Source organism: Podarcis muralis, chromosome W, assembly GCF_964188315.1.
Source record: "Podarcis muralis chromosome W, rPodMur119.hap1.1, whole genome shotgun sequence".
NCBI lineage: Eukaryota > Metazoa > Chordata > Lepidosauria > Squamata > Lacertidae > Podarcis > Podarcis muralis.
Genome location: NC_135674.1, coordinates 10327733 through 10399821, shown reverse-complemented (window position 1 = coordinate 10399821; position 72089 = coordinate 10327733). Strand labels below are relative to the sequence as shown.

General features: G+C 44.6%; 1 protein-coding gene across 2 annotated transcripts; it reads right to left on the bottom strand.

The window, feature by feature from the left end:
- Window positions 1–46601: 46601 nt before the first annotated feature.
- On the bottom strand, window positions 46602–59544 carry LOC144326252 (protein SET-like). Of its 2 annotated transcripts, none has more exons than XM_077922806.1 (8): window positions 59230–59544; window positions 56219–56276; window positions 55152–55294; window positions 54504–54607; window positions 54253–54366; window positions 52151–52321; window positions 51905–52045; window positions 46602–47430 (listed from the first exon to the last, which is right to left on the bottom strand). In XM_077922806.1, exons 1-8 carry the CDS (start codon window positions 59300–59302, stop codon window positions 47407–47409), a joined length of 828 nt encoding a protein of 275 aa, XP_077778932.1. In that variant the 5' UTR covers window positions 59303–59544; the 3' UTR covers window positions 46602–47406. The 2 variants fall into 2 exon arrangements, with proteins under 2 accessions (XP_077778932.1, XP_077778934.1); XM_077922808.1 differs by lacking the exon at window positions 59230–59544 and adding an exon at window positions 58136–58193.
- Between the last annotated feature and the right edge of the window lie 12545 nt (window positions 59545–72089).

Genomic DNA, 72089 nt, shown 5'->3' with positions numbered 1-72089 from the left:
TGTACATCATTTTCATCAAATTTTCTCTTAATACATTACAAGCTGTAAATTTGATTCCCTCTTCCCATAATTTCTCCCAGTCCACCATCATGATATTGTGCCCCACATCCCTGGCCCATTCAATCATTACAGATTTCACTTGTTCATCTTTCGTATGCCATTCCAGCAATAAATTGTACATCTTAGATAGGTTTTTCGTTTTTGTATCTAATAATTCTGTTTCCAGTTTGGATTTCTCTGTTTGAAAACCGATTTTCTTATCCATTTTAAACACTTCATTTATCTGGATGTACTGGAACCAATCATCTACTTTATTCTTTCAACTGATCATAAGATTTTAATCTAAGTTGGTCCCCTACTTCCATCAAAATATCATTATACTTCAACCACGTGTCTTTCATATTCAACCTTTTATGGGTCTTAGCTTCCAATGGTGATATCCACCTCGGTGTTTTCCTTTCTAACAAATTCCTGTATCTTATCCAAACATTGTACAAAGATTTTCAAATTATATGATTTTTAAATCCTTGTCGTAACATAAATATGCATGCCAACCAAATACAATATCAAACCCTTCCAAATCTAGAACATCTGTATCTTCCAATAAAAACCATTCTTTCAACCAGCAAAAGGCTGCAGCTTCAAAATAGATCCTTAAATCTGGCAGGGAGAAACCCCCTCTCTCTTTCACATCTGTTAATTCTGGGTTTTCCCCCCTGCCAGATAAATTTAGATAATACTTCTTGCCATTCCTTAAAACAATTCAACTTATTAATGATAGGAAGTAATTGGAACAAAAATAACAACTTAGGCAATACATTCATCTTTATCGCAGAAATTCGGCCCAACAAAGATAGTTTCAACCTTGTCCAGATATCCAAATCTGTTTTGATATCTTTCCATAACTTTTCATAGTTGTCTTTGTACAAATTCAATTTTTTTGCAGTCATATTTACACCCAGATATTTCACCTTTTTCACAAACTTCAGCCCTGTGGTTTCCTCTAAATTAAGTTTTTCATGTATCGTTAAATTCTTTTCTAAAACTTTGGTTTTATTCTTATTCAATTTGAAACCTGCAACTTGTCCGAACTCTTGAATTATCTTCAGTGCTTTGAGTGCACTGGTCTCAGGGTCCTGTAAAGTCAATACCAAATCATCAGCAAAGGCTTTTAACTTATATTGCTTAGTTCCAACTACTATGCCTTTAACTTCCTCATCTTTCCTTATCATATTCAACAGCACCTCTAGAACAGAAATAAAAAGCGGGGGGGGGGGGGGTGAGTGGGCACCCTTGCCTGGTTCCCTTCTCAATCCTAATTTCTTCTGAGCCCACATTGTTAATTATAATTTTTGCTTTCTATTCAAAGTAAATTGCATTAATACCATTAAAAACAATTTTGACCGACCCCATATTACAGTTCTGTTTCATAAAACTCCAAGAAACATTATCAAAGGCTTTCTCAGCATCAATAAACATTAACATTGCTTTAATATTCTTTTTTGCCTCTAATCTTTCGAGCACATCCACTATATTCCTAATATTATCTTTCATATGCCTCTCGGGTAAAAAACCTGATTGATCTTTATGTATGTGCTTCTTCAGTCTTGTAGCCAAAATATTTGCAATATTTCCTTGGCAGGAAAGGGAGCGGTCTTCCCAGCACACACAAGAGCAGCAGCAGCAGCAGTGTCCCGGAGGCCTCTCTCAGGCCTCTTAAGCTGTGGCGAAGGAAGGAGAAGGAAGGAGAAGGAAGGAAAGGAAGAATGAGAAAAAAATTATGGGATCTTAGAGACAGAGTCAAACATAAGAAGTGAAGAATTAAGGAGGGAGGGAGGGAGGGAGGGAGGGAGGGAGGGAGGGAGGAAGGAAGGAAGGAAGGAAGGAAGGAAGGAAGGAAGGAAGGAAGGAAGGAAGGAAGGAAGAAAGAAAGAAAGAAAGAAAGAAAGAAAGAAAGAAAGAAAGAAAGAAAGAAAGAAAGAAAGAAAGAAAGAAAGAAAGAAAGAAAGAAAGAGAGAGAGAGAGTACCGGGGCGGCTTGATGGGGCTGTTTTTTCTTTCTTCAGACTAGGGGAACTTTCAGCTCCCTTCCAACTTACCCCCCCCCCCCCCAATATGGGAGTGAATGTTGGTTGGCTGAGTGAGTGAATGTAGAAAGGTGTTTGTGTGTTGTGTTGTATGGGATGGGATGGTAAGGGGAGTTATAATGTGTGGGAGGTGGGTGGATATGGATGGTTTGGAAGTGATGATAAAACAGAGAAGAGGAGTAATTGGAAAAATAAATGTGAGGATGAATGGAAGCATATTGGGTTGTACTCCAGGTGCAAGAGGTGTGCCTAGAATTGCGGCACACAGTTACTTTCTTGTTTTTTTGCCTGGACTTTTTTTTGTGGGGGTGGAAGGGCAGGGCTCACAATAGGGATAGTTGGGAGGGAGGGTGCGGTTGGGTTTATCTCCAGGTCGGAAAGGTACAAAAGGAGGAAAAAGGAGAAGTGAGATGGTTGGGAAAGACATAATAAAGAATGTGAATGTTATGTGTACAACTCTTAATGTGAGAGGTGTTAAGTTGTGGGCGAGCATATCAGACGACACAGCGATTCTTCCAAAGTAGCTCTTTATTTGTACGCTGGAACAGAACTAAGCTGAGGAGCTCAGTCAGCCTGCTTATATAGAGCTCCAGAACAATGTAACTGTTGCCATTTTCTAAAACTATCCAATCACTGAACGTCACTTTTCGATCCTTCATTTGCATAACTATCTACAGTATCCCCCTGCTGGCCCAGGGTGAGAACTTCAGTACATAACAAGAGGTTTAGATAATCAGGTGAAGCGAGTGAGGATTGGGAAGTATATTCAAGAACTGAAGGCTGATTTTTTTGCAAGAAACATATAATGGGGGGGGGGGGAGGTTAATTTTCCTGGCTTTGGGAAAGGGAAAAAGTTTATGGCTTCTGGATCGTTGAAAAGTAGAGGGGTGGGAATTGTAATTAAATCCAAGTTTGACTTTGTGGAGAATAAGGCGGGGCCCAGACTGACTCACCATCGCAACAGCTTAAGAGGCCTCAAGAGGCATCGGGATACCACTGCTGCTGCTGCACTGTGAGTTGGGAAGGCCGCTCCCTCCTTCGGCTGATTCCACCTGGCCCAGGGGGCGGGGCCCAGACTGACTCACCATCGCAACAGCTTAAGAGGCCTCAAGAGGCATCGGGATACCACTGCTGCTGCTGCACTGTGAGTTGGGAAGGCCGCTCCCTCCTTCGGCTGATTCCACCTGGCCCAGGGGGCGGGGCCCAGACTGACTCACCATCGCAACAGCTTAAGAGGCCTCATGAGGCATCGGGACATCACTGCTGCTGCACCGTGGGGGTTGAGGAAGGCCGCTCCCTCCTGTAGGCCCACCCCACCAGGCTTAGGGGGCAGGGCCCATACTCGCCACCGCTCCTGTTTTAAGGACACTGGTGTTGCCGCAGCAAATGTCTAAAATGTTTTTATATATTTTAAAATGTTTTATAGGGGGATTTACTTTTTACTTTGTCGTACCACCGTGAACGGTGGTTTTTATTTATGTATTTTTATTTATGTATTTTTATTTGTTCCGTTGTATTTTGGTTTGGGGCTGTATATTGAGTGGGGTGGGGATCTGTTTTGTTGGTACAATTGTTTTTGGTCTGTTTCATTTTCTATTTTGTAAATGGAGGTTGGTTTGAGGCTTGGGATTGCTACCGTAGTGGGGCGAGGGAGGTATGGCGGTGGGGGCAGATGTCATAGGCGAAGGGGATCGAGATACGGATATGCTCGTACCCCTTCCAATCTGCGCCCCATCCCGAGGGACGAAGGTAGGGTGAGCAAGGATTACTCACCTCCGTCACTGGTGTTGTGCAATGCCAGGTCTATAGGCAACAAAACCGCCACCCTGCGAGATTTCTTCATCTCGCAGCGGGCCGACCTGGCTTGTGTGACGGAGACCTGGGTGCGCGAAGGGGATACTGTTACCTTACGAGAGATGGCGCCCCCGGGTTTCTCTGTCCTCCACCAGTCGCGGACTGTGGGCCGGGGGGGAGGGGTGGTGTCAGGGGTGCCTCAGGTCCCAGCTCACAAAGGACCAACGCCAGTGTCTCTTTATATACAAAAGTCTTTATTGAAGTTCATTGTTGGTTTTACATCCGTGGCGCGCATCCCTACGTCTGTAACTCTAGACCGTCGAAGCTCCGTCTGACTCTTCCCCTCCCCTACACCAGTTTAACACCCGAGCTTTGCTCCACCTCTTCCTCTGCTCTTTTCTCCTCTGGGTCCTCCTGCCCCCTGGGGTCCCACCCTTCCTGGACTCTTCGGAGGCGGATTCCTCTGACTCCTCCCCCTGTCTCCGGCGGGCTTTGGGACCTGGCTCCCAATCCGGATTTTCTGCTGACCCGCGCGCCTGCACATTTGAACTTGGCGCGCGCGCCCAGCCGGCCACTTTCCTCCTAACAGCTACACTGCTCCTGTCACTGCTTCCCCCTTCGGGGGGGCTGGCTGGAACTGACCTCTGCTCCGCCCCTCCACTCTCCGACGGAGGCGTGGTCAGTTCTGACTCACTCTCTCTCCCTGCTGGAGAGGACGCTGGTTCTGATCTGTGGGCTTCTTCCCCCCCGCTACGCTCTGGCGGGGAAGCTGGCCCTGATCTCCAGCTGCCGCTTGGGGACTCACCGCTGGCCCCCCTTGCCCTGACCCTGGGCGCCTCTTTCTGGGAATCTTCTGATTCGCTGGAGAGACTCATGGAATCTCCCGGGTCACTGTCATACCCCCCTAAGCTCCCCTCAGATCCTTCCTCTTCGCTCTCCAACTCCTCTTTCCCCTGTGGCTCTGCCTCTGAGCCCCTGACAGGTGGCATTATTAATCCGAGAAGACTGTTCTTTCAGGGCTCTACCATCGCCATCGATCCCCGGCATTGAATGTGTTGGCCTAGTGTGGGGCTCCGAGGTGAGCTTGGCTGTCTGGCTGGTGTACCGGCCACCTAGCGCACCAGCAGCCACTCTGTCAGGCCTGCTGGAGGCGGTGGCCGGCTGGGCCTTGGAGTTCCCTAACCTATTGGTATTGGGGGACTTCAACATCCATGCTGATGCCATTCCCTCCTCACAGGCACTGGACCTGGTGTCTTCCATGGCGACACTAGGGCTCTCCCAGTTTGTGTCGGGCCCCACACATCAAGCAGGCCACACGCTGGATTTGATCTTTGGCGCCGGTATAGATGTGATCATGTCTCCTGCAATGAAGGTGCCATGGTCTGATCACTACGCACTGAAAGCCAGGATTGATTTTCCACCCCCACCCTGCTTAGGTGGTGAGCCAATTTGGGCTCGCCCGCAGAGGCTGATGGACCCTGATAGATTCCGTCAGGCCTTGCGGGACCTTGCTCCCCCTGGCGACTCATTGACTGAGCTTGTTGAGGGCTGGAATACCCAGCTCCTAGCAGCCATCGATGAGATCGCACCTAGGCGCCCTCTGCGACCCCGCAGAAACCGGGCGCCCTGGTTTACCGAGGAGCTTCGGAAAATGAAGCGGGACCTCAGACGGCTAGAGCGAGTATGGCGGGGTGCCCGTGACGGAGCCTCAAGAACATCTTATAGGGTTTTTATGAAAACCTACGAGATGGCAGTGGAGGCCGCTAAGAAGTCCTACTTCTCGGCCTCCATTGCCTCCGCTAGCTCTCGCCCGGCGCAATTATTTAGTATAATTAGGTCTTTAACGTCCCTTGAAGGACAGCCAAATTTAAATAACAATTTTTTTTTGCAAATTAAATTTTTATTGATTTTCAGTACACATACATACATTCATAAATTACACATATATAGGTTACATATTTAACTTAGGCTCTATCATGCCTCTGACTTCCCTCCATTTCTTTGGTAAGTATCAAATAAAGTTCTAATATCACGTACTCTATATATCTTATTATCAACTACACGCTGTAAGAGTTATTCCAACCCTACCAGTGTCTTCAAAGATTTACAATTGTTTCTTATATACATCAAATATTTACTCCAATTTTCTTGAAACTTCTGCTCGTCCTGATCTCTTAATTTTCCTGATAGTCTGGCCAGTTCTGCGTAGTCCATCATTTTAACCTTCCAGTCCATGATATTCGGTATTATGTCTGTTTTCCAATTCTGAGCTAACATATTTCTGGCTGCTGTCGTGGCATATAAAAAGAGGTTTTTATCTTTTTTTTCAATTTCCTTTCCAATCAATCCCAGTAGAAAAGCTTCAGGTCTTTTTGGGAAAGTATATTTAAAGATTTTTTTTAAGTTTGTTATAGATTAGTTCCCAAAAGCCCTTCACTTTACTACAGGTCCACCACATATGGTAGAGGTCACCCTCTACCTCTCCACACTTCCAACATTTCTTATTTTTTGTTCTATACATCCTTGCTAGCTTTACCGGCGTTAGATGCCATCTGTAGATCATTTTCCACAAATTCTCTTTTAAAGCAGTACAAGCCGTAAATTTCATGTTTACATTCCATAGTTCTTGCCACGCATCAAAATCGATATTATGGCCGAAATCAATAGCCCATTTAACCATAGCTTCCCTTATCTCTTTGTCTTTCGTATACCAATCCAATAATAAATCGTATGTTTTTGATAATAATTTATTTTTACCTTCCAGAATATCAATATTAAATTTAGATTTCTTATCCTCGAATCCCTTTTTCCTTTTATCTTCTTTTAGTAGATCATTAACTTGGTGATACTGTAACCACCCTGTATATAAATTCTCTACCTCTTTATACGGTTTGAGTTTTATATCTTGATCTGTCTTTTTGATTAGTTCTTCATAAGTAGCTTCCCCCCCTTCCATATTAACTTTTTTGATAGTTAAAACTTCTATTGGTGAAATCCACCAAGGGGTTTTCCTCTTTGTTTCTTTCCCAAACTTGAAATATTGATCCTCTGATCATATGGTTTAGAAAACCCTTGTGAACTTTCACCTTCTCATACCATAGGTACGAGTGCCACCCGTACCTATTATCAAAACCTTCTAAGTCTAAGAGATCGGTGTTTTCTAATTTTATCCAGTCTTTCACCCATGTTAAACAAGCCGCTTCGTAGTATAGACTCAGTTCTGGCAGGGAAAAACCTCCTCTTTCTTTTTTATCCACCAAGATTTTCATTTTTATTCTCGGTTTTTTCCCCTGCCAGACGAATCTTACTAATGTTTTTTGCCATTCTTTAAGTTGTTTTAGCCCTTTAATTACTGGAATAGTTTGGAATAGAAATAACATTCTGGGCAAAACATTCATTTTAATCACGGATATTCTCCCCAAGAATGACAACTTTAATCTATCCCATATTTCTAGGTAAAGGTAAAGGTAAAGGTACCCCTGCCCGTACGGGCCAGTCTTGACAGACTCTAGGGTTGTGCGCCCATCTCACTCTATAGGCCGGGAGCCAGCGCTGTCTGGAGACACTTCCGGGTCACGTGGCCAGCATGACAAGCTGCATCTGGCGAGCCAGAGCCGCACATGGAAACGCCGTTTACCTTCCCGCTAGTAAGCGGTCCCTATTTATCTACTTGCACCCGGGGGTGCTTTCAAACTGCTAGGTTGGCAGGCGCTGGGACCGGACAACAGGAGCGCACCCCGCCACGGGGATTCGAACCGCCGACCTTTCGATCGGCAAGCCCTAGGCGCTGAGGCTTTTACCCACAGCGCCACCCGCGTCCCATTTCTATTTCTAGGTCCTTTTTAATACCCCTCTATGTTGCCTCATAATTGTCTTTGTATAAGTTTATATTTTTTGCTGTAATCCATACTCCTAAGTATTTAACTTTCTTAACTGCTGTAATTCCAGATCTTTGTTGTAGTTCCTCTATCTCTTCCTTGGTCATGTTCTTTGTCAGCATTTTGGTCTTATTCTTGTTAAGTTTGAGTCCCGCCACCTTGCCGAATTCTTCTAGTCTCTGTAAGGCTTCTTGTAAACTCTTCTTTGGCTCTTCTAATGTTAACACTAGATCATCCGCGAATGCTTTAATTTTGTACTCTTTACTTCCTACCTTGATCCCTTTCACTTCTGATGCTTCTCTTAGCCTCTTGTTAAAAACCTCTAATACTGTTATGAATAACAGGGGAGACAGGGGGCAACCCTGTCTAGTCCCTTTAGCGATATCAAAAGGTTCTGATATATTGCTATTTATTATGAGTTTGGCTTTTTGATCTTGATATATGGCTTCAATTCCTTTTCCAAACCCTTCTCCAACTCCCATTGCTTTTAGATTTTCTTTCATAAATCTCCAGGAGATGTTATCGAATACTTTTTCAGCATCGATAAATATCAATGCCGCTTGCTTGTCTATCCTATTCTCTAAATATTCAATAATGTCTATGACATTTCTTACATTATCTTTCAGTTGTCTTCCCGGAAGAAAGCCTGCTTGATCTTTGTGAATTTTCCCATTTAAAAGTCTTTTTAATCTTTCCGCCAATACATCAGCAAATATTTTGTAGTTGCTATTTAAGAAGGAGATGGGTCTGTAGTTTTTAACTTCTAAGGCATCTGCGTCTTTTTTTGGGATCAAGGTAATGTAAGCTTCCTTCCACGTGGCTGGGATTTTCCCTTCTTTTAAGATGTTATTCATGACCTCGCATAACACTGGGACTATTTGGTCACATGATGTTTTATAATATTTAGATGAAATGCCATCTGGCCCCGGAGCCTTTCCCATTTTCATTTTTTTTATTGTTTTCCGAATTTCTTGTTCTGTAATTGTCTGATTTAATTGTTCTCTTTCATCTTCCGCAATCTGTTGCAATTGGTATTTTTCCAAATATTCTTCTATTCTATTATCTGTCTCTTTCTCTTTTCTATATAATTCTTTATAATATTTCTGAAACATCTTTCTTATCTCTTTGGGGTCTTCCACTATCTTTTCTCCATCCCTTATTCTACCTATTATATTTTGTTTTTTTTCCTTTCCTTTAATTGCCAAGCCAAATACTTCCCAATTTTGTTAGCTGATTCGAAATTTTTTTGCCTCATCATTTTAATTCTCCATTCTACTTCTTGATTCACCACCATGGAAAATTGGGCCTGTAGCATCTTTATGTTTTGTTTTATTGTTTCATCTTCTGGTTTAATTGTTAACTGTCTCTCACTCTCCATGAGGTGTATCAAGATTTCTTCTTTCTTTTTCTCTCTTCCCTTTCTTAAGTGGCTGTTTTTCTGAATTAAAAAACCCCTCATAACTGCTTTACTTGCGTCCCAGACTATTTCTATGGGTGTTCCTTTATTCAAATTATATTTAAAGTATTCCTCAATTGTCTCTTTCGCCCTGTTTATTATCTTCTGATCATTGAACAAGTTCTCATTCATTCTCCATCTGAAGGTTGCGGGGTCTTTTCCTCTTAACTGTGATCAGATAATGTTTGTGGAAGAATTTCCACTTTCTTAACTCTCATAATTAATTCTTTCGAGATCCAAATGTGATCTGTTCTTCCCCAACTTTGATTGGGTTTGAGAAAAAGGTGAACTGTTTTGTTGTGGGATTTTTGAATCTCCATATGTCAATTAGTCCCATATTATCCACCAATTCAAAAAAGGTTTTAGGTAGTTTGCCTTCGTTCGTTTCTTTTTTCCTTGTTGATCTGTCCAAGTCCGATATAGTCACTCCGTTGAAATCCCCCATCAGTATCAGATGTTGGTCCATCAATTCTAACAACTTGTCTCCCAATGTTGAGTAAAAGGTTGATTTGTTATCATTAGGAGCATAGATTCCAACAATATTTATTTTCTCCCCTTGGAAAGTGATTTGTACTATTATCACTCTCCCCTCTTCATCTTTATAAATTAATTTTGGGTCATATTTTTCTTTTATATATATTACCACTCCTCTTTTTTTGTTCTTATCTGAGGCAACGAAATCCATTCCTAATCTTTTATTACTTAGAACTCTTTTATGTTTTCTTGCAATGTGTGTTTCTTGCAAACATGTTATGTCAAGATTTTTTTTAATCAACACCTGTGCAATTTGATTTCTCTTATTTTTATTGTTAAGTCCATTCACATTCCATGACAGTATTCTCAAAGCCATTGTTAATTAGTTGTCAGGTCTAAATTAACTTTAAAAGTCTTTGTTGCTAGACTCTTCTTCTTCGTCTGCTTCCTTTTCTTCCTCCTCTTCTCCTCCTCTTGCCTCCATCTCCTCCCGTCTGTCCCCCCCTAACTCCCCCCCTCTGTCCTTCTCAATTCTTTGTCATACCTTTTGGCAAATTTCTCCAGTTCCTGAGGACTAGATAGTTTGAATCTCTTGTCTTTATAATAGAATGATACCCCTTCTGGGAATTCCCATCTGTACTGGATTCCATTTTTCTTTAGCTGGTTTACTAACTGCTTATAAATGTCTCTCCTTCAAAGAAACCTCGATGGAATCTCTTTGAATACGATAATTGCTCTCCCACCTATACACAGCTTTTTGTTGTAGTTTAACCTCAATATTTCGTTCCTCATATCCAAAGAGTTAAACATCACTAACACATCCCCTGGGAGCTTTTTCCCTCTAGCTTTGGTGGATTTTACTTTTATTCGAAAGACATTTGCTATGGTAACTCCTATATCCTCCTCCCTCACATCCATCCAATTCGCTAGTTCCTTAATCAGTTTAATTCTTATGTTCTCATTTGCCTCCTCAGGGATCCCCCTAAATTTCAAATTGGCCTGTTTCATTTTCATTTCCATCATCCCCATACTATCCAGTATCTCTTCCTGTGATTTATTTATCTCCTTTGCCTCTACTCTAATCCTATCTGTTTCCCTCTTAGTCTCCTTCAATTCTTTCTGCACTTTCTTCATTGAGTCCTCAAGAGCTTTAGATTTTACTGTTAGATCTTTTACTTTCCCTGTCAACTCTCCTACCACCCCCTCCAATTTCTTGTCCAAAGTATCCTGTACTTCCATTATTTTTTTCTCAATATACTCTTTGTTGTGTTTAAATTCCTTCCTTATTTCAGCCATTAATGTATCATAGTCCTTAATCTCCTTCCCCTCCTTTCCATTTTCCTGTCTGGATGGCCTTCTCTCCGCCAGTGTTCCCACTCCTTTCTTCATTTTGGTATTTTTACTTGAATAAATTTAACAGATAATGCAATTTAGCTTTCCACCCCTAGAGGACAGCTGATGTAATTCCACTTTCCGCCCCTAGAGTTCACAAAGTTAGTAATAGAAGTTTCTAGTTTGTTCCAGTATATTTCCCCTCTCACCCCCTCTTTTCCCCCTCCCCAATAAACTAACAAAATAAACAATCAGTATTCTTAAAGAGATAATCTAACTAACAAACACACCAAAAACAAAATTAAAGAAGAAGAAAAAGAAGAAAAAGAAAGAGGAAATTAAAAAATATTTATATTAAAAGGTAAGGGAGTGGAGGGGCGGGGGAGTAAAGAAAGAAGGGGAGGAAGGCACCACACCAGGCGGAAAGAAAGGGTGGGCACTGTACGCGGGGATGGGGAGATAAGAGACAATAGTGAAAATCCGCCAAGATTCACAAATAAAACAAGCAAAAACCAGCGAGTAGAACAGAGGGAGAATGGGAAGAAGTAAATCCAAAATGTTGTATCCTTATGTTGCTTTTTCTTTCTTCCGTTGACTCTCCCCGCGAGGTCAGCAATCCAAGTAATCTAAGGCGCAGCATCCATTTTCTCTTAGTCCATATGAGAAGCCAAGGATGTAGAGGGAGGCAAAATGGAGGACGTAAGTTCCACTAGATTCAGCCAATGCTTCTGAAGCAGTCCGAAGAAAAGTTCAAAGAGCACCTCTTAAACAGTTCTAATTCTCCCCCAAAACTCTCAGCAGAGCCACACTATTTAGTACTTCCACTTCTTTCAATATCAGTCCATGTTCTTTTTAAACACGTCCAAAATAAAGTCTGAAGAGTCTCATTTGTAAATATAACCAAGCAGGCAAAAGGAATGATGAAAAGAGGAACGGCTCCTTCCCGTCGCTGGCACAAAGCACTCCGACCGGGATGTTGCAGCAAGGTTTCAAATCAGTTTTTGCTTTATCTTATCTTCCAAGCAATGTTTCGCCTCGAAACAAAATTACTTTGTATCTGAGGACTTTCCGCTACACCCACTTGGCAGCTACTTTATTGCTCATTTTCCTCTCCCAGCCTTCCGTTATACGCCATTTCCCCCCTTCATTTATACTCAAACAGGCAGGTAATAAGGGATAGAAAAAGAGAGGGTAGAAAGCCCCTTCCTGTCGCTGGCAGAAAGCACTCCGACCGGGACGATACAAAGATGTTTCTATTTTACTTTTATACTTGTCTTTATCTTCCAAACAACACTTTGCCTCAGAACAGTTTTACTTTGTATCCAATGACTCTCAGCAATACCCACTTGGTGGCTACTTTCTTACTTTTTCTCCTCTCTCAACCTTCCTTTATACGTTGTTTCCCCTTACCGCCGGAATGGATTCCTTTTCTTCCTCACAGCACACGAATTCTGGAGATTTATTGCTGTACTCCTTTAGCTGCATTCCTTTAGTGATAACAGCTTTACTTGGAATCTTAATTCGTTATTTAACCTTGGAAGCTTGCCGCTTTCGCTTGGAGCTTGAGGCTTCACAACACGGGGTCTGATTCCTCCCCCTCTGTGCTGCAGCACAATCCTGTCTTCAAATCTGTTTTTAAAGTCCGAAAACAGGAGAGCTCAAGCAGCACCGCCAGGGACTGTCCCCCAAGATAGTCCTCTTGAGGTTTTGAGGGCTACGTGTTGGATAAAAGCACCAATGCAAAAGCCAGCTGCAGATGGCTGGAAAGCAAAACAGGATGTTGTTGTCTGCAGATGTACTGTTGGAGAAAAGGGGGAGTCTTTTCTCTGTACTGAGCACCGGATGTTAGCTCAGAGTGTCATCTGACCTGTACTGGAAGTACAGGGGTGGAGTTGTGACTCTTCTGATGGAGTCTGAAGGGTGCAGTCACGTTTCTATGAACTGCTGAATGACAGGAATAAAAAGACATGTAAATAGACTCCTGTCTGTCTCATTTCCCCTCCCTGGGGGGGAAAGCTGGAAGAGAGAAGCAGAGGGTGTGTTCTTCTCATGTCTAATGAGGAGAATCGCCGATTTACGACCTAGTCTGCCGGGAGACGCAGACGGAAGGTAAACAAGTATCTCACTCAGTTAGCCTCGGGGGAGGCCAGTTACCTCTGACTGTGAGCTGAGATACTAACATATGGCAGCATTCGGTGGTTGCGATTCATCGAACATCTGTATGAGAGGCTGGTGAATTGTCCTCCTCTGCTCCAAGGGAGAAGATAAGTGTCTGCGAGCAGCCAGAGGCTGAACTGACGGCTGGACCCAGAGGAAAGTGTTTTCCAAGCAACGGAGCTCAAGGTATGCTGCATTTCGGGCTAAAAGTGTGAACGCAGATTGATTTTATTCTCTGGTTCACGGGAGCTGCGTTTGAAAAAAGCAACAGCTCTGGAAGGAGAGGCCTGCAGCTCAGAGACTAAGCCTGCATTCCACAAATTCCTGTGGTTAAGATAAGCCTTCCTGCATGCACAGTTGCTAAGCGATGCCTGTCAGAGACGTGGAAATTTACTGGCTGCGCAGATGGCTCTGAGAGTGAGCATGGGAAGCGAAAGTTTGTTTTGACTATGTTTCCGAAGCTGTGCAAGGTCTGAGAAACAGCTTGCAGTTTGCCTGGAAAGGCAGTAAACAACCCAGCAAAAGGCTATTGGAGTTTTAGCAAGGCTGGAAAGAGAGAGAGAGGCTTGGCTTCAAGATGGATGCCAAGAAGGGGGGACTGCCTTACCCACCTCCCTTAACTAATGATAATTATTCATCTTGGTCTGTAAAGATGAAGGCCCTGCTGCAGAATCAGAGGCTTTTTGATGTAATTGAAAACCCCATCCCTGCAGCACCAACCAGAGGTTGGGAGTCACGGAACGTGAGGGCCAGGACTGCAATAATTCTGTGTGTCTCAGATGATCAATTGGTGCATATTCAGCATTTAGAAAATGCGAAAGAAGTTTGGGATACGCTACGTACGACGCATCAGAGAGATGCTGGTTCTTCAGCGTTGCTGTATTTTGAGAAGTTGACCAATCTGAGACTAGCGCCTGATGGAGATGTCCAAGCGCACCTGACAGAAATGAAGTTTCTGCGTCAACAGATGGTGGAACGCAATTTCCGTCTACAGGAGGAAGTGTTTTGCTTCATGATGATAAACAGCCTGAACCGGACTTACAAGGTTGTTGCCAATCAGCTTGGTTCTCTACCAGCGGCAGACCTGACTTCGGAGAGAGTGTGTGCGGTGGTTCTTAATGAACACGACCGACTTGCTGCACTGGAAGTGAAGGACAGGGGGAGGGAAGAACAGAGTTCAAACCTTCCCACTGCTGATGCTACTGGAGAGCATGCTGTAGCTTTGAGCGCTGTCCGATGTTACAATTGTGGACAGACTGGGCATCTACAGCGAAACTGTAGGAAGCCGCGACAGTCAAGAGGAGCCAAGAACAGCTCTGCGAAGCCTGAGGCGTCAGGCAAAAGCCGTACCAAGTGCCAGGTGAAACCTGCAAAGGCTATGATGGCGAAAGGAACCACGCCAGATGTTGGGAACGCGTTCATAATCGACACGGGATGTACAAAACACATGTGCCCGCACCGAGAAACTGTTTTCGACGTTTAAGAAGCAAAGCTTCACTGTGAAACAGGCCAACGGTCAAGAGTTGGAAGCGACCGGGATTGGGACTGTGTATCTTGAGAGTCTGAACTTGACTATAAGCAATGTTTACCTGGTTCCAGAACTGAGTTTTAATCTGCTGAGTGTGTCGCAGATTGCAAAGAAAGGACTGAAACTGTCCTATGATGCTAAAAGCTGCAAGATCTACAAAGATGGAGAACTGTATCTTACTGCCAGAGAGAAAGATGGACTGTATTTGTTGACTTTTGATCAAAGTGATTACATGAAATGTAATTCTTCTGATTCTAACGAAATCTCTCTTGCAGGTGTGACCAACAAGGACACCAGGAAGGTGACCAAGAGGGTCGACAGAGCATTTCAGCGGGTGTATGCTGATGTGATTGGTCCTCTAGAACCATCTAGGGGCGGTGCAAAATATTACCTTGTGTGTGTGGATTGTTTCACTAATTATTCTTGGGTTTTTGTGATGCAGAAACCACAAGAGACCTTAGATAGGTTTCAGGAGTTTTGTGACAAGGTTAAAAACATGCATGATGCTAACATTGATTGTCTCTTCACAGATGACAAACAAGTTTTTCTGTTACAGAAGTTTCAGAAGTTCCTGGATGGAAAAGGGATAGACCACAAAGTTGCTGTTTCAGCCGAAGCGTGGAACAGGGGGGTCTGTGTGAGAGTGAACAAAGAATTGCAAAAGGGGATGAATGCGCAATTGCTGAGTTCGCATTTACCACATGAATATTGGGCCGAATCGCTAGCGTCCTATCTCCACGTGTGGTTGAGAAAAGTCTCAACAGAGTTGGGATGTTCTCCTTTTGAGAAGCTGTTCAATAGAAAACCTTCTGTTGCCTATTTTAAGGTTTTCGGGTCTCATGTGAGAACAGAAGCTCCAGGTGGAGTAAAGAATGCCAGAGGCATTTTTGTGGGATATGAAAAGGGTCTCTACAGAGTAATTTTGTCTGAATCTGGTCAGGTGATTCTCACAAAGTTTCTAGAGAGTGCTCCAGAAAAAGAGCGGGTTATAGAACACACATTTCCCACAGATGACAATTCAGATGATGATTTTTCTGATGTCACAGATTACAGTGGTACTGATAATGACAGTGATAGCTCAGAGAGTTTAGTTGTAACAGTCATTGAGAGAAAATCTCACACAATGGATAGACCTTCACAGGTGAAGGAAGAACCACTGTTAGCTATTGGTACTGGTTCTCAACAAAGTCCAGAGGATGAACCAGTGAACACAGAAGATCAGCACCTCATACGCAGGTCTGAGAGAGTTACGAAGGGTGTACCACCAAAGAGGTACTCAAAAGAGTTTGCTAACTTAGCTGTTGCATGTGTTGCTATTGTTAACAACTCAAAGCAGGTTAAAGCAGTGTCTAAGTCAGAGACAAAGACACAACAGAGAGTAGCAAGCCAAGGTAATACAGAAGCACTCATTCCTTGGAAGCCAGACAACCAGAGAGGTACACTGGTGAAACCAGTGGCGGGGAGTTTCGAGGCTGGAACTGAAACAACAGGGGACTGTTATATGTATAACAACTGTTTGTTTTCTTCTCTGGATCATGTTTTGCCTATTTATGCTTTTGGGGGAGATTGTTGGATAAAAGCACCAATGCAAAAGCCAGCTGCAGATGGCTGGAAAGCAAAACAGGATGTTGTTGTCTGCAGATGTACTGTTGGAGAAAAGGGGGAGTCTTTTCTCTGTACTGAGCACCGGATGTTAGCTCAGAGTGTCATCTGACCTGTACTGGAAGTACAGGGGTGGAGTTGTGACTCTTCTGATGGAGTCTGAAGGGTGCAGTCACGTTTCTATGTACTGCTGAATGACAGGAATAAAAAGACATGTAAATAGACTCCTGTCTGTCTCATTTCCCCTCCCTGGGGGGGAAAGCTGGAAGAGAGAAGCAGAGGGTGTGTTCTTCTCATGTCTAATGAGAAGAATCGCCGATTTACGACCTAGTCTGCCGGGAGACGCAGACGGAAGGTAAACAAGTATCTCACTCAGTTAGCCTCGGGGGAGGCCAGTTACCTCTGACTGTGAGCTGAGATACTAACACTACGTAGCCTTCGTAGCGTCTCTAAAGCCCCCGTGTTGTTCAAGGTCCCCCAGAGGGTTTCCTTGCACTCCTTTTTTGCTATGGCGGCTTCACCGGAAGTCTCCACATGGAACATTCTCAAGACTGGATGGTATTTTAATATCGCAAGAGGCTAGGGAATGGATATCGGAATGATTAAGAACACTGACCATGCCCCCATATCTGCCTTCCTTCAAATAGGTCATATTAATAGGTCCTATTCTTGGAGGTTTAACCCTTGGTTGGTAGCTGATGAGTGGAGTAAGTTTAAAACTAAAACAGCGTTAAAAAGGTATTTTGAGGAAAATAAAGACCCAGATATCCCATTAACAATAAAATGGGAAGCAATGAAGGCAGTCATTAGGGGAGAATGTATTCGGTTTGTCAATGTTAAAAAAAGGGAAAGATAGAAGGATTAGGGAGGTAGAAGAGGAGGTCAGGATATTGGAGAAGAAATTTAGGATGTCTAAGCAAATGAAGGATAAAGTAAAATTAGACAAAAAGACGGAAGAGTTGAAAGTTTTAGCTATAAATAAAACTGCATAAAAGTTATGGTATAGTAAACAAAAATATTATGAATTTGAAGGGAAAGGAGGGAAAATATTGGCAAATAAAATTAAGAATTATCAGGTAAGGAAAAATTAGAGCTATTAGAGATAATAAAGGAGAATTGGAAACAGACTCTAAGAAGATATTGGAGACCTTTTTAGGTTTCTATAATAGATTGTATGCAAATAAAGGAATTAAGGACGAAGAGGTGGATCAATTTTGTGAAGGACTGGAACTCCCAGAATTAAATGAAGAAAATAGAAGGGAATTGGATAAGGATATATCAGAAGAGGAAGTTAGATCAGCAATCAACTCTATGACTGTGCAATCGGCACCAGGACTGGATGGGTTCAATGTGGTGTTCTATAAGCATTATAAGGATATATTGGTGCCACATATGACTGCATTGTACCAAAGAATTTTGAATGGAGCTTCAACCCCACCTACCTGGTTGGAGTCATGGTTGGTATTAATTCCCAAACCAGGGAAAGCTCAAACCCTGCCAGATTCATATAGTCCAATATCTATTACTAATAATGGATTATAGAATATTTGCTAAACTTATGGCAATAAGGCTAAAAAAACGTATTGTACAATTAGTGGGGAAAGAGCAATTTGGGTTTATGCCCCAGGAGTATTTGGTGGAGGCAATCAGGAAGGTGATGGGTATGGTGTATTTAGCGAAAAATGAAGATTTGCCTCTTACTCTCATGTCATTGGATATATATAAAGCATTTGATTTGGTGGATTGGAAATATTTGAAAAAGATATTGCAAAAATATAAATTTGGAGTGAAATTTCAATAGGTGGTTGAGGCAATATATACGGAGTCCAAAGCAATGGTAGGAATTGGTGGGTCAGAAGGGGGTTAGCCTGAGTGCTAAGTGGTACAAAGCAAGGATGTCCACTTTCTCCCATGCTCTTTATTTTAGCATTGGAACCATTAGCAATTAAACTCAAAAATAATAATGAAATTAAAGGATTTGAAATCCCAGAGAAAGGGAGAGCAGAGGGGGAGTTATTGACCATGTATGTGGATGACATGATGGTGACCGCAATGGTGCCATTAAAAAGAATTTTGCAAGGATTTTCAAAAGTATCAGGGTTAAAAGTTAATTTTAATAAATTATCAATGATGTGTTTAAATGTGAAACCTAAAATTAAACTAGAAGCCTCTAAATTATTGGGTATTCCTATAGCAAATAAGATGGTAAAATATTTAGGGGTAAGGATAACTAAAAATGTGAAGAAAATGTTTGAATATAATTATAAAAAAATCGAAGTTGAAAATATGGGGGGAAAGGAAGGAATCAATTAGTACAAGACTTGCATTAGTTAAAATGTTTTTGTTACCCAGATTAACGTATATTTTTAATGTATTACACTGGCACATAATGGAACAGATATTGAAAGGGTGGCAAGGGAAAATCGATAGGTTTGTTTTTGCATCCAATAAACCAAGGACAGCAGGTAGATATAGGTATCATAGGAGTCAAGATGGAGGATGTGGGATTCCCAACTTAGTTTTATATTACGAAGCCTACCAACTTAGACATCTTATGATTTGGTTGGAGGGAGAACAGGGGGAAGATTTGGGGTGTATTGAACAGGAGAATTTGGAAGTAGTAGGAGGGAAAATAAGAATATTCAATAGGAGGAAAAGGGAAAAGGAAGTAGATAAAATATCAACATTTACGTGGTCCATCTGGGTATGGGAGAAGTGGAGAAGGGAACTTTTTCCTGGCCTCTTTCCCCTTACCAAAATGTGGTATTATGATAAAATAGCCCTGTTAAGAGAGCTCATCCCAAAGGAGGTAGGGGATAAATTAAAGGAGATCTCAACTGAGGAAATGGAGAAGAATTGGGGAACAGAAGGTATGATGGAACAGGAAAGTGGTATTTGGAATAAAATTAATTGGTTACAGAAAAGACAAATTTCCTCTCTGCTAAAGGAAGAAGTTTTAAAATGTGGTAAAAGAATTATTGCACCCTTCGAAAAATTAGTGAACGGATATAGGACAGAAAGGACCAAAATAGTTTCAAAATTGTATAAGGTGTTATTAGACAAGGGGAAATCACCAAAGGAAAGTTTGAAAGAATATTGGAAGTTAGATATTCAGGAACAGATTTTAGATGAAGATTGGGAAAGAATCTTTCGGCAACCACCCTTTGTTGCAACCTCAAGGATAATCCAGGAACAGGGGTTGAAGTTGGTACAAAAATGGTATTATACACCTGTAAGGTTATATCATATTACAAAATCTGAAAGTAAGAATTGCTGGAGGAAATGTGGAGTGATGGGAACGTACAGTCATATGTGGTGGGGTTGTCTGTTAGTTAATGAATTTTGGAAACAGATTGGTATAGAAATATCGGCAATTGTGGGTAGGAAGGTGGAAATATCTAAATTAATTGTTCTTATTAGCCTGAGTAGCACCGAGTTAAAAACAAAAGAGGAATGTAAATAGGTAAAATTGATGGTAACTGCAGCCAGACAGGTTATAGCGAGTAATTGGAAAAATGCAGAAGAGCTAGGGGTGAACCAATGGAGGAAAAAATTGAATAATATTATAATTTTAGAATATCTAACAGTCAGTGAGAAAGAGGAGGATTGGTTTGAGAAGATATTGAATTATTTGGGTAGATTTGAACAATTTGGGGCAATTAAAATGTTAAAAGTTAAATAAACCTTGTGGAGCGAGGAGTGTTAATGTCTATAGAATTGTACATATGGTTGATTTAAATATGTTATGTATACTCAATGTATCAGCCGCCTGGGGGGTTTCACTGTTGGGTTTTGGTTGTTGGTAAAAAATAAAGAAAAATATATATTTTAAAAATTGAGACTGGTCGATAGTCGGCCATATCTGCCTGGTCCAAAGATGTTTTTTTAAGAAGCGGTTTAATAACCACCTCTTTCAGTGGGTCTGGGAAAGCCCCCTCACAGAGGAAAGCATTCACCACCCCTCAGAGTCCATCACCCAGCCCTTCCTGGCTTGCTTTTATGAGCCAGGATGGGCAAGCATCAAGGAGACAGGTGGATGATATCACTCATCCAAGCAGCCTGTCCACATCCTCAGAGGTAACAGATTGGGATTGATCTGACCATGGCACTTCTTTTGTTACACTTTTCCTTAGTGTCAGATCACCCACATCCATAGAGGTAAACACCAGGTCTAAGGCATGTCCACAACTATGAGTTGGACCAAACTTATTCAGGGACAGACCCATGGAGGCCATGCTTTCCACGAACTCCTGAGCGGCCCCTTGTAAGGTTGTGTTGGCATGGATGCTAAAATCCCCTAGGACAACCAAACTAGGTATCTCCAGGAGCACATCCGCCACAACCTGAAGCAGCTTAGCCAGGGAATCCTTGGTGCAGCGGGGAGGTCGGTACACCAAAAGGAATCCTGTACTGCCCCTATTGCCCAACTTCCAGAACATGCACTCAGAAAACTTGGTCTTCCCAACAGGATGCCTGGTGCAAGCTAATGACTTCCTAAAAATCACTGCAACCCCCCCCCCCCCCCGCCGCCCATATGAGCTGGGTTGCTGTGCGTAAGAGAAACCTGGTGGACAAGTAGCAGCAAGCACAGGCCCATCTGCTTCATCCAACCAAGTCTCTGTTACACAGGCCAGGTCAAGTTCCCCATCCATGATCAAGCCATGGTCTTATTAATCATTGACCTGGCATTGCACAGCAGCACCTTCAGGTCATGTGGGTCTCCCTTGTTGATTCCAGTATCCTTCTGGTCAAGACCAGACCTGGAGATAGGGGTAGTCTTCAAACAATGACTAAACCTGCCTCCTCAGTAATGAAATGGTCTGGCCTTAGCGTAACTCCTCCTCCTCCCCGTGATCACTGAGATTGGGCATCCCAGAGAATCCCCCCCCCCCCCAGGAACCTGCCCCAGCCATTCTGTTGGCTAGGGCCCACTCCCAGACAGCCCTGACCCTCTCCTCTTAAAACCAAAATACAAACTAAACAATACACCAATAAAATAGAAACTAAACAAGAAACAAAAACAACCCCACCTAAAAGTAAACTTATTCCCACCCCAACTAAACATTTATCCCCCCCAACATAAAAAACTAGCATTTAAAACGCCAAATACTAATAACTATTTTAAAATATTTAAAAACATTTTAAAACTTTCTTGCTTGCTGCTGCCTCTCAGGAGAAGGGCCTTTCAGCAAGGAGCGGCCTCCTCCACACTCACAAAGCAGCAGCAGTGTCCCGATGCCTCCTGGAATGGTGGAAGCCCCCCTCTCCCTCTGTGCAAGGCTGGGATCCTGAAGCTCCACAGGAGCAGGAGAATAGTATTGACCCAGAGCAATGGTTTGTGGAGCGACACAGTTCGGAGACTGATAGTTGGGCTGAACTGGGAGAAGAACAACAAGGTATGAGAAATGATAAATGCTGCCTCTTAATGAAAATAGGTGTTTTACTCACTTTACCTGTAGCTTAAACCTGAACCCCTATTTTGAGTAAGAAAATGACTAAATCTTTATTTGCAAATGTGCCTGAAGCCTGAAAACTAAAAACTAAAGAAGAGACACTTTTCTTCCACGTCTAGAATCTCTGTATTTCTTTGCATGACCCAATCTTTAATCCATCCAGCGGGAAGGTAAACGGTGTTTCCATGCGCTGCTCTGGTTCGCCATGACCCGGAAGCTGTACGCCAGCTCCCTCGGCCAATAAAGCGAGATGAGCACTGCAACCCCAGAGTAGGTCACGACTGGACCTAATGGTCAGGGGTCCCCTTTACCCATTACCCATTTGCAAATGTACTAATAAAAATCTTCCTAATTTACCAACATTTTCCAAGATTATTTTCTTTTTAAGACTCTCAAGACATTAAGTCTTGGGGGCCATTATTTCATTTCTAACAAAGGGGAAGAGGAATGGGAGGAGAGAAGAAGAAGAAGAGAAGTTGATATCACTACCCGAAGGAGTCTCAAAGCGGCTAACATTCTCCTTTCCCTTCCTCCCCCACAACAAACAGTCTGTGAGGTGAGTGGGGCTGAGAGACTTCAAAGAAGTGTTGAGGCAAGGAAGAAGGGCTACCCCTATGCTATCCACATAATCAGTTATCAGAAACCAATATATTCAATATATATCCAAAAATGCTTACACAAATCAAGGATTACAGTACTTATAATCCATTTTGAATCAAAAGGGAAGCTGTGCCTTAGCTAACTGCAAACTGCTTGAAACAGCAAAGTTAGGAGCCGACCTTTCCCCTAAACATCTGTGCACCCCGGACGAGGGAAAAGACATGAATCAGAGATTCTGGTACAAATTCCCCTCAGAACAGGCTAAATTAATCCACAGAACAGGAAGAGCAAAACCGCAAAATGTCCAAGCTCCCTGTCCTGTCCTGTCCTGTCATAACTAGGGGAAAGGCATCGGAAAGCAGAACTAGAATCCGGTGCTGACCAAGGCTTGACCAGGGGTCAGGTAGCGTGACAACCGCTTGCTGATTGGCTGATTCTCGCTGACAATATTGTGAGTCCCTCATGAGTGTCTTATGATCTATGATTTGCTGTGATTTACTCAGGTATAAAGACCTCTGGATTTCTGTCAATCGGGGTCCCAGTTCTTTGGAAGAGATTCCAACTGGGTCCTTATTGCCTGGCAATAAACCTCACCTTCTTATTCTCCAATTGCTGTCTGGCTGATCCTTATTTTAAACTCTTCGCGAGTACTCACTTGCTTCATTTGGTACCGTGCTCGGATCAGACAGGCCAGTAGGGTTTTTTTTTACCCAAAAGAGCCTCGCTCTTCTTGCGGGGGGGGGCGTGTTGGGGACCTTGTCCACTCCAGGTGCCACTCGGACATCTTTTCCGAAGGAGGGGGGCAATCGCCTCGGCCCGGACCCCCGGCAAGACGGAGGCAAGGACCGAGAAAGGAGAATCTGAAGGAGAGCCAACAGGAAAGGCGCGCCACGAAAGGAACTCACGGTGAGTTGAGATAAAATGAGTGCTTAATAAACACTCGGGCGACCCACTAGTAACCTCCCGTTAAAGGGAAAGGTTTCCCACAAGGGTGAGGGAGGAGAAGCTGAGTCAGCCAAAGGAGAGGAAAGAGGTTCTGCAGAAAAAGTGGGGGAAACAAAAAACAGCTGTGGGGGGGGGGGTTAAAAAGAAAAACCGCTGTATGTATGTGTGATTCTCTGCAAAGTTGTTTCGCCGCTGTGTGTGTGTGTGTATTATCAAAGAAAGAATGTCCCGGGACGTGGTTGAATGAGTAAAGGCTGTGTTACATAAAAAGGAAGAGTGTTTGGGGGGGGGGGAGGAGAAAGGGGTTGTGAATGAGCGCAGAAAGGCAAGAAAGGAAAAAAGAGGAAGTGTGTGCTGTGGTTTTTGTCCTATTTTTGAACTGCCTAGCTGAAAGCTTTGCCTGGCGAAGAGGGAAAGTTTTTGCAAAAAACTATGGGGGGGAAATGTTCAAAACCAGTTCAAGCCTGTACACCCCTAGAATGCATGTTAGAAATTTTTTAAAGGGTTTTTCCAGAAGAACCAGGAGAGGTCAAACCAAGTAAGGAGGTTTTAAAGAAATATTGCCAACAGATTTGGCCCCAGCAGGTCAAAATTTGGCCACGGGGAGGTACCTTCAGGATTGAGCCATGTCAAGCAGTTATGGACTCAATAATGCAGAGACCGGATTTACTTAAGGAGCAGTTTTATTATATTTCAAAATGGACTACTGTTTGTTTGAAAAATCCGGACTGGCTCAGGATTAAGGGAAATAACAGCTGTGAAATTTTCGCTGTAAGGCAGGAAGCCAGGGAACCCTTAACTTCTTCGGCAGCTGACAGGAAAATTTATGTTGGACCTTTAGAGGAGGAGGAAATCCCTCCACCGCCATACAATTATAGCAGCACAAATCAAGCAATACAGCCGCCTTCAGGGCAAGTATTGCCAAGTCAAAATGCAATGGCAGGACAAGCCCAACAGATACCTATGCCCAGCCGATCTCAGCTGGCTGTAAATAACTCTCAGCAAGCTTCAAATAGTGCTTTACAGGCAGCCCCACCTTCTCAAGCAACGCTGGATGTGCCTAGCCTTCCAGATTTGCCTTCCCAGCCAAAACAAGCGGCTGCCTTAGATCAAAGCACGTTACCCTCCCCTCCCGAGGAAAAATTCAACCAGGACATATCAGTCTGGCAGACACAGACAGAGGGAGCGGAAGGAGGAACCAGCACATTTCAAATGTCTGGAGCATGGGGAGAACAAACTAATTCATTGAGAACCCCAGAAAGCCATGACAGTTCAAAATTATGGAAATTAATGGATGCAATTACAGATTCTGGCCAAAAGTTGGTCCTGAAAATGAGAGAAAGTGATTTGCCTAGCACATCTCAAAGCCCAGCCTCGCCTCAGTTTCCAAAAGGAGGTTATTACTTACGAAATAACAAAGGGGCACCAGCGCCAATGCTTCCCCTAAGGGCTGTCTTGGGGCCCCAAGAGCCACGACCTGTAGATGCAAATGGGAGACCGAGTGGTCCTTGGCCTGAGAGGACGATGACTCTCCAATATGTTCCCTTTACAACCACTGATTTATTGAATTGGAAAACACATACGGTACCCTTTTCAGAAAAACCTCAGGCCATGCTGGATTTAGTTGCTTCCATTATGGTAACCCATCTGCCTACATGGCAAGATTGCAGGCATCTTTTGATGACCCTTTTCACCTCTGAGGAAAGGAGGAGGATAGATACCACTGCAGATAACAATCTCAAGGCCCAAGTACCAAATTCTGAAAACAACCCAGATGCTTGGGTCCGTGCCAGATATCCACTTACAGATCCAGGGTGGGACCCAGAAAGGGATAAGGACGCCTTGGACAATTATCGGCAGGAAGTTGTAAAGGCTATAAAAGGTGCTGCCAGGAAGCCTACAAATATTTCTAAGGTTGCTGAAATCGTTCAACAGAATGATGAATCTCCTTCTCATTATTTGGAACGCTTGATGGAGGCATATAGGATTTATACCCCTTTTGATCCAGAAGCCCCAGAAAGTAAGCAAATGGTAAATGCGGCATTTGTGGCTCAGAGTGCTACGGACATTAAGAGGAAATTACAAAAGTTAGACGCTTTTGAAACATTGCAAATGGATCAGCTCCTAGCAATCGCTCAAAAGGTTTTTTTGAACAGAGAAAATGAAGTTAAGAAGGACAGAGTTCGGGAAATGAAGCAAAAGGCAGTGTTTTTGGCTGCAGCCATCAGCCAAGGTTCAGCAGTTGATGCAGGTGCCCAAGGGAGAGGTTCAAGTAGGGCACGTGGAGGTAGAAGTGGAAGGGGAAGAGGACTGCCATTGGGAAGGAATCAGTGTGCAATTTGCAGGAAGGAAGGTCATTGGAAACAGGAGTGCCCTGATGCAAGGGAAACAGAGGGAGAAGGTGGATTCAGGGATCAGAGGGAACGTGGACGTGAATGGGGATCGCAGCGAGGAAGGATGCAAGCAGGAAGATATGTGAGAAACAGAGGAAGTAGCAGAGATTTTGTTGGATTAGCGCAATTGGAGGAATATGAAAATGAGAATGCATAGGACAGACCGGGCTCAACTCTTTCTTTAGGCTCCCAGGAGCCCATGGTCTCGGTTAAACTGGGGAGCCGCTTAGTAAATTTCATGATAGACACAGGTGCGCAATTTTCGGTGTTGACGAAGCCGTTAAAAGCAAAAAGCAACCAAGCAGTGACAATTGTGGGGGCCACAGGCAACAGGGTCCTTAAACCGTTTCTGCAACCTCAAGAATGCCAGATTGGAGGGAAAACACTTACACATCAATTTCTGTATGTGCCTGAATGCCCAATCCCCTTGCTGGGACGTGACTTTCTATCAAAGGTTCAAGCACAGATTACCTTCACACCAAAAGGGGCAGAAATGAAATTACCCCAGGCTGCATCTGGGATAGTCACAGTAGAGGTGCCTAGGGAACAGGCATGGAAAATGATGGTGGCTTTATCAAGTAAAGACTCTCAAAAAGAAATTTCACAGATTCCTAAAAATCTGAGAGCCCCACCTGGAGTATGGGCAGAGGACAACCCCCCAGGCATGGCAAAGAACATAGCCCCATTCATAATAAACCTAAAGCCAGGGGCAAAGCCAATAGCAACTCGACAATATCCAATCCCAAGACAAGCAGCAGAGGGAATGCAGATGCATATAGACAAGTTTTTGCAATATGGGCTTTTGGTAAAGTGCCAGTCCAGCTGGAATTCTCCACTTTTTCCAGTGCGCAAGCCCAATTCAGATCAGTTTCGCCCAGTCCAAGATCTGAAAAGGATTAATAATTTAATACAGACTCTGCATCCATGTTTGCCCAATCCTTACAATCTGCTAGGATTGATTCCATCAGAGGCAACGGTGTTTACTGTGTTGGACTTAAAAGATGCATTTTTCTGTTGCCGTGTTGCCTCCCAGAGTCAGCCCATATTTGCATTCCAATGGGAGGATCCTTACAAAGGGACAAAAACCCAATTAACATGGACAAGGTTGCCCCAGGGCTACAAGAATTCGCCAACACTTTTTGGAACAGCCCTTGCCCAGGATTTGTCAAAATTCCCTTCAGTGCCTGGGAAAACAGTTCTTCTTCAGTTTTTGGATGATTTGTTGCTTGGATGTGATAGCTATAAGACTTGTAAAAAGGCCACAGAGGATTTGCTTTATCTCCTTTGGGAGGCAGGATACAAGGTGTCTCGGAAAAAGGCTCAAATTTGCCAAGAGACAGTGAAATATTTGGGTTTTCACATTTCTCACCAGCAGAGGGCTTTGGGATGCGAAAGGAAGGAAGCCATATGTGTCATTAAGGAACCCACAAGCCGCAGGCAATTGCGAGGGTTTTTGGGGGCAGCAAGCTTTTGCCGTATTTGGATCCCTGATTTTAGCACCCTAGCAAAGCCTCTATATGAAAGCACGAAAGGCAGAGAGAATGCTCATTTCGAATGGCATGCAGAGCAAAGGAAAGCTTTCAATACGTTAAAGTCTAAACTGATGCAGGCTCCAGCCTTGGCTTTGCCAGACCCAGGAAGAGTTTTTTTCCTTTTCGTTCATGAGAAATCTGGAATTGCAGCAGGGGTCTTGACTCAAGTATTGGGAAGTTGGAAAAGACCTGTAGCTTATTTGTCAGAACAACTTGATGCAGTGGCGAAAGGATGGCCACCTTGTATGCGATCAGTAGCTGCAACAGCCCTATTGGTCAAAAAGGCATTTAAATTCACCTTTGGACAGGAGATTTATGTGAATGTGCCTCATGCTGTGTTAACATTAATGGAGTACAAAGGAAGTTATTGGCTTTCCAACGAGCGCATGGCAAGATACCAAGGGCTTTTGTGTGGTAACCCACAAGTGCATTTGCAAGTTGCGAACACCCTGAACCCCGCTTCCTTGTTACCCCTTCCTGAGTCAGTGGATCATGAACCTCATGATTGCATTCAAGTAATGGACACAATTTATTCTAGCCGTCCAGATTTGCAGGATGAGCCTTTAAAAGACCCAGATGTAGAATATTTCACAGATGGAAGCAGCTTTGTAAAGGAGGGGCAGAGGAGAGCAGGATATTCTGTGGTTACTCAAAATGAGGTCATTGAAGCGCAGGCTCTGCCAATTTCGTCTTCAGCGCAAAAAGCGGAACTTGTGGCTTTAACCAGAGCACTTCAGCTGGCGGCTGGATGTAGCGTAAACATCTACACAGACTCAAAGTTTGCTTTTTTAACATTACATGCCCACGGAGCCTTGTGGAAGGAAAGGGGGCTCATTGGGGCAGAAGGGAAAGCGCTGAAATATGGCCCGGAATTAGAAGCGCTTTTGGAAGCTGTGTGGGCTCCGAGAAAGGTTGCGGTCATGCATTGCCGAGGCCACAGCAAAGGAACCACAAAGACAGCTAAGGGAAATCAATTCGCAGATCTGACTGCGAAACGGGCAGCATTGCTGCCACCGCCAACTGCCTCTATAACAGCATCCCTTCTTCCTACAGCAGTTGATTTAGAGCAAATAAAGCCCATCTACACGGAGGCAGAACAGGAATGGGCCCAACAGGAAGGGGGATACAGAATGCCACAACAGGATGGATGGTTTATCCTTCCAGACCAGCGAGTATTTGTCCCAGAAGCCTTGGGCAGGAACATAGTGAAGCAATATCATGAGTCCACTCACTATGGGGCCACGGCATTGCGGGAAAGCCTGAATAGGCAATTTTACATAACCAGGATATCACAGCTGGCAGAAGCAGTATCACGTGCATGCCTTCTGTGTGCAAAAAATAACCCCAAGCAAGGCCCAGTACCTCCACCAGGAATACAGCAAACAGGCTTAATGCCAATGGAGAATTTAATAGTGGATTTTACAGAAATGCCAAAGGCAAAAGGATATAAGGCGCTTTTGGTTTTCACATGCACTCTCATAGGTTGGCCTGAAGTTTATCCTGCTAGAACAGAAAAAGCCCAGGAGGTTGTAAAACGCCTCTTAACAGAAATCATTCCAAGGTTTGGTCTACCAAGGTGCATAGGCAGTGACAATGGTCCAGCTTTCATTGCATCAATAGTGGATGGTGTATGCAAAGCCTTGCAAATACAATGGAAACTACATGCGGCCTATAGACCTCAAAGTTCAGGGAAAACCGAAAGGATGAATCGGACTCTGAAAGCACAATTAGCGAAATTGTGCCAGGAAACTCATTGTAAATGGGTAGACATGTTGCCTATAGCTTTGTTTAGGATCAGATGTTCACCAACAAAGAGACTGAAACTTTCTCCGTTTGAACTTTTGTATGGGAGACCACCTCCAATAGCCATGGGAAAAACAGCAGACTTGACTCAGGTGGGGGGGCAGATAACAGCAGAACAAATCCAGGCTCTTTCTCGTATTTTTCTTGATTTAAACAGGTGGTGTCTCCAGCGCATTCCCATCTGCCTATCCGAGCCAGTTCATCCTTTTCGGCCAGGAGACCGAGTTTGGGTGCGAGATTGGAAAGACGAACCACTGACGGCTCGCTGGAGAGGTCCCTACACGGTTCTGCTGGCCACACCTACTGCGGTAAAGGTAGCGGAAGTAACCCCGTGGATTCATCATTCTCGTCTGAAGCGGTCTGAGGGTCATTGGAACTGTGAGCTGAACCCGTCTGACCCTCTGAAGTTGAAGCTCACCAGGAAACCTTGCACCTAGCCCCTCCGGAAGCGGGCAGGAGCACGGGCAACGGGACTACAGGTCTGCTCTCACTGCACCTGGAAGCCAGTGAGTCTACGCACACCGGAAGATTTTGGAGCTGCACCAGCGTATGGGAGGACCCCTACCAGTAAAAATTTCAGACAATCCTAGATTCCAGCCAGACTTTGCTCATAAACCCTTAGTACAAATAACAATAACAAGGGTGGACAAAAGGGGGGACATTCGTGACAAGTGGGTGGATTGGGTAACTGCATACGGTTGTTACATCCCTTTCTTTCTTTGGGAAGTCTACATACCAGATTGGGCACAAGCAGGTCCAAGACAATAGTTCACATACAAGGGAAAGTACATGCCAGGGGAACCAAGGAGAGCCATACGAAGCTTCTCCTACCTACCTCCCCAAGGAGCATTTCCCGGTGCTATACTGGTCACTGTAGCTGTTTTTCCTCCACCACCCACAGGTCCCTTCAAGGTAGCAGTTGCAGAGTGTATACAGTGTGAGTTGACCTCACCGGTTCGACCAGAACCTGGGGACAACCAATAAGTCCACTGGGTGCGGCCGAGCGGGAGGCTATATCTCACTAAAGGGTATGTTCTGGTACCTGCTACCTTATATAATTGTTGCAATTTCACTCCTTCTGGTCCTGATCATTGTATTTTGTGTATACAAGAAGGATCACAGTATTAACATCGACTTAGAGCCGGAACTGATAAGGTTCAACCTTGAAGGCATACATGGGGAAAATGAAAATGAAGCTTCTGTTGATATTGATGTGCTTGTGGCTCCAGAGAGGCCCAATGGTAGTAGGTAATGTCTTTATAAACCATGCCGAACACATGTTCCAGATATATGGGGAGAATGCTACCCTATATTATGAACACCCAAGAAAGGTGGCAGACATGTCCCTTATACCAGGATTAATCAAGGATCCTGATGTTGTTTTGGCAGGCCTACTTTACAATCAGAGTGGTCTCTTTGCAGCCCCACCTACTGAAATGAATGACACCCCCTACCGATATATCAGATATACCAGAACCACAAAAGGTCTATGTTTTTGTTGCCATGCCACTGGAGTATGGAATTCCAAATGGAAGTATTGGCCCCAAGTTAAGTACCACATTGACAAAGGATGGCTGGGAAATTATACCCAATGCTCGGATAAATTTTGGCTTTGGGGTTCCCACAATGCCTCCTACCAGGGCAATACGACCTCGTCAGACTTATACCCATACTTTCCTCAGTACTCAGTTAATTTCACCGGACAAGGGTCCATTTGTTCTGGTTGGATGATTAAAGATCCTAACCTCTGGTTTCTATATGATGGATTGGCGACAAATTTCCACCCAGGAAATTTGCAGTGTGTCGGTGTGGGGGCATTCACCTTTCCGGTTGCAGTGGAGGTCAATCACAAGGTACCTCATCTTGCAAGCAGACGGAGAAGGGCGGCCCTAGGCGAACACTGTGAAGATGAAATTTATCTGACAAATTCTGTAGGGAGCGTTGGGGGTGGATTTATAGGATTCCTCTCAATGGGAATTTACCCAGGAGTGGTTTCTGAGCAAAATAGAAAGGCACTATTTGCTCTTACATGCAGGCTGGAGAAAACTATCAATGCCACCACCCATGTCTTGCGCTCCTTGCAGTCAGAGGTTGAGGATTTGAACCAACTGACGATGACCCATAGATTGGTTTTGGACTACCTCCTTGCACGTTCAGGCGGTTTTTGTAAAATTGTCCCAAAAGGTCGATGCCAGGTTAAATTCCACGACCTCAACAAGACAATCGAGGACGAATTGGGAAGACTGCAGTCTCTGGTACTTGACAACACACCCACTCAGAATCCCTGGGGGAAGATGTGGTCATGGATCCCAGGAGAGGGGTGGGTGCATGGCCTTCTGACCGCCCTAGCTATAGGAGGAATTGTTTTTCTGTTGTTTCTTTCTGTAATCCCTTGTTGTCTGTCTTTGCTTAGAGGAATGATAGCCCGCAATGTTAAACATCTCACTGACCCTCACATTCTGGCAATATACCGAGCTTTGCCACCGGTGCCAGATGAGCCAGAGGAAGACGATGGTTACGAGCGAATGCATAGGGAACCGGTCCCAGTGCAGGAACAGGCCCCATTGCAGGAAGCAACGGTTTATTCTGATGTCCTGAGTGGTGTTCAAGCTCAGGAGTCAGATGAATCTTCTCTCTGAGCTTGAAAAGGGGGGAATGAGGCAAGGAAGAAGGGCTACCCCTATGCTATCCACATAATCAGTTATCAGAAACCAATATATTCAATATATATCCAAAAATGCTTACACAAATCAAGGATTACAGTACTTATAATCCATTTTGAATCAAAAGGGAAGCTGTGCCTTAGCTAACTGCAAACTGCTTGAAACAGCAAAGTTAGGAGCCGACCTTTCCCCTAAACATCTGTGCACCCCGGACGAGGGAAAAGACATGAATCAGAGATTCTGGTACAAATTCCCCTCAGAACAGGCTAAATTAATCCACAGAACAGGAAGAGCAAAACTGCAAAATGTCCAAGCTCCCTGTCCTGTCCTGTCCTGTCATAACTAGGGGAAAGGCATCGGAAAGCAGAACTAGAATCCGGTGCTGACCAAGGCTTGACCAGGGGTCAGGTAGCGTGACAACCGCTTGCTGATTGGCTGATTCTCGCTGACAGTATTGTGAGTCCCTCATGAGTGTCTTATGATCTATGATTTGCTGTGATTTACTCAGGTATAAAGACCTCTGGATTTCTGTCAATCGGGGTCCCAGTTCTTTGGAAGAGATTCCAACTGGGTCCTTATTGCCTGGCAATAAACCTCACCTTCTTATTCTCCAATTGCTGTCTGGCTGATCCTTATTTTAAACTCTTCGCGAGTACTCACTTGCTTCAGTGTGACTAGCCCAAGGTAACCCAGCAGCTGCAAGTGGAGGAGCGGTGTAATGGCTTGGCTCTCCCACAGAAGCAAGACACCGGCAGTAATTATCTCAGGTTTATTGCTCAAACACATAAATCACTCCGGAGCTCCTTCACTCCGTGTCTGACTCCAAGTTAACAGTTGACGAGTCTAAACTCCGCGCCTTCCTCTTCTTCCAACAGAGGAAAAAACCCTTTGGCTTCCGCTCTTTTCCCCTCCTCTCGCTGACCTTTTCGTGCCTTCGAGTTTTTGGGCTAGCTATTCCCAGCCTCTCCCCTTCTATCTCTGAGCTATCTTCTGCTTGCTCTCTGAATTTTTCTGAAGCTATGCCACTCGTCTTCCCCTCCTCCCTCTCACATTCCAGTTCACATTCCAGTGTCCTTATCTCCCTTGGCTTGCTTAGATTCCCAGCCTCTGTCAAGCAGAGACACGAACCCGGTTCACCAGATTACGAGTCTACCGCTCTTAACCACTACACCACACTGGCTGGTTGGCTCTCCCTCATTAGAAAGTGTGCAGCCTATCAGTCCTAGGGTAGCCTCTCAGAAGGCTCAGTGGTGGAGGGATCATGTGGCTAGGAGATGGGAAGATGGAAGTGGCTAGAGGGAAGTGGGAGGAACTCAATTGGGAGCACCTGCACGGTGAGAACAGACGCTGGGTTTTGTGCTGGGTTTAATAAACCTTTCTGTTGCTGGAAAAAGACTACTTTCACTTTGTGCTGTTATTTACAGAGATGGGGGGGAGGTAAGCCTTGCCTCGCAGCCTGACATGTACTGTGCTGGCGGTGGCTGGGGAGCCACAATATATTGCCAGCTCAAAAAGACTGGAACTGGTATTGTGATCTGAACGTCATACCTATTTCAGATGATAAATTGAAAAATCGCCTAGTTCTATGCATTGCTGTTGTCAAGGGTGCCATCAACAGCTCACTGGCTATCTGCCTAGTAAATCAGAGGTGCAGAGGAAGCATTTCCAGTTCTTTTATTTAATACACAGGAAGACACAGAAAATGAGCCGACATTGCTCAGAGTGCTGCTCCACCGCCCTGGCAGTTACTTCCTAGGAGTCAGAGCTCCTCCTGCTGCCTACAGTGGCTGCTAAGGGCCATTCACATTTGGGCTTTCTGCTCTGAGACACGCAGAGCACATCTGATCCTAGGGGAAGGAGGGGACTCTGACAAACTCTCCAGAGACAGCATGTCACTTGGCTGCTGTACTGTTTTCTGTTCACCGCTACCTTGTTCCTGTTCTTCATCATCCACTATTTCCCAGCCCCTTTTTTCTTTTGTGGTGTGGCAGTCTCCACCTCTCTTCCTCATCTGTCCAGTCCCTGACAGTTATACATTAGGGGGTTCTGGTCCTTCAGAGCTTATTGAATTAAAAATCTTTATTTCTCTTGGGAGTGGGTTATGAGGGACTTTGCATTAATACTTAATTCAAGTAACACTTTTAATTATAAGGTGGCCTTGGTAGCATTTTCACTACTCAATCATGTCATGTAACACTCAACACCTACTTTGCCTCTGTCTTCACCCAAAAAGAAAGTGAGGCCCAGCCTGGTGATAACAGAATAAATGGTGTAAGGAGGGAGCTGCAGCCCAAGATAGGAAAAGAGATAGTAAGGGAACACCTAGCTACTTTAAATGAATTCAGATCTCCAGGGCCTGATGAGCTGCATCCAAGGATACTAAAGGAACTTGTGGATGTAATTTCAGAGCCTTTGTCTACAATCTTTGAGAATTCTTGGAGAACAGGTGAGGTCCCTACATACTGGAGGCAGGGAAATGTTGTCCCCATCTTCAAAAAGGGGGGAAGAAAGACCCAGGTAACTACTGACCGGTGACCTTGACATCGATACCAGGGAAGTTCCTAGAACAGATAATTCAACAGTCAGTCTATTTAGAAAAGGATGCTGTGATTATTAAGACCCAGCATGGGTTTCTCAAAAATAAGTCATGCCAGATGAAACTCATTTCTTTTTTTGATGGAATTACAAACTTGGTGGATCAGGGAAATTGCTGTGGACACAGTGTATCTTGATTTTAGTACGGCTTCTGACAACGCCCCCCATGATATTTTCGCAAGGAAGCTGGTAAAATGTGGGTTGAACAAGGTAACTGTTAGGTGGATTTGTAGCTGGTTGACTGACTGAACCCAAAATGAACTCATTAATGGTTCATCATCCTGGAAAAAAGTGACAAGTGGGGTGCCACAGGGTTCTGTCCTGGGCCTGTTGTTGTTCAAAGTCTTTATAAATGACTTGGATGAAGGAATTGAGGGGACGCTCATCAAATTTGCAGATGACACCAAACTGTCACCTGCAAACTGTACCTAGTGCCACAGAAGACAGAACCAGAATGGGTGCAAGCTGTCAGGGAACTGCCATCATCTCAGAGGCGAGAGGTGGAAGGGCAGTTGTGTTATAGGGAGCCTCCGAAAATCTTGCAAAGCAGTTCCTCCTCCGGCAGTGGAGAGGAGGTGCAGGGACCAGAAGCCTGAGCAAACCGGAGAGGAGGGAAGTACCCCTTTGCCAGCGCCCATTCTGCGCAGTAGGCTTCGGTGCAGGGAGGGGCGGAAAATGCTGGGGGTGACGCGACTTTTATGCTGGGGGAGGTACAAAGACCAACCACTCCCAGATTCTGCTAGCGATTGAGCCAGACATGAACTTACGGCACTCTTCACTGTAAATAGTTTGCACCAAGAATAAAGCCTGGAAAAGACAGGTCGGAGTCTTGTCTGCTTACTCTCGAACAACCACACTAGCACCTGACAGCAATCTGGGAGTCTTTGAGGTTGCTCACGTGTAGCAGTGAAAAGGTAGCACGATGAGCAAGACAGGCAAAGGTGCTGAGACGGAGAAGGCGAAAACTGTAACAGCCCTGGCAGAGAGGAACAGAGAACTGGAGGCTCACATTGCTGATCTCACAGCCAGGCTTGAGGAACGCCGAGCACAGGACCACCAGCTCAAAGTTACTCCAATTGGGAGAAAGGTCCCAGCGCTTGTGAGCAAGTTTGGGGGGAAGCCTCAGGATTACACCGCTTTTAAAACTGAGATAAAATATGTGTTGGACTTGCAAGAAGGGGAATTTGCTAATGACCAGGAGAAAGTTGCTTTCGTAATTGGACACTTGGAGGGGGCTGCAAGAGAGTGGGTCAGACCCCTGATAGCAGCAGGGAATGATGCCCTGAAGGACCTAGCAAAGTTTTATCAGACGATGGACGCGATGTTCTCCAGCGAAGTGGAGGGGAATGCGACTCGGCAGGAATTGCTGGGTCTTAGACAGGGATCTCTGACAGTCCGGAGTTACTGGTCACGCTTCGCAGTGCTAGTGCACAAGTTAAACTGGGATTTAGCCTCTGAACCCCTGCAAGCGCTTTTTGAGGCAGGCTTGAATCCAGAGGTGAAGGATGAACTGTCTAGAGGTCCTCGCCCACGCTCCATGGATGAGCTGACCAAGGCAGCGTTAGCCACTGGGGTTCGACAAGAGGCGCGCGCACAGGAGAGGCAGGAGGTCAGAGGGGAGTGTTTCTACGGCAATCGCATTCCTGAAATGCCAGCAGGGGCTTCACACAGGCTGCCGCAAGCAGAACCTATGGAAATCGATGGAGCCCACGTGCGGGAGGTTTCAAACGCTGACGCTCTCAAGAAAAAGGAGGGAAGGGACTGGAAGTCAGCCAAAAAGTGCTTCATCTGTCAACATCCCGGGCATTTTGCCAAGGCTTGTCCGCAGAGGAAAGCCTGGCAAGGCATGGTGGGGGCAGCGGGCAAAGAGGAGGAGGGAGACAAGCCTCAGGTGCAGGGAAATGAAAGAGCCTGGCTGCAGACCAACAGGGGCAGCAGCCAGGCAGGCGACCAGTAGAAGAGCCCCGACCAGACCCTCTCAAGGCAGGCATAGCAGTCAAGGCGATGCTAGAGCTCCCTAATGGGCACCCAATAGAAGTCCAAGCTTTAATTGATTCAGGAGCGTCCACGAACCTTTTCAGCAGAGATTTTGCTTTAGAACACCAGCTGCACCTGCTGCCACTAGATTTCCCCTTGCAAGTGACCGCTATTGATGGGAGAGAGCTACTGGGAGGGGAAGTCACGCACCAGACACCCCCGATGAGGATGAGGGTTTCCAAGCCTTTCATGTGGCCACCTTGGCAGGACCCCCCATTATTCTGGGAATGAGTTGGTTGGCACTTCATGACCCGGTGGTGTCGTGGCATCAACGATCTCTTACCTTTAGGTCGGCACACTGTGTGGAACACTGTTTGGGGGGGAGGAGCCATGGGTGGCTATGGCCAAGGTCGCCAGAGCGACTCTGGAGGAGAGGAAGAGCATTCCACGACAATATGCGGATTTGAAGGAGGTGTTCAGTGAGAGGGAGGCTAACAAGCTGCCCCCCCCGACCTTATGACTGCCAGATTAATCTGGTCCCAGGGGCCAAGCTGCCGGTGGGTAAGCTGTATTCAATGTCCGACCAACAGATACAAGAGTTGAAGCAGTTTATTGACAAAAATTTAAAGAGGGGTTTTATAAGGGAATCCAAAGCGGTAGGGGGCAGTCCAGTATTCTTTGTGGACAAGCGAGGGACAAAGGAACACTACTTGATCATAGACTATCGGGTCGTCAATTCCATGACAGAACCCATAGCGTTCCCCAAGCCCAGAATTGACGGTGTTTTGGCGCATGTCAGGCAGGGGAAAATTTTTACCAAGCTGGATCTCTGGGGGGCATACAACCTGATTAGGGTGCGGGAGGGAGACGAATGGAAGATGACCATGTTCACCCCCCTTGGGGCATTTGAATATCTCGTCATGCCGTTTGGATTACAAGGGGGCAGTGCCTGCTTCCAGGCCTTCATGCACCATGTGTTGGGCTCCCTGCTGTACAGGAATTGCGTTGCCTTTTTGGATGATGTCTTAATCTTTTCGGAGGACGAGGCACAGCATGTGAGAGACATCAGGCAAGTGTTGGAGAGGTTGAAGGAGCATCAGTTGTGGGTCAAGCTGGAGAAATGCCAATTCCATGCCTGGGAGGTTGAGTTCCTGGGGTACAGGTTATCGGATAAAGGGCTGGCCATAAAGAAGGATTATATACTTTTCATGTATGCAACAACAGCAGCAAGGATACTTATAGCCAAATATTGGAAAACCCAAGATTTGCCCACGCTGGAAGAATGGCAGATGCAACTGATAGACTACATGGAACTGGCAGAAATGACCGGCAGAATCCGCAACCTGGGAGAAGAAGCATTGGAAGAGGATTGGAAAAAATTTAAGGACTATTTGCAAAAACATTGTAAACTGTATGAATGCTAAGAAGGTAAAAGAGTAAAGATAAGTGGCATCAGTAAATTAGATATAGAGAATGTGAGAATAACAGTAAAATTTGAGTTAAAGGTAATTTTTGAATCCTGTTATGTTTAAATTAAGATTGGAAGCTTGTTTGAGAGGTAATCTGAAAATGGGAAACATAACAACTGGAAAATATAAATAAGAACCTGAAATAAGGGGATAAATTGCTGACCAGAATATTCTAAACTTGAACAGCAGGAGCGAAAGATGTGAGGAAGTCCAAATAGTTATCAAAGTAAGATCTGACTAATGATGTTATACTTTTTTCTTTTTGTCTTTTTTGTATGTTCTTTTTTCTTTGTTTGTTTTTTCTGGCTTTGGTTTTTTTCTATGTATGTTGAAAATATTGAATAAAAATTTTATAAATAAATAAATAAATAAATAAAGGGCTGGCCATGGATCCGGAGAAGGTGAAGACAGTGCTCGACTGGAAGAGCCCCAAGACACAGAAGAAGCTGTTTGATGGACTGCAAGAAGATCAAACGCATCCATTCTTAAGGAAATCAGCCCTGAGTGCTCACTGGAAGGACAGATCGTGAAGCTGAGGCTCCAGTACTTTGGCCACCTCATGAGAAGAGAAGACTCCCTGGAGAAGACCCTGATGCTGGGAAAGATGGAGGGCACAAGGAGAAGGGGGCGACAGAGGACGAGATGGTTGGATAGTGTTTTCGAGGTTACCAGCATGAGTTTGACCAAACTGCGGGAGGTAGTGGAGGACAGAGGTGCCTGGCGTGCTCTGGTCCATGGGGTCACGAAGAGTCGGACACGACTAAACGACTAAACAACAACAACAACAACCTGGCTCAGAGTAATCTCCGGAACGGCGAGTAAGCAGGAATGGGTCCCAGTCCCTGAGTTACGTAGAGGGAATGAGAAAAGCTGCTTTTCGAGAGAGAGAAGAGCTGCTTGATGCGGCAAGCCTTTGCCAAAAATGTAGCTCTTGATTTATGAGCTACAGAGAGGGAGGACATTCCCTGATGCTTCTGATTCATTCCCTGAGAAGAGAAAGGGGAATGGGGGAGCTGTTTTGTTTGTTCCCGAAGCTGCAAAAGCAGTTTGAGCTAACAAGCAGTGTGTGTGTGGCAGAAATTAAGGCTGTGTCACACAATGGACACTTCTAGATGGCGGGGGTTTGCTGACCAGGATGCCAGAGAGGGCTGGATTTGCTCTCTCCGACGTCCACATGCAGTGGGAGGCAATGGCCAGAAGTCACACCCAGGGGGAGGCTGATACAGTATCCCAGACAACGGTGCAGAGTTGCTTTCCTGAAACCAAAAGCTCCACAGAGGGGAGGCATTTGGAGGAAGAATGTAAGAGGGGGGTGTTTCCTGTTCAGGGGGAGGTCTCTCCAGAGCAGAAGGAGCAAGGGGAGTTGACTGCCACGTCGTCCCAACCATCACTGCAACCAGCAGGTGGTGCTGCTGAGTTTGAAGCAGTACGTAGGAATAACAGAGGAGACGGGAGGTTGGATGCAGGTGAGTGCTGCAGGAGCAAGCTGGCAAGCATGCTCCAAGCAGGCTGCCGACTAGCTGTGCAGAGGCTACTTTTATTTGTTAGGATATAGTTCCATTCCACCTTAAAAGGGAACAGGCATGACTGTTGTGTGTCACATGACTGTTTACTTCCAGCACAGTCTGCTGAGAACTTCTGTTTGTATATTTCCGTTGTTCTTGCTGTTTTGCTGGAGACGAAGGGAAGCAGACATGTTTTCCTTTGTTCCCGAATTATGCTGAATAAATTGCTGTATATAATGCTTACACATGTCTCTGTCCACCACTTCTGTTGTGTGAAGTTATCCACTCTGCTGATTAGCGTGCTTGGTAGCTTCAGAAGGCTACTGAGGCTCGAGTTGCTGATTGATTGATGCTGTTCCGTGACCTGGAGATCGCCTGGCTGCCGGCCGGTGGCTGGAGCGAGCTGGGGGCCTGCCAAATGCCCCATCTCCCTGGCAGCATCCCAACAGAAGTCAACAACTGGAAATAGTAGTGAAACCACTGTAAACATGACGTATTTCCATCTAAGCACATTTCCGGTGTTATCAAATACACGTGTTAGCAGGTGCTTCCCTAAAATGTTTTCCCTGATACTTGACTGCTTCTGCGTCCCCGGTCATGCTCCTGCCAAGCGTTATGTCTAGTAACCAAATCTGTGAGAGGACAAACGGTCAGGCAAAAAACCCTGTTTGCTAGCCAAGAGGCCACAAGTTCATGGAGCGTAGGTGAAGGCTCCTTGGCACGCTGTGGCATGCTGGGTGCAAGGTGTGCCTCAGGTGTGCCTCAGCACAAGTGGAGCCTTACCTCCATAGCTCCAAAAGGTCAGGGGGAAACCCTGTCTTCTGGCCAAGAGGCTAGAGTTCAGGGAGAGTGGGCACAAGGCTCTCTGGCTCTCTGGTGTGCCTCAGCACAGGTGGAGCGTCACTCCCACAGCAGTGGAATGTTTTTCCTATAGGAAATTTGGACAAAGTCCAAGGGCCAGGACAATCTGTGCAGATATGGTGACCGGCTGTTCCAGTGCAGAGGCGAAGGCACACCTTTGTGGAGGGTGGAACTGGTTCACCATCTGTACACCAAAAAAGGGTCCAATCCACCAGTCGGGTGGAGACTCCTTGGAGGTGCAGAGCATCAGGACTGTGGAACTGAAAAGCTATAACGTTGTGTTGTTTAACGTGTTTTTCATTCCAGGTTGAGAAGCCCAGCTGATGCAGCGTGGCTGTTCTTTTTATGTCAACAAACAGTGTGCAACCATCCAGAAGAATGAAAGCAACATTATAAATGGCTTGTTCTTACTACGTTGTGATGTTAACATAGGGGGTGGTGGGAAGGTTGGAGAGACATGTGATAACTGTTTTTTCATGCAGGATGTGTGCATGGATCTTCCAGATTGCTGATGTCTGACACGAAGATGGTCATATGTACCGAATGTGTTCAGGATGAAGCAAAAGGGGGAGGCAATATGGGTATCTTACAAAGGCACCCCAATAATAGAAAGTGGATATTGGAAAACTGCTACAAGGAGATCCATTGAAATTCAGTTAGGGGGGATTTGAGGAAGTCACTTAACAATGAAAATTAAATTGGGTTGGTTGTGGTTTTTTTTTTGAAGGGTTAGATGTTTATATGTTTGTTTTTCTTTTTAATATTGTAATGTTTTTCTTCTGTGTGTGCTATATTTGTTATAAATTTGGGAAATCAATAAAAAAAATTGGGGAAAAAATACAAAGGCACCCTATTGGTAATGGAGATTTTGATGTGTGGATTCAGAAGCAACAGAGCGATACGCTTGGCAAACATAGTTTGCAAGGCCTTTCCCTGGATTCAGACAAAGGGTCTGATAGGGACTGCGACAAGGTAAACCCAAGAAGTGCAAAGGGACCAACGGATGGGTCTGACATGTGGGTGGAGATGTCACAAGGCAGGAAGCATAAAATCTTCCTAGGGTATGGAAATGGCTTGTGCAAAGTACTGAGGCCTCATACCAAGCTGATTTTACTCACTAGGGATGTTGCGTGTAGTGCAAAATGGGAAGGAAATGTGTGTGTTTTCCAAAGCTACCCCACTGCTGAAGGCTCAGATACTGAGTCTGATGGTGTGAGGTCCACTGATACAGCGGGCTACGAATGCACACTGACATCGCTCATCAGGTTTGCTCAGGAGTTTGCTAACACAGCTGTTGCAGATTTAGCTGTGGCTAGTAGCTCGACACAGGTCTTGGTACCCGAAGTCTTGAAAGGGGTACAGGGTTTGTCCTCAAAGGACGGAAAACGACGCCCAAAGGCTGTAAGGGTAGACACTGTTTCCTCAGAGAGGACCGAGATTAGGGTTCAAGTCCCAACAAAGCCAGGTGTGAAACTTCTTGATAAGTCAGGGGAGCTATGACATCAAGACTAGTCAGAAGTGCAAGATAGTAAGGCCCAAGGCCAGGCCAGTTGCAGGTAGTTCCAAGGGTGGAACGGGTGATACAGAGATATACTGTGTGTATGACATCTGTATGGTTGTTGCAGTTACAGTGATGACTACAACAAGGTACACGAATCGGGGGAGGATGTTAGGATTCTTGCCCCATGCTTATAGTCATGGGATTGTTTTTAGCACATGATGGTGTATGTTTTCATTCCACAGTGTGGGAAGTGACGGGAGTGCGTGCAGGAGCCAGGCCCTGTGACCGGTAGGGCTTCGCAGGACTGGGGCTTTCCTAAGTTTGTTCTGAAGAGGCAAGGCGCGGCCGCACAGGTGAGGCTGATTGGTAACTCACAGCACCTGGTGGCAAGTGCTGGGAAGGGATAGAAGGTCAGCATTTCCCTTCGGCTCTTTGCCACAGCAACAAGCTTCCTACCTTGCTGCATTTGGCTTCTTGACTCCTGGTTTTCTGACCCTCAGACCCTTGGCTTATTGACTCCCGGCTCTCTGACCCTTGGCTTCCTGGCTCCTGGCTTCAGAACTCTCGTTCCTGCTCCCACCCAGCTGTCTTGCCCCTGGTCCCAACGTCCTCCGCCAGGACTTTGCCCATAACCCGGACCGTGATAGTTTGCTGTGGCCAACCTACGTCCCAGCCAGGGTGCAAGATGGATGGAGCCTGGCCTGTTGATCTCGTCACGGTGCTGCAGAACCTCCACACACAGGTAGCTATGCTCTAGGGGGAGGTTAAAGCGCTTCGAGCAGCCCCTGCTGTGGCAGCGGCCCGACGTGCTCTGCCTGTCCCATCACCGGAGAGGTTCTGGGGGGTGCGTGGGGCTTTGTAAGCCAGTGTTGGCTGATGTTCGCCACCTGTACAACATATTCAAACATATTCTCAAAGGGTAGCTAGATGCATCTAAGAATCTCAAATGCAGTGTTTGATGATGATCATCCCCCATTTTATTTCATAGGCAGAGGTCACCTTTCTCTGAACATGCAGCTTCTGTTTTAAGCTATCATGACTAATAGGCATTGATGCATCTGTGAATTTAAAAAGCCAATCTTGCAGCTATTGCTTCATTGTGTGTCATTGAATTCCTTACATTATTTATGCATTGCACGAAGTCGTCTTTTGTGTTTGTGTTCCCTGAATCTGCTGCCCATCAGTTTTACTAGGGGATCCTAAGGCCTACTAGTGCGAGAGAAAATATTTCTGTTTACTCTGATTTTTTAAATGGTAATTGCGTGTTTAGGTTAGTTGTTTCAGTTTAAACCAGCCTTTCTCAACCTGTGGGTCCCCAGATGTTGGACTACAACTCCCATCATCCCTGAGCTCTGGCCTTGCTAGCTAGGGGTGATGAGAGTTGTAGTCCAACAACATCTTTGTATCTGCCTGCCTGCCTGCCTCTTTCTCTCTGTATCTGATTCAGTGGCAGCTGCTGCAGAACATCCAAAGCCCTGCCCAGTTACTTCCCTCTCTGTTTCTCCTTTTTCCCAATTGCCACCAATACGAGGAAAATTAACTATGTCTGCTCCTGGCCTGATCTGTGTATGTGTCAGGATAATGTTGGGTCTTTGGATCCTCTGAATCTTAGGCTGCCTTGCCTTGTCCTTCCCTACTACCTGTAGAAGTCCACTAGTGGCACGTTCTCTCTCACGGCACAGTGGCATTTATGCCACTCCCCTCAGCTGGCCTCATAGAATTGTAGAGCTGGAAGGGACCCCAAGGGTCATCTAGTTCAGTGTTTCCCAACCTTGTGCCTCCAGCTGTTTTTGAACTACAACTCCCATCATCCCTGACTAGCAAGACCAGTGGCAAGGGATGATGGGAATTGTAGTCCAAAAACAGCTGGAGGCACAAGGTTGGGAAACACTGATCTAGTTCAACCCCTGCAATGCAGGAATCCTGCCCACAGCTGTCCCTGGGTGGGCTCAAATCACCAACATTCTGGTTAACAGCCAGACACACTGACCCATTGTGCCACTGGGGGCGCCTTCATCCAAGTCTTTTGGGGGGTATATTTTCCAATTCTCTTGACAGCATTGTGATTCTTGGTTTATTTTCAACCTGAATCCTAATAATTCCTAATACTTTCTTTACTTGCCACTTTCAGTGAGCTTTCTGCTATGCGCTTAAAGACCTACCTTCTGGGTATGCACAGCCATCAGAATTTACGTGCATCACTTTTGCACTTACTGTTTTTCAGTCTTATTTGCCTTTCTGTTGGCCAATCCAGCAGTTTGGAGAAATCCTTTTTCAAACTTTCCAGTATCTGCACTACCCTGAATAATTGGTGTCATTGGCAAACCTGGTTACTTTAATGTTCTCCCTTGACTCCAAATCATTTATGAATATGTTAAATAGCACCCATCCCAATACAGATCCTTAGGGGACCCCCCCCCCCCCCATTTTCTACAAATTTATCTGGGAAAGATGTTAGGCTGACTGGTCTGTAATTATGTGGATCCCCCCCCGGATACTTTTTTAAAAATTGATGCTGCATTGGCTACCTTCCAGTCCTTTTCTAAGATGATTTATTTTAGTGGTAAGTTGCATATTTTTGTTAAAAGATCAGCAGTTTCACATATGGGCTCTTTAGGAACTCTTGGGTGAATGCCATCCAGCCCTGATTACTTATTTTTAACTTAACAAAGGATGCTGGTTTAGAACTAAATGACACCTCCAGTTGACACAGTTCATTGAAGTGGTTGTTCAGAAGTAGGAATCTCTTCCAGCATCTTTAGTATGGACTGATGAAAATAGTTCATTGAGCTCTGACTTGCAGGTAAGACCACAAGAGATACAATGCTGCCTCCTTCAAATAACTTGCATTAGTAATTTCTGGCATGCTAGTTGCCACGATTCTGGTTTAGAAAAGTTTCTGTATGGGCGGCCTGCCAAGGCCGTGGACGCTGCCTGTCTCACACATCCCCTTCGGGCCCTGATCCCCCTCCAAGAAGCCCCTGCTGCCCCTGAAAGCGGAGCACGCGGGACAATGGCACCAGCGGCAGTCCTGTTTTGCTCATGCATGGCGCTGGGAGGAGCAGTGCAGTGCCGCGCCGCCCTGGGTGCTTGGCAGGTAGCATTTATTATTCCAAAAATGATACCTTCATCTGGTTGTAAAAATTAAAGATTATACCAGCAAGAATGAGTCTTTCTGTAAAAAAGTGATTCAAATAGTCTCTTACTAGTGATTTAAATAGTGATTATTATCAATTTGATTTAAATCAAATCCACCCTGTTCACCCAGCTTTGGCCTACCCTGTGATAGTCAATAAACCTGACAAAAAGGAAACTTGTTGGTGGTTTGTCTTGTCCAGCCTCCTAGTGCTCAACCTATTCTGGAGCAGGTTACACTACCCTGGCCTAAAGGGATCAGGTTTGTAATCAGAGTGCGCTCTTGGATCTAGCATTGTCACTGGAGGACCAAGTGGCCTCCATGATTAGCAGCATTAAAAAAACAAAACAAAAACCCAGCTTATGCAAGGAAATTAATTGCAACTCTTATCTGGACAGATAGCCCCCAACACTTGCCTCTGCCAGAAACCCCACAAGAGTCCATTAATTTCCTCCCCCTTCAATTATATGTTTTCAAGAGACGTGGGAATACATTTTTAATGAGTAGCAAAGACCTGCCTCTCTAAAAGAACAGCCTACACTTAATAAAAAACAGTGCCCCCCCCTTCCTTATCCCTCCTTTCTTGGCTTGGGTTCTGCCGTCTTCTTAGAGAGACAGCCAATGGCAACACACAAGAGTGCAGTTAGGATGAGTGAAAGCTAGGTTTCAGGGTTTTGCAAAGTGCACACTGAGAAATCTAAGACTAGGATGGGTTTTGGAAATGCATGTTTCAGGCAGGTGTGCTCTTCAGGTAAGAGCCACAATAGGCTGCATCATCCCTGCCTTGAGTTTTCTACTGCATGCTACATGCAAGGACACTTGGTTCCATTTTACAGCCATTACACTGTAGCTTGGCTGGAGCTCACTCTAGGAGCCTACGGCTAAAACAAAAGTATGGTCCAGTAGTGCTTAAAGAGTGATGGGCTAGGACCCAATAGATCAGAAGTCAAATCCCCATTCAACCAAGAAATGGGCAGGCCACTCACTCTCAGTTTAAGATACCTCACAAGGATGTTGATGTAAGGCTAAAATGCTCAATCAAGAGTTATCTTAGGTCCACTATGAGTCAAGCTCAGCTCTCTGGCTTAGCCATCTTGTCAATTGAAAACAAAGTTGTTACTTAGTTGTGTCCGACTCTGTGTGACCCCATGGACCAGAGCATGCCAGGCACTTCTGTCTTCCACTGCCTCCCGCAGTTTGGTCAAACTCATGCTGGTAGCTTCGAGAACACTATCCAACCATCTCGTCCTCTGTCGTCCCCTTCTCCTTGTGCCCTCCATCTTTCCCAACATCAGTCTTTTCCAGGGAGTCTTCTCTTCTCGAGGTGGCCAAAGTATTGGAGCCTCAGCTTCACGATGTCCTTCCAGTGAGCACTCAGGGCTGATTTCCTTCAGAACGGATAGGTTTGATCTTCTTGCAGTCCATGGGACTCTCAAGAGTCTTCTCCAACACCATAATGGTGAATGGAATTGATTTGGATGTGATTTCAAAATTTGCAGAGAACAAAGTTAGGGAAAAAAGGTTTTAAGTGCTTATGCTCACAATGTTAAGTAAACAAACCAGAAAATAACACTTGCAACTGTATCTTATTTTTCCTTCTTTTAATAATTTCAAGGGGGGGGGGGATGACAAAATGCTGCACTGGGTACCACCTGACCTTGCTACGCCTCTGCTCCGACCTTAACCCATGAAAGTGTAAGTCTGCTTGAGGGGCTTGTTTTCATTTTTAATGCACAACTGGTTTTTTGCAGTTTTCTTCCTTGGAACATATTTATTAGGCCAAAAGATTTTGAACTTACATGTTGAGAAACCAAAGGGGTGGGGTCAGAAGCATCCCGCCCAGTGAAGAATATAAGCCTCCTTGTGTACACGTTAAGTTTTATTGTAACAAAGCAACTTGTACACTTTTTAACATTTAAGCCTTCCTTTTCCCAGTCAAACAAAAAACAAAACGAAGAACAAAAGTATAACAGAGAATGTAAATTCAACATAAGATCCTACAGGTTCTGTTGATTCTCCATCAAGTGGCAGGGCTCAACTGTAATTAGATTTTGTTTTTTAACTCATCTTTTTAACACGCAAGCGAGCATGCCAAATGAGCCGTTTTGTCAAAATGCCCATTTAACCCACACTAACATCTGAAACCCAACCCCTGCTTGCCGCCTTGTCTATAACTCCCTCGTTTTTTAAAAATGAAAAAGCTAAAAGAATAAAAAAAAGTAGACGACAGATACATGTTGGTAAATGCTAACTGTCCATATTCACATAGAGAGATAGTGTAATCTCTGAGCCCAATATACAGAGAAAGGAGGAAAAAGCTAGATTCTATGCACTACTACACAGGGGCCTAGCACTCTTCAGTTTCCAGCAGAATGAAGGGAGCAGAAGGCTTCTTTTCTTCCCCACAAAGCACGGTGTGTTGATTCCATTAACAGTTCTTTTGTTTTTGCTTCAAAACAGAAATAATAAAAAAGGGTAGAAGGTAGAGGTTTCATTTCCACAGTATGTCGCTTGATATTTTCTCCAAAATTTATTTGTGAACCATAGTGAAGGGGCGGGGGGGAGAGACCTCAGGAGAACAAGGCAACGAAAAGGAGGGGGCAGGGAGAAATAGCAACTTGCTCCTAGGACTGGAAAGAGGGGTGGTGGTTGGAATCTGTCAGTGTTCAGTCATCTTCTCCTTCATCTTCCTGTTGAAATACAAAATTTACACATTGCTAAGTAATCATCACATTAATACAAACATCATACCACCCATTCTCTCCTTATTAATCACTATGTTGTTGCTTTTCCAGGAGAGGCTCTACCATCCTCCTTTCTGCTCTACCTAGACATCACAAGGCAAGGTTGCTATTCATTTACAATGCTTGCTAAAGGGACTCTCACAATTTTTTGTGGTTCTGTTTTTACTTACTTTGTTTTATTCATTTACTTGTTTTCAGTGGGGTTTTTTCTGCGGGTACGCATACTCCTAAACATTTTCTGAATCTAGGTTTGGCCTCATTGAGCAGCAGTATTTCAATATGAGTAGGAAAGTGAGAGTACCCCTAAACATTTTTTAGAAAAAAGTACTGATTGTTTTTACCATGCAATCTTATGATGAAGGGTGGAATATAAATCTAATTCATAATTAAATATAAACAAAGAAACACAGCTGGGCACACTTCTGAGCAAACCTCCTATACTTTTAAAACACTGCTCTTCCACACCAAGAGATCCTCTGAATTACACAGCTACTTAACCCAAGTCGCTCAAAACTATGGCACACAAAGATTAGATGCATGCAGAGATGATAACAAAGTTGCCTGACACCAGGCAGAACACGCACACACCACTGCCACTTTGCCCTTAACCACACCTGAAGTTGCTAGCTGTTAGGTAGCCCATAGCAAGGAACTATTGTCTCCACACAACAGGTAGGGAAAAGTTTCCAGTCAATTCTTGTGCCACAAATAGCAGGTAAACTAGTAAAAATCCTTCAAGTGCTTATAATATTTGACATTCATAAAGTTACCATGAACACGCCCTTATTGAACTCAATACATGAATATGAGTCACACAAGCTTAAGAAATCATGGGGCCGAATGAATCAACTCAAACCTGGCAAAGTTGAAACTTACAACTTACTCCCCTGAGTGAGTGCTTGAGGGCCCTGCTCTTGCCACTTACCATCTGGCCTGGGGCGGGGCCTGAAGCCTCATAAGGACTGCGTGCTGCTTGCTGCCGCTGCCCAGGAGGACTCCCCTGAGTGAGTGCCTGAGGGCCCTGCTCTTGCCACTTACCACCTGGCCCAGGGCGGGGCCTGACAGGCCTCACTAGGACAGTTGTTACTGCCGGAGGGGCACAGAGTGTTTTTAAAATGTTTTTTATAAAATTTCTTTTGGATTTTTTGTATGTGGGGGGTGGGGGTGGGATGGATGTTTGGTTGGGCTTGGGGAATTATTTTTTTATTTTGATGTTTTTGTAATTTTTACATTTTTTGTTTGTATTCATGTCATTACAGAGGGGGCAGGTTTAGTCGTTGTCTGAGGACTATCCCTGCCTCCGGGTCTGGTCCTGACCGGATGGATACTAGAATCAGCAAGGGATACCCACATGACCTGAAGGTGCTGCTGTGCAATGCCATGTCAATGATTCATAAGACCACTGCCATCCATGACTTGATCATGGATGGAGGACTTGACCTGGCATGTGTAACAGAGACTTGGTTGGATGAAGCAGATGGGCCTGTCCTTGCCGCTGCTTGTCCACCAGGTTTCTCTTACGCACAGTAACCCAGGTCATGTGGGCGGGGAGGGGGGGTTGCAGTGATTTTTAGGAAGTCATTAGTTTGCACCAGGCGTCCTATTGGGAAGACCCGGTTTTCCGAGTGCATGTTATGGAAGTTGGGCAATAGGGGCAGTACAGGATTCCTTTTGGTGTACCGACCTCCCCGCTGCACCAAGGATTCCCTGCCCGAGCTGCTTCAGGTCGTGGCGGATGTTCTCCTGGAGACACCTATTTTGGTTGTCCTAGGGGATTTTAATATCCATGCCGACACGACCTTACAAGGGGCCGCTCGGGACTTCGTGGAAAGCATGGCCTCCATGGGGCTGTCCCTGAATAAGTCTGGCCCAACCCATAGCCACGGACATGCCTTGGACCTGGTGTTTACCTCTATGGATGTTGGTGATCTGACACTAAGTAAAAGCGAAACGAAAGAAGTGTCATGGTCAGATCACTTCCTGGTGCAACTGGACTTCTCTGCGACCCATCCCCTCTGCATTTCAGCTGATTCCCTGGTGGCCCACTGGAATGTGGAGTTAACCAGGGCTATTGACTGTTTGGCTCCAAAGCGCCCTCTCCGATTGCATGGAGCCCGGACAGCCCCGTGGTTTTCCACGGATCTGAGGGCAATGAAACAATCGTTGAGACGGCTAGAGCGCCGGATAACTCATTCCGAATCTGACCGGACACAGGTTAGAGCTCAACGTCGAGCCTACCAAGTGGCGATAGCGACGGCGAAGAATTTCTTCACCGCCTCTATTGCATCTGCAGAAAACAGCAGCAGGAGACTTTTTCAGGTGGTTCACAATTTAGCGGAACCACCTGCAACATCGGGGCCCAGTACGGGCCACATGTTCTCCTGCAATGATTTTGCAAAGTTTTTTGCAGATAAAATCGCTCAGATTCGGGAAGAAGTAGACTCCACCGTGGGAGCAGGGCCGGGGGCGGGAGAGTGCTAGAGTTCTGTCTAGTCAAGTTGAGTGGGATCAATTCCAATCTGTTACCTCCGAGGATGTGGACAGGCTGCTTGGACGAGTGAAACCAACCACTTGTCTCCTGGATCCTTGCCCATCCTGGCTTATAAAAGCTAGCCGGGAAGGACTGGGCGTTGGGCTTCGTGGGGTGGTGAATGCTTCCCTCCGCGAGGGAGCCTTCCCAGACCCGCTGAAAGAGGCGGTTATTAAACCGCTTCTTAAAAAAACATCTTTAGATGCGGCCACGATGGCCAACTATCGCCCAGTCTCAAATCTTCCATTCTTGGGCAAGGTGATTGAGCGATCGGTTGCCGAACAACTCCAGGCACGCCTGGAAGAAGCGGACCATTTGGATCCCTTCCAGTCGGGATTCAGGCCTCATCATGGGACTGAAACTGCCTTGGTCGCACTGGTTGATGATCTCTGCCGGGCTAGGGACAAAGGTGAGAGCTGTTTCCTAGTTCTGCTGGATCTCTCAGCGGCGTTTGATACCATCGACCATAACATCCTTCTGGACCGTCTTCAGGGGCTGGGAGCTGGAGGCACTGTCATACAGTGGTTCCGCTCCTTCCTTCTGGGCCGTGTTCAGAAAGTGGTGGTGGGGGATGAGTGTTCAGACCCCTGGGCTCTCACTTGTGGGGTGCCTCAGGGTTCTGTCCTCTCCCCCATGCTTTTCAACATCTACATGCAGCTGCTGGGAGAGATCATCAGGGGGTTTGGGCTGGGTGTTCCATCAGTATGCGGATGATACCCAGCTCTACCTCTCTTTTAAATCAGAACCAGTGAAGGCGGTGAAGGTCCTGTGTGAGTGTCTGGAGGCTGTTGGAGGATGGATGGCGGCTAACAGATTGAGGTTGAATCCTGACAAGACAGAAGTACTGTTTTTGGGGGACAGGAGGCGGGCAGGTGTGGAGGATTCCCTGGTCCTGAATGGGGTAACTGTGCCCCTGAAGGACCAGGTGCGCAGCCTGGGAGTCATTTTGGACTCACAGCTGTCCATGGAGGCACAGGTCAAATCTGTGTCCAGGGCAGCTGTTTACCAGCTCCATCTGGTACGTAGGCTGAGACCCTATCTGCCTGCGGACTGTCTCGCCAGAGTGGTGCATGCTCTGGTTATCTCCCGCTTGGACTACTGCAATGCACTCTACGTGGGGCTACCTTTGAAGGTGACTCGGAAACTACAACTAATCCAGAATGCGGCAGCTAGACTGGTGACTGGGGGCGGCCGCCGAGACCATATAACACCGGTCTTGAAAGACCTACATTGGCTCCCAGTACGTTTCCGAGCACAATTCAAAGTGTTGGTGCTGACCTTTAAAGCCTTAAACGGCCTCGGCCCAGTATACCTGAAGGAGCGTCTCCTCCCCCATCATTCTGCCCGGACACTGAGGTCCAGTTCCGAGGGCCTTCTGGCGGTTCCCTCACTGCGAGAGGCCAAGTTACAGGGAACCAGGCAGAGGGCCTTCTCGGTAGTGGCGCCCGCCCTGTGGAACGCCCTTCCAGCAGATGTCAAAGCGATAAACAACTACCTGACATTCAGAAGACATCTTAAGGCAGCCCTGTTCAGGGAAGTTTTTAACGTGTGATGTTTTACTGTATTTTTGGTTTTTATGGAAGTCGCCCAGAGTGGCTGGGGAGGCCCAGCCAGATGGGCGGGGTATAAATAATAAATTATTATTATTATTATTGTTATTGTTATTATTATTATTATTATTATTATTATTATTATTATTATTATTATTACAAGGTAAGTTGGTTAGAAAGTGGTACTGATATCACCAAGGATGCAGGTTTTATCCCTGTATGGGACAGCTGCACATTCCTGAAATGCAGGGGGTTAGACTAGATGATCCTCAGGGTCCTTTCTAATTCTACAATGCTATTAACAAGCCATTGCTAAATGGAAAATATCAATCATTCCAACCTCTCCTTCTCCCTCGTCATCATCTTCATCATCTTCACCCTCATCATCGTCACCTTCCTCATCAATGTCCTCCAAGCCTCCTTCTTCCTCATCATCGTCATCTTCCTCTCCTTCACCTTCTTCATCATCCATATCAGGAACCTTATTCAAAGAACAACAATATATGCTACTGTTAGATTATTTGTCTTAAACCAGCCATAAACACCCTGCTACAAGCATGGTGTAAACTCATTAGAAGACCCTTACCAAGTAGTACTGTAATGGGTTCGGCCAGATGTCATCTTTAATGACCTCTCCTAGTTCATCAGCACCAGCATCAGAATGGTCAGTGAACCAAGTGAAGAAACTCTCGGGTTCTTCATGCTGCCTCTTTCTGCTGGCCTTGTTCTGTGTCTGACTTGAACGCTTTGTCAGATCCTTTAACAAAACCCACACAGAGAAATCATAACTTTCTTTTGAAAATGAGTTTTTCCATCAAAAAAGCATTCACTTTAACTTACGTGACTGCTATTTGTCATCTTTATTCAGAGACTACCAAGCCACTTACTGAATAGGATTGTGTGATAAGGAACATCAAACTGATTTTGATATCCCTATCAATTTCAGGAAAAAGTGGCCATTTGGAAAAACAAAGACTAAGCACCTGAGACATAACAAACAATCTGGCCATTTTGAAGTAGTTCTACAAAGGTCACTTCTTCCACAGCACACACTTAAAGCACTCATACCACTTCAACAGTCAAGGCTTCCATATGAAGAACGCTAAGAATTGTAGTTTGTTAAGGATGTCCCAACTCTTAGCACCCTTAAACTATAGTTCCCTAGATTCTTTGGGGAAGTGGTATAAGGGCACTTTAAATTGTGTAGATGTGATGCAACACATTAACACAGTAGAGAATTCCAGAGTGTTGAAGGAAACATAGCTTCTCATTAAGAATATCCCATGACCATCAGCTGTACTTTTACAACAGGGTCACATCCCCTTGTGAACAACCCAATCACAGCATTATTGGTTCTCTCCATTAAAATATTTGATAGGGGGAGGAATAAACCTACCAGATTTGCCCTTCTTAATATGAATCTTCTGACAATTCTAGGCCAGACAAGTAGCAAAGGTCAAACAACTGAGTTACTAAAATTTGACATCCAACCCTCCTCGGGTCTCTTTATAAGAGTTACTCATAACCAGTGTAGCACACTGGTTACAACACAACACTCAAATCCTCAATCAGCCATGAAACTGAATGGATGGCATTAGGCCAGTCAGTTCTCAGAGTCTAACCTGCCTCACAAAGTTGTTGTGAGGACAGAAGGGAGGAACCATATATGCTACTCTGAGCAACCTGGAAGAGCAGAATAAAAAATGTATATAAATGGATGAATAAATTGAAGCAATTAGCTTTTAAGATTTGTATATGCTTGTCCCTTTTCCATCTCTCAGCAGTAGACTAATACCATGCTCTTTTATAGATTAACCATTTCCCTTCACACTATAAAAAGGGTTGCACTCAACTAAGTTCTACTCAGAGGAGACCCACTGAATGCTCATTAATTTCAATGGAACTACTCCAAGTATGACTAACACTGGCTACAACCCACAGATTGGTCTTCACATGTATTATTTGCTTCATAAGGTTCTCGTACCAATCTCAGGAGTAGCTTATGAATTTCACTTAGTGGGGTAGGAGAGCTAAAAAAATTCACACCTGGCAAACAATGTTCCCCTTTGATTTCAGAAAGGATATGGATAGGCGAGTCTAAAAAGACTGGGACACAAATATTTCATGGTCCTTTAGCAGCTATGGTAGGTCATTTACCGAAGTAATGTATTTAGCATTAACTCTGGAAGTATATACTCTATTCTGACTGAACTAAGCCTCCTAGAGCTTTTTAGACTTGTCTACTCATGTACTATCTGAAACCAGAGGGGCGCATGGGTTGCCAGATGTGAAATACGGTATATTAGCATTGTTTTCAGCTCTGAAACACAGAACAACCTTAACTCCACAACAGAGGTACAATCATGCTTTGTTGCACCCATGTCTGGAGGAAACCATTCTAGCTGGCGAAGATGGTACAGGCAGCAACCGATTTGTGTGACTGTTATGTTCCAGACCACCCCCCTCCTTGTTGGCAGGGTCCATGTAAGGCTGCCCCATACTGCACCCCTCCTTTTGTGATTCTTTTTGGGTCAATTCTGTGTTTGGCATGTGTGCAGTTGTGCACGTATTGGGCACACCAAAAACAGCCACTGCCTTTACTAGTGGCTAGAATCACGAATCACGCAGGGAAAAGAAACACTGTTTCAAAATAGACACTGATTTAAAGAAACACAAACAGCTACATACCTTCCCAGATTTCCATTTGATTTCACTTGATTTTGATGATGGGTCCCCACTCTCGTTCAGATGAAACTCTTTAGAGAGCATCTTGTTTTCAAAATATGGATTCTCATCAAAATACTGCAGTCAAGAGAACATAAAATGTAGCTACCAATACAAGGCATATGGATTTCAAAGCAAGGCCTCGGGGAGTTATCAGGCTGTTCTCTCAGCCATCCACATAGGTGGTAAGGAAGGTGCAGCACACCTTTACTTACAAAATCTATTCTGTAACCTGATTTGATGTCTTCAAACTCCGTCACCTCAACTCTGGTCAAATAATGGAGAGCTTCCTCATCTTCTTCTCCCAAAAGTGCAGATACTATCAAAATTACAAAAATTTCCATCCAAAGTTTGTTTTCCATATTCTTTAGCACCACCACCCTACTTAATTTTATTTCTTAAACTTACAGTTGTGCTCTTCTCCAAAATATATCTTGCTTCAGGGTTTTCAAACTATGTCCATAGTAAGTTGTTACAGGCCATATGCACCAATCAACTAATACAACCTAATTTCTAATGAATTATTTCTGAACTACGTTTACAGACTATTGAGGCCTGAAGTTTAAGTGAACTGCGTTGCCTCCAGGAGCAACTCCTCCTCCTAACTTCTTCAGAGGTTCCACTGACAGAAGCCTTGCTGCCAACTCAACAACACTGCTCAATACAACCAAATAATTGAAATGAAAACTAGTATTTAGGAATTTGAATCACAGACTTCACATTTGGGAAAGAGTACATCTAAGCTATTTTTTGATAGGCTGTCTTGTTGGGATAGGATATTGAATATTGGAAGTCACTTTACAAAATTATTACAAATAAGCTTATAAAATTAAGCTTTAAGAAAATATAGGACTTTAGCATACCTTGTGGGTGGTTGACAAATGTTGTTACCCAAAAATTTGGGATTTTGGCGATCAATTCTGACCTCTTCTGAAAGAATGGTTGGCGGAGTTTGTTGTACTTCTGTTCTACTTTCAAAATTTCCTCACTGGCTTGTTCATTCAGTCTATATAGCAAAGACAATATACAAACACAGTGGGAAATCTGAGGTTTAAGGGAAGTATCAAAGCAGCATGGAATTCAACAGATTTTTTTAAATTAGAAGATTTAATCTGAAACCAACAGAACTGGGTCTTCAGTTGATGTGTTCAATGAAGTGTGGCATTTTTGGTTCAAACAAGCCACAACACTAAACACACAACACAAATCTATCCTTACAGATCAGAACCAAATATCTGAATGGTGATGAAGTCAGTCCTAACTGTACAGTAGTACACATTCTCAGGTCAAAGTTGACAGAGTAAAGTACAGTATGCTACCATGCTGCACAGCATTTCCCACATATAAATCTGTTTTACCTGTGGCTCTAAATTCTTTACTAACTCAGAAAATTCAGCATTACAATGGCCCAATTTGCCTGTTTGATTGCTGACACTAGGTGTGCATAAAAGGAATAAAAAATAAAACAATTTAGTTTCCCATTGATTTATTTTTCAATCCCCTGCACTTTTGAAATACTTTTATAGCTTATGTAAAATCCACAGAAGAGAATCAAGAAAGCATGCAATCAAGCTGACAGGCTGAAAGTTATGTAGTTTCAGTAGCTAGGCTGCATTTGTTGCTGCTGGTAGTGGGATGGGGGGGAGGCATGGGCTTTTTCCTCCTTGCACACCCATAGCCAGCATTTCTGATTAAGGAGCCTTGGCTCACATAATTTATGAACATCTCTGTCCAAAAGGTAAGAGCTTCTTATGGCTCCGAACAGTTTCCTTTTCATCTTTTTATTAAGAGATGAAACTGTGTCTAACCATGAAACAGACTTCAGATGTTACAAGCAATGCTGTTTTATGGAATATCTACATTATTATAATATATGTAGAGTAGTTTCAAGTGTATTCTAAAAAAACAGCTACAACACCATCTGGGTTACCTGTCTATTTCATTCTGTACTTCATCAATATGTTCAATTGCTTCCTGTTGCTCTTTGTCTGGAAAAAAAGTGGCTCAAGTCAAATTCCAATTAGTAACACAATTCAATGCAAGTATCCATATTGTGGATGGATGACCTGAATGTTTCTCAATCTGCAGTGCTTTTTGACTATGTATTCAGTTGCTCAAACTCCCCTTTCCTGAGGATATATTTTAACAAAGAAACATAGTATTTTCTTCCTTAAGCTGCAATCCTTTGCACACTTAAAATGGGAAGTTAAGGGTTTTTGTTGTGTGTTTTTTAAAAAAAGAAAATCCTGAGTATAAACTAGCATAATACTGTGCTGAAAAACTTTAATCCAAAATCTGGGCCCAAGTCTACAGGTAAAAAGAGCTGTTCTTGTCTATTCACAAAATATTTTTCAACATTATTGATGATATTGCCACTTTTTTTTAATCTTTATTGATTTTAAATATTAAATCCCTCCACCACAAAACAAGAAAACAAATCACCTCACATACAAAGAAATTTTTACATAGAAAATATGATTCTTCTGTATATTGTGACTTCCGTCATCCTCAATATGGGTCCATCATTACTTTGTTGACTGCATAATTGCATATTTTTAAACTTACCGTTAATTGTCCATATTCTTGGTAGAATATTTTGTTGCAGAAGTTATTCAAGACATTTCAAAGATTTTATCTGAGAACAATGTTCTTTTAAATATATAAATCCCATTCTTTGTTAAACTCTTGGTTTGATTCCTGATTTTCCCTGTCATCTTTGCCAATTCTACATATTCAAATAACTTCACCTGCCATTCCAATTTAGTTGTTTTATCTCCCGCCCACCATCTAGCTACTAATATTCTCACTGCAGTAGTTGCATACATCTTTCTTAATTCTTTTGGTATATCTGCAGCAATAATACCTAAAAAAGGCTTCCGGCTTTTTGATGACAGTTAATTTGAACATTTTTTAAAGCTCATTATAGTTTCCCAACAGTTTTTAAAATCTTTTTACATTTCCACCACATGTGGTACATTGTTCCCTCTGATTCTTTGCATCTCCAGCAAAGATTTGAGCTGGTTTTATACACTGTCACCAGCTTACTTGGCATAATGTACAATCAGCAGAACATCGCCATGTAGTTTTCTTTTACCGTATAGCAAGCCGTAAACTTTGTCCTTTTTCCAAAGCTTTTCCCAAGATGCCATCTAAATATTATAACCAAAGTCTTTAGACCACTGAATTGTCACAGATTTAACCTCCTCCTCTAGCACTTCCCAATCCAGTAAGAGTCTATACATTTTGGAGAGTAATTTAGCCTTACTTCTTATTATGTGGTTCAAAAAACCTCTATGAACTTTGACTTTATCCCAACACAAATAAGCATGCCACCCAAACCTGTTGCCAAATCCCTCCAGATCAAGATATTGCCACTATTTTAGCTTTCTTGCTCCAGTGAAACATATTTTGCTTGTTCAAAAATTTCTCAACTTGCCAGTCATGCTCATCTAAAAGACAGTATAGTAAGCTTTAAGACCATTCAGGGCACTTTAAATAGATCCAAAAGCTTGTTCAACTATACAACTGACCAGTTTAACTTAACTGAAAAACTATAACATACTTGGGAACACATTGATTTCCTGGATTACTATTTTTTTATGAAATAAAACACAGAGTTGAGTAGGTGAGCATGCTTTAGGATAACAGAAAGGCAGTGTGAAGCAGCTATTAAAAAACCCAGAAGGCAGGATCCCACAAACCTAGACAGAAAAGTTTTCTAGGAGGATCCCCCATGCCCACTTCACCTATGGCCTACCTAAGGCTGCAATTCCATACAATTTACTTGGGACCAAGTTTTAATTTTGCACGACCTACTCATCTGTACTGTACAACGTGCCTCACTCACGTGCAATTGAAGGCAACCGAAGCACAATCACCTTGCAGTTCATCCCTCCAGTTTTTTTTTAATTATTTTTTAAGGCGGGTAAAAATGAAGGCGGAGGAAACACGTGCGCAGACCCGGACGGTGGGAACTCTCTTGTAGGCTGGTCTCTGCCATCCAACGAGGGGGGGGGGGGGGGCGGGGCTACAAGCAGCGCGACTTAAGGGGGGGCGCTTCTCTCCAATACATGGAAAACTATAGTCACGTTAAAAACCAAACACCTTTTTTTTTTTAAGCTGCAGCACTGGAAATCTAAGTGTATTTATATTATTTTGTTAGAGAGGATTAAGCCAGAATAACAGATTGCGCTGCAAAAAGTTACAAAGAGATTTAGTCGAGAAAGCCACGCCACAGCCGCACGTGGTAGTGGTGGAATTAGCGATCCACATAATAGTAATTTATTTGTAGTCTGCCCATCTGGCTGCCCCAGCCACTCTGGGCGGCTTCCGGAATATATATACAAAAACATGAATGTAGGAAGCACAGGAGCTTCCCTCCCCCCCCCAAAAAAAAAAACCACACCAAAACGCGCTACTACCCTCCAAAATGCAAAAGCTGCGGTAACCCGAAGCCATGCCGCGCAGAAAAGCCAATCATGGCGGGCAAGCAAAAAGGGGGCCGGGGAGCAGAGTTCCCGAGGAGTCCGCGAGGATGTGGAGAGAAAAAGACGAAAAGGGAACGAAAAATGAGGCCTCTTACTGCAGCTGCCGCTGCTGCAAGAGAAGCGAGAAAAGTAAAGGAACGAAGGGAGAACAAGCGAGCGAGTGTCCACCGCGTGGAAGACAAAAGAATTTTAACATGGTCTCCTTTTCCTTGCTTGGCTGTAGCCGCCGCGTCCTACACATCCGGCCCACACGAGCGAGCCCCCCCCCCCCCGCAGCTCCAAAGCGTTCTTCCCCTTCCCGCCTCCTGTGGTGGCTGCAACTGCTGTTTCTGGAGAAGATGGCGGCTGCGGAGGTGCAAAAGAACCTGAATGTCTCTCGCGCTTCACTCCCGCCCGCAGGGCACCGCCCACCATTTCCACGTTCCACACAAACCCCCGTTTTCGGCCTTTGTACCTGAGATTTCGTCGGTCCCGTCGTGGTTGGAGTTGAGTTCCTTCTGGCTGACTTTGGCCGCCGGCGCCGACATGTTGGGAAAGAGAAGCGGGGAAAGCGAGAGAGAGGCAGGCAGACACGGACGTGAGGCTGAACAAGCGGAGGAGCCTCACCTCACACCGGCCTTAGCTCAACCCGCTGCTCCTACTCCTCCTGGCTCTTCCTTCGCGTGTGAGAAAACGGGGTGGCGGCGGCAGAACCTGAGGGCCCCTCAAGCTAACTCCACACAGCGAGAGCTGCCTCCTGCTTTTGGTGAGGGAAGAGCAAGCTCTGCGCAGGCGCAAATAAACCTTTTTTCTCCTCCCTCCCCTCCCCCTCCCTTTCTCCTTTCCCGCGGCCACCAGAGGTGTAGACCTTTTTCCCGCCCCGTCGCCTACTTCCTGTGTGAGCGTGCGCAAGAAGCCGCGCAAGCGTACAATCGTCTCTAAAGAAAACGGGTGCGTTGGCTGCAGAAGCTGCCCATCGAGGAAAGGAGAAAATTGAGTTACTGCATAGGTGTCGAAAAGGGCGTAAGCATTTAACTTCCTCCTCCCATCGGGTAGCTAGAGAGTTCTTCCCGCGCGTGCTAATTGGTCGCCATGGCTGTGGGTCTATGAACTAATATTTACGGCTTTCAATGGGAATATGCTATCGGAGGAGAAGCGAAAGTAGGATGGGACACACACACCACGCGCCTGCGCGGACGCATTACCAAAAGCTCTAAAGGGCAGGCTGGTGCTCGCAGCCCCTCGCTTTTCAAGAAATTTTCCCAATAATGTAATTTGGGCTTTACCAAATAAAATAGGAAAAAGGTAAAAGGCGGATCTAGACGAATCCTCGTGAAGTCATATGATTTTTTTCATACAAATTAAATAAAACCACCATGATACTGTAGTGTAGACCATGTCTTACTCTGTAGACAGCATCAAAAAAATCATGCACCCACTATTTTGTGGGGCCACAGGGGCGCAAAAACATGGTTAAAAAACACGGATCCTCATGGATCCTCATGATTTTTGCACTAGATCAGCCCAAAGTCACCATCAGATCAAACATCATGGCCATGGGCACAGCACGCAACACAAAAATCACGGATCCACGGCTTCCTGGCAAATTCATGGCCCAAAAACGTGGTTTCGAAGCACGGATCCTCATGGATCCTGACGATTTTAGCATTGGGCCACCCCAAACTCACCGTCAAATCACACCTTATGGCCAGGGGCACAGCCTGCACCACAAAAAACTAGGATCCATGGCTTCCTGGCCACAACATGGCCCAAAAACATGGTTTTGAAGCACGGATCCTCATGGATCCTCACGCTTTTTGCATTGGGCTACACCTAAATCACCATCAAATCACACATCATGTCCAGGGGCACAGCCTGCACCACAGAAAACTCGGATCCACAGCTTCCTGTTCATACCGTGGCCCAAAAACGTGGTTTTGAAGCAAGGATCCTCATGGATCCTCACACGTTTTGTACTGGGCCACCCCTAAATCACCGTCAAATCACACATCATGTCCAGGGGCACAGCCTGCACCACAAAAAACTAGGATCCATGGCTTCCTGGCCACAACATGGCCCAAAAACATGGTTTTGAAGCACGGATCCTCATGGATCCTCACGCTTTTTGCATTGGGCTACACCTAAATCACCATCAAATCACACATCATGTCCAGGGGCACAGCCTGCACCACAGAAAACTCGGATCCACAGCTTCCTGGTCATACCGTGGCCCAAAAACGTGGTTTTGAAGCAAGGATCCTCATGGATCCTCACACGTTTTGCACTGGGCCACCCCTAAATCACCGTCAAATCACACATCATGTCCAGGGGCACAGCCTGCACCACAAGAAGCCAGTATCAACGGCTTCCTGGCAACGCCATGGCCCCAAAACATGGTTTTGAAGCACGTATCCTCATGCATCCTCGTGCTTTTTGCATCGGGACAACCCAAACTCACCGTCAAATCATACATCATGTCCAGGGGCACAGCCTGCACCACAAAAATCATGAGTTGCACTACAAAAATCACAGAAATGCCCTTACATACACTGTTAATGTCACCACTGGAACATTACATTGGGTAATAATTTTTTACTTTTTGAATGTTGTCTATATTTCTACAACTGATTTAGGGTATTTTTGCATTGCTGAATCAGGAAATGGCATCTGTTTCTCTCCATCAGGTCAGGTTTACTGTAAACTGAATGGTGGGCATTGATAAAGGTAAGTACACGTAAATTGCATGTTGCTTCACCATTTTTCAAACTTCAGGGCTTGAACTTCCGTTTCTTGGAACTCCTGGAATGCTCAGCGGCAGGGAGTCCAACAGTAGTCTTCAGAGTCCAACAGTAGTCAGCCATCATGACTGCGTCCCAGCGACCCTGATACCTGGTCTCCATCTCTTTCATGTCCTGATGGAATCTCTCCCCCTGCTCGTCACTCATTGAGCCCAGGTTCTCAGGAAACCGGTCCATATGTGAAAATAGGTAGTGCATCTTGACGCTCATGTTGCAGCCCAGGTTTCTGAAAGCAGTCAGCATGTTGTTGACAAGTTCTGCGTAGTTTCTGGCCTTATTGTTGCCAAGAAAGTTCTTCACTACCAGAACAAATGCCTTCCACGCTTCCAGTTCCACTTCGTTCATTGAGTTTCCGAACTGTGGATCTCTGATGTGCTGACGGATCTGAGGACCGTCAAAGATGCCAGCTTTCAACTTCTTCATGCTCAATCCTGGAAAAGCTTGGCACAAGTAAGTGAAGCAGTCACCATCCTTGTCCAGAGCCTTGGTGAACTGCTTGATTAAGCCGAGCTTGATGTGCAGCGGTGGGAAGAGTATTCTGTCTCTGTCCACCAGGGGGTCGTTGATGACGTTCCTTTCTTTGCAAGACACCAATTCCTCCCGCACAGGCCAGTCCTTCTTCGTGTAATGCTGAGCACGGTCCTTACTATCCCACATGCACAGAAAACTAGGGTACTTGGTGAAGCCAGACTGTTGTCCCAACAAAAAGTTCACCATCTTCAGGTCAACACAAATAAACCACTTATGCTGATCATAACCAATTTTCTCCAGCACATACTTCACCGCTTCCTAGTTCTCCTTCAGTGTACTCGAGTGAGCCAGGGGTATAGAGGCAAACTGGTTGCCGTTGTGTAGCAGAACACATTTCAGTGATCGCTTGCTGCTGTCAATGAACAGTCTTCAATCTTTGGGTTCGTACTGTGGCACTCCAAGCTTGAGCAGAAGCTGTGCAATATCTGCACAGTACACCAAGTCCTTCTCTTCTGAGAAAAAACGGAGGTACTCTTGATGCCTGTTGCGGAAGAAGCTGATGCGAGCACTGTCAGAGAGGAGGTTTTTTTCCTTCAATCTGGATGCCAACAGTTCGGCAGAGTCCTTTGACAAGCTGAGGTTGCGAACTAGATCATTCAACTCCTTTTGGGAAAATGAATGTGTAGCATCATCTTCAAGAACCACTTCTTCTTCATGTCCTTCAAGACTGGAGGCATCTTCGTCACTAATGTCAGGAAGTTCTCCGAAGATAGGCACTGGAATTTCATCACAATGAGCTACAGGACGACGTGCTGATTGAAGACCAGGATACTTGAGGCTGCTCCGGTTCTTTCTGTTGATCCCAGCCGCACCAATTTATGGAAGATTTCGAGGTTTTATGACTTCAAACTGATCCCTTTTCGACATAATCACCCAGAACTATCGGACCTGAATACTTCTTGTCATTAAAATAATCATTTCCAATCAAAACAATTCTTCGACATGGCATTTTACCCCCACCAACTTCTAAAATGCTCCACACAAGTGTTCATGTGCACAAAAACGTAAAAAAAGACATGTAGCCATAGCTCAAAAACTTGACCTGATTGAGGAAAACCGATGTGATTTTTGGATTCAGCGCATCAGATTTGTCCCAAATCAACTGAAAAAACGCAGAAAACAAATTTGTTGTTGACCAGTGTTAGAGCCGATAGGAGAATATATGACTACCGTATTTTTCGCTCTATAGGACACACTGTTTACCCTCCAAAAATTAAGGGGAAAAGTGTGTGCGTCCTATGGAGCGAATGCAGGCTTCTTGGCTTCAGCGATAGCAACGTGAAGCCTCTGAAGCGCAGAGGGAGCGCTCCCTCCGCGCTCCTGAGGCTACGCGTTGCTTTCGCTGAAGCCTGGAGAGCGAGAGGGGTCGGTGCTTCGCTGGAGAGGCGCTGCACAGTTTTTCCTCTCTGCGCAGTGCCCCTTCAGCGAAGCGGGAGGAGAAATGGAAGGGGCTCTGTTTCTCCTCCCGCTTCGCTGAAGGGGAGCTGAGCGGAGATGGGGAGAATTTCTTTTTTTCCTGTTCTCCCCCTCCTATGGTCCGATGCGTCCTATGGTCCCGTGCATCCTATAAAGCGGAAAATATAGTATATATTGTACCAAGATATGGTTCATGTTCAAGAACAGATCAAATACATGCCAAAGTATTAAAGAGGAGAAAAAATATGAGAGTGCTTACATACGGTCAACTAATATCCAGATTCAAGAAAGACTGTATGGCAAACATTTAAATCATTGAAAAGACAGAATTTGAGTCCACCGAGCCCGAACAAGCAAAACCTTATATGACAAAATGGATGCAAAAATTTTAAGAGCAGTTCACAGTGGAACAATGAGAACAATTATGAATAAAGGAATAAAATTTACTGCAAGTTAAGCCCTAAAACAAAATTGGTACAGTGAAACCTCGGGTTGCAGACATAACCCGTGACTGAGGCATGTCTGCAACCCACAGCGTTTGCATCCTGAAGCCCCATGTCTGCACAGGCGCCGGCGCAATTTGGCGCTTCTGCGCATGTGAAAGCGGCGAAACCTGGAAGTAACCCGTTCCAGTACTTCCAGGTTTCCCGCGGTCCGCAACCCAAAAACACATAACCTGAAGCGGCCGTAACATGAGGTATGACTGTACAAAAATGTTCTTTCAATGGTATATAACTTTGAAAAATATACAGAATATGAATAATGCAATGAATGGACATTGCTGGAAATGTGATAGACCTTAAGGAATCTTCTTCCATTTATGGTGGACCTGTGAAAAGACCAAAAAGTTTTGGAGGAAAGTTCATTTCGAAATGAAAAAATGTAAAAAACAACAACCCTAAATTTGCATTGGACCCCCAAACTATGCTGTTGGGAATGACTCCTTCAGCTACTGTATTGTGAAATCGTCAGTGGAACTATTTAGTTATATGACCACAGCAGTCAGAGTGGTGTTGGCTAACATATGGAAATCTGACATATGTCCTGAAATAGATGTATGGAAAGAGAAACTATCAGAATATGCAGTAATGGCAAAACTCACGAATTTAGTAAATAATTGACTCATCTTTATAATTTGTATACAACTTAACAGAACTGTAACAAAATGAACATCTGTAAGGATTTGTATAATAGACCTTAGTTACAAAAATATTTCCTGTTTAAAAATAGAAGCTTTGTGTGTATATGATAAAGAAAGAAATATATAGTAGAATAAATCTTGTCTGTCTGATCTAGAAATGAAATCATATTTTAAAATAATTCTTGCTTTAGATTTTTATAATCATATATGGTATTTCTCCAATAGCAAACTACCTAGAATTGGAAATAATATTTAGTACACTAACCTTTGTTTAACTCTTGATAAATGTCAGCTTGCTGAGTTATTTTGTATGATTGTGATTCAATGTTATATTTGCGCTCAACAAGGGAAACCCACACGACCTGAAGGTGTTGCTGTGCAATGCTAGGTCAATGATTCATAAGACCACTGCCATCCATGACTTGATCGTGGATGGAGGACTTGACCTGGCATGTGTAACAGAGACTTGGTTGGATGAAGCAGATGGTCCTGTCCTAGCTGCTGCTTGTCCACCAGGTTTCTCTTATACAATTCGGATGGTCCGCCCCCGCCACTTAATGGATCCAAATGGTTTCCAGAGAGTGGTAGGGCATGCTTTATCCCATGTTGATGGCCTTTCAGCTGATTCCCTGGTGGCCCGCTGGAATGTGGAGTTAACCAGGGCTATCGACTGTCTGGCTCTGAAGCGCCCTCTCCAACTGCATGGAGCCGGACAGCCCCGTGGTTTTCTTTGGAGCTGAGGGCGAGGAAACAATCGCTGAGACGGTTAGAGTGCCTGTGGCAGAAAACTCATTCTGTTTTTTTTAAAAAAATATTTTTTATTAACAGGCCAATCACATCACATTATCCATATCACATTAATTCCAAATCAAACAGCCAGATTTTAAATTTTGTTGAGGGTACCCATACATCAAGCTCCGCACGAGTCCAAAACAGGCATCACTTATTTTCCTGCTTTAATTAGTCAGTTCTATCCAGTTTGATCCGGATAGTCCTTTGTTACTTCCTTTCTCTTGTTGTTGTTATCTTATATTCCTTTCTTTGCGATGTCTGATGATTTTCACAAGCAGATCATAAACTGGTATCTCTGTGTGGGTTTTGTACTCTTCCAAAAATCATATCGGTCAGGGACGGACTCTGTTCAACGCTTCCATAAACAAAACTAATCTCCGGTCTGTCCTTTATTTTTCTCAGGCTTACCAAATAAATCAAATGAGTCAGGGGGCTCTGCCAGGTCAAACTTGCATTCCAACATTCCTTCTCATTCTAGCGATCCTGATTCTCCTCCCCCTGTCCTTCTTTCTCCGGCGAGCCTGTCTTGGCGAGAAGCCATTTTTTAACTGCGTCATAAAAATTTTCCTCTTCTCACCGTTCACCAGTCTTCTCTCCTTTTATAATCCATCCCACACAGTTCTTAAAATCCTGCTTATGCTTAATAAAAACGCGACAATCTTGTTTCTATCTGGGGTGAAGGGTTATTAATATCACATCATGCAAAGAAAAAAAGTTTTTTCCTCCACCCCCCCTTCGTTCCAAACATACAGTCTCCTTGTGGTAATTCATCAGAAGATTTACTTATCCATCCGTCACTCCTGGTCGCAGAGATCCATTAATCAGCGGTCTTATCTGTCGAGCCTTACTTGATGTATGTGCTTCAGCTTTGTTTCCAATCATTATGTTCTCCAATTATAATTCCGAGCTGAAGCAACCAGCATGCGCTAATCGGAATCGGCGTCAGGAAGATCTGACTTCATCGAGGGCGTGTGCCAAGTGTTCGGCACCTCCATCTCTCGGATCGGGGTGCATTGTGAACACCGCTGGCAGGGCAGTGTTCCCCCATATCCAGGGGGAGTAGGAAGGCTGCATACTTCCCATAGCAGCCCCTTAATTACCTCTTATGGGTCAGAGAGATGTTATTGTCGGCCATCTTCCAACGCGCCACCTGGTGGCCCCAGCAGAAAACTCATTCTGAATTGGACCGGACACAGGTTAGAGCTCAATGTTGAGCCTACCAAGTGGCGATAGCGACGGCAAAGAAGACTTTCTTCACCGCCTCTATTGCATCTGCAGAAAATAGTAGCAGGAGACTCTTTCAGGTGGTTTGCAGTTTAACAGAACCACCTTTATCACCGGGGCCTTGTAAAGACCCCAATATCTCCTGCAACGATTTTTCAAATTTTTATGCAGATAGTCGCTATTATTCGGAAGGAGGTAGACACCACCGTGGGAGCAGGGCCGGGGTGGGAGAGTGCTAGAGCCCTGTCTGGTCAAGTTGCATGGAATCAATTTCAATCCGTTACCCCCAAGAATGTGGACAGGCTGCTTGGATGCGTGAAACCAACCACCTGTCTCCCTGATCCTTGCCCATCTTGGCTTATAAAAGATACCTGGGAAGGGCTGGGCAATGGGCTCTGTGAGGGAGCCTTCCCAGACCTGCTGAAAGAGGCAGTCATTAAACCGCTTCTTAAAAAAAATCTTTAGACCCGGCCAGTATGGCCAACTATCGCCCAGTCTCAAATCTTCCATTCTTGGGCAAGGTGATTGAGCAAGTGGTTGCTGAACAACTCCTGGCACGCCTGGAAGAAGCGGACCATTTGGATCCCTTCCAATCGGGATTCAGGTCTCATCATGGGACTGAAACTGCCTTGATCGCGCTGGTTGATGATCTCTGGTGGGCTAGGAACAAAGGTGAGAGCTGTTTCCTAGTTCTGCTGGATCTCTCAGTGGCTTTTGATACAATCGATCATAACATCCTTCTGGACTGTCTAGAGGAGCTGGGAGCTGGGGGCACTGTTATTCAGTGGTTCTGCTCCTTCCTCCTGGGCTGTGTCCAGAAAGTGGTGGGGGGGGGGATGAGTGTTCAGACCCCTGGGCCCTTACTTGTGGGGTGCCTCAGGGTTCTGTCCTCCCCTTCATGCTTTTTAACATCTACATGAAGCTGCTGGGAGAGATCATCAGGGGGTTTGGGCTGGGTGTCCATCAATATATGGATGATACCCAGCTCTACCTCTCTTTCAACTCAGAACCAGTGAAGGCGGTGAAGGTCCTGTGTGAGTGCTTGGAGGCGGTTGGAGGATGGATGGCAGCTAATGGATTGAGGTTGAATCCTGACAATATGGAAGTACTGTTCTTGGGGAACGGGGTGGGCTGGTGTGAAGGACTCCCTGGTCCTGCATGGGGTAACTGTGCCCCTGAGGGACCAGGTGTGCAGCCTGGGAGTCATTTTGGACTCACAGCTGTCCATGGACGCACAGGTCAATTCTGTATCCAGGGCAGCTGTCTACCAGCTCCATCTGGTATGCAGGCTGAGACCCTACCTGCCCGGAGACTGTCTCACCAGAGTGGTGCATGCTCTTGTTATTTCCCGCTTGGACTACTGCAAGCCCCTCTACGTGGGGGCTACCTTTGAAGGTGACCTGGAAACGACAACTAATCCAGAACGCGGCAGCTAGTCTGGTGACTGGGAGTGGCCACTAAGACCATATAACACATGTCCTGAAAGACTTACATTGGCTCCCAGTACATTTACGAGCACAATTCAAAGTTTTGGTGCTGACCTTTAAAGCCCTAAATGGCCTCGGCCCAGTAGACCTGAAGGAGCGTCTCCACGCCCATCGTTCTGCCCAGACACTGATGTCCAGCACCAAGGGCCTTCTGGTGGGTCCCTCACTGCGAGAAGCAAAGCGACAAGGAACCAGGCAGAGGGCCTTCTTGGTAGTGGCACCCACCCTGTGGAATGTCCTCCCATTAGATGTCAAAGAGATAAACAACTACCTGACATTTAGAAGACATCTGACGGCAGCCCTGTTTAGGGACATTTTTAATGTGTGACTTTTAAATGTATTTTTATTTCATTTTTTTGGAAGCCGCCCAGAGTGGCTGGGGAAACCCAGCAAGATGGGCAGGGTACAAATATATTATTATTATTGTTATTATTATTATTATTATTATTATTATTATTATTATTATTCGTAGTAGTAGTAGTAGTAGTAGTAGTACTTTGTAGGATTTGATAATCTTTATAGGTCTTTTAAATTTCTTAGCTATCTATCTATCTATCTATCCCCTCCCCCTTTTCCCTTTCTGTACTTCCCTATCCTTATAAAATTGAATATATATATATTTTAAAAAATTACAGCTCCACAGTTTTCTGGGTCGCCCCATATTCATTACCCAACCACCTATGCTGCTCATGGCCAGATCACTTTGGGGCACTGCCATGCTGTAAAAAGATTCTCATGAAGCACAGATCCTCATGGATCCTTAGGTTTTTTATGTTTGGTCACCCTGAAATCACTATCAAATCACACATGATGTATATGACCACAGAATAAACCTCAAAAACTACAGAGCACAACCAAGGAACAAACACTATATTAAATACTTTAATCCTCGTGGATCGTCATGATTGTTTTTTTTTAAAAAATATATATAATTTTTATTAGTTTTCCAATAAAAACAAATTTATAACATTATTAAACATCAAAAACTCATCACACATCTTTTTTTTCTTTTAGACTTCCATCAACATGTCTGATAATTTTCCGTAATTATCACAAATCTTCACATTTCTTGATTTATATTGCACTATATATATCTTATCTTACCATGTTGTTTAAACAATATTTCTACCAAATCTTCTTACAGAGCTTCTTGAAAACTTACAAACGTTATATCATTATCACAAATATTTTTAGTATATTCTATAAATTTACTCCAGTCCTCAGTGAATCTTTTGTCTCGTCGGTTACGAATCCTCCCTGTCAATCTGTCCAGTTCCGTGTAATCCATTAATTTCGATCTCCATTCTTCAATTGTAGGCATTTCTTCTTGTTTCCATTTCTGGGCCAAAAGAGTTCTGGCTGCTGTTACTGCATACAGAAAATGGATCGTCATGATTGTTAAATGGACTCCACCAAATTATATTGTAAGATCACACCAATGTCCATGGAATGACCAAAATACAAACTCTGTCTGAAATGGTTCTGCATTAGCAAGAACATTGTATTAAAATGACATTCATATTCATAGCTTCCACTGTGAAGAACTGCACCTGGAAATTTTTGACGCTGCTAAACCTCAAGAATATCCAAGGCAGAGATTCTGATGATCTTACCTGTGAATGTAAATTATCAAACCAACTAGATGGAGACCACCAAAGTAACCATGAAAAACAATTACCTGCCTTGCGTCAATTCAGCTACAAATGGTTTTAGGACAAAAGTATTAGAAATTTCAGCTCCGGTCGTCCGAGCTGATATGGCTCATCTTCCTTTGAGCCCAGCAGAGCATTAAGACAACAAAGTCCACAACGGAAGGATGAGATAGTATGGGCTACTCGCCATGCTTTATTACTAAGCTACGCAAAGAGCAAAGAAAAACACATCTCTCTATGAGAAGCAGAGAGCAACTGAACAAAGGAAAACGAAAGAACAAAGGAAAACAGGAAACCAGTAAACGTCACATCCCGTCTCCCTTTCCCGTGAGAATCCAACAGTATCTGGACTGTGGAATGTAAACAGTCCTGTGACTGCAAGCAGCTGCTCAGTGAGGAAACAGAAACTAACATCCTCCCCCTTTCTGAATCCACAAAAAGGGCTCACCAGATGACCCGGGGAATTACAGAAATATCAGTCTGCTCTCAATAGTGGGGAAACTGTATGCCCGCTTCCTGTTGAACAGACTTAACAATGGGCCGAAGAGAAAAAATTAATTGGGCCCGAACAAGCTGGATTCCGCCCAAAGCAGTCAACAATTAATCATATTCTAATTTTACAGCATCTTGCCTGGAAATATTCCACCCCAAAGGGTGGCCAACTCTGTGTGGCATTCATTGACCTAAAGGCAGCGTTCAATAGTATCCCCAGGAGCATCCTCTGGGAAAATCTCTCCCGCTGGGGCATCGACAGAAGGCTTCTCTGGCTAATAATCAAACTCCATGAGAACTCAGCGGCTAGAGTGAGACTCACCCCGGAGGGTGATCTCACCAATTCAATTCCCATTAACAGAGGTGTCCGACAGGGTTGTATATTGGCTCCATTCCTGTTCAACTTGTTCATAAGCGATATGAGGACTCCCCTAATAGAGGCTCAAGAAAGGATCCATGCACCCCGCCTAGCACTTTATCGCTGCCCTTTGTTACTATATGCGGATGACGCAGTCATCCTTTCTTTTTCTAGAGTAGGTCTCAGGAGGGCCTTAAAAAATTTTGGATCATACTGTAACGCAAATTCCCTTACAATTAATTATGGAAAATCCAAGATCCTAATTTTCTCAAAGAGCCGGAAATTCCATAATTGGAGAATTGATGGGAGAGTCATCGAACAAGTCTATAGATTCCAATACTTGGGAGTTTGGTTACAACATAACCTTAGATGGAAGGCCCATGTAGCCTATGTTACAAATAGAGCCAAAGCTATCTCCTTGGCGATCTTGCGATTCTTCTTCACCGATGGGGCCCTTCATATCCCATCGGTGTTGAAAGTCTTCAAGGCCAAGGTGATCCTGACAATTGCCTATGCCATCTCAATTTGGGGGACTTTTGTCAATCTATCTCACCTAGAAGTTATTCAAAATCAGTTTTTAAGAGGGATATTGAAACTGCCCAACTGTGTAAGTAATACAGCGTTACACATGGAACTTAATACTGTATCCCTGGAAAACGCTCTGTGGAAGCACATACTATGTCACTGGTTATCTCTATGGCACAATCTCCCAAACTTGTACTTGATACAATGTATGTGGAGAGATGATTTCCAGAGCCCATGGGTAAAAAATTTACAGCTGAAAATTACGGCAATGGGAATCTCCCCATCCAAATTACTAGAGCAGGATATAGTTCCAGCTAAAAGAACAGTAACCTGTAAACTAGAGGAGATGGACTTGCAGCAGAAAATGGTCTTGGGCAATGGTACCTGCTCACCTTTAAACCTTGGTTTATTACCCCTCTTAAGGCTCCCAAACTATTTGAATTCCTTAACTTCTTCGGCTCATAGATATGCCTTTGTAAAGGCAAGATTCAACACCTTCCCATCGAACGTGCTGAGAAATAGATTCTCCAATGGACAGATATCGCTCTTATGTGATTGTAATTGTGGGGCACCGGAATCGTTGCATCACATAATTTTTGATTGTGCTTTTCACTCATCGGCCAGGAGCAAGTTCCTTGCTCAATATCTAAAGGGAATTGCCGATAATACGAATGAAGCCAAACTGAGATATCTATTAAATGATGATGACCCCCTAAGATCACTCACGGTTGCCAGATTCTTGATCAGCGTCCTATCCCTAAAGAAGAGAAACGGACTCCTGTGCGGCTCGGAAAATCCCTTTAAACCATGATCTATGTTTTAGGATGTAACTAGGTGATATCACCACTGATGTCTTCTATTAATTTATGAGCAGAGGGTGATGTTTATGTTACAAATTTATTGTAATGTATGATGTTGG

Coding starts and splice junctions, on each gene's coding strand:
- LOC144326252 (XM_077922806.1), bottom strand. CDS start 59,302: ATGTCGGCGCCGGCGGCCAAAGTCAGCCAGAAGGAACTCAACTCCAAC. Junction 54,608..55,151: donor ATTTGTCAACCACCCACAAG/GTATGCTAAAGT, acceptor TAATTTTGATAG/TATCTGCACTTTTGGGAGAA. Junction 52,046..52,150: donor ACCCATTACAGTACTACTTG/GTAAGGGTCTTC, acceptor TCTTTGAATAAG/GTTCCTGATATGGATGATGA.